Source organism: Dermochelys coriacea, chromosome 1 (genome assembly GCF_009764565.3).
Source record: "Dermochelys coriacea isolate rDerCor1 chromosome 1, rDerCor1.pri.v4, whole genome shotgun sequence".
Taxonomy (NCBI): Eukaryota; Metazoa; Chordata; order Testudines; family Dermochelyidae; genus Dermochelys; species Dermochelys coriacea.
The window spans coordinates 71,314,741-71,386,829 of NC_050068.2; positions in this window are offsets into that span (position 1 = coordinate 71,314,741).

Sequence of the window (72,089 nt, forward strand, 5' to 3'; positions counted from 1 at the left end):
AAGGTACTAATTTATATTACGGTTGCTGCACAGAGTAATTGTGAGTATCCATCAACTGCTACATGGCTGTGGCTAGAAATCCTATGACGCTGGCACAGAAAACAGACTGGGATTTTGTGACTGTTACTAGCTACATCACTGATCTCAGGTGTTTATGGTGAATGAGCCATACATTAGATGCAAGTTTAGCAATGTTTTGAATTTAATCCATGAACTCTACTGTGGGCTTCACTATTGATTTTAACAGGAAGCTGCCTAGATACTAAGATGATGGGCAGCAATATAAAAATATTAGGTAGGTAGGTAGGCATAATTTAAAACATGATATTTTCCAACATTTCTTTCCCTTTTATTATTATGTTGGGGTTTTAATGATATTTAGGTATAACGTCTCAGGCACACCTAATTTTATAAGGCATAATTGGTAATTTTTTGGCAGACTTTTAAATTGCACAGTTTACTAAAGGGCACAAATATCTTTCATCACAAAATATTAATTTTAACAACTAAGTAAATATACTGTAACTATACAGCTATGATTTTAATTTTATAAAAGCAATGCACATACAGATAAGTACGAATGCTACATTTGATCCCATGCAATAGGGATATACAAATCTGCTATTTCTTATAAGTAATTTTTCTTCCAATTGAATTAAACAGGGGGAAAAAAATCTGTGTGAGAGGTACATTTTGGATGTGGCATATGGAGACTGAAACACACAAATAAGCAGGTTGGGTGCAACTATCAGTAGAATATTTAAACCTCATAGGTTCTGGGGCTTCAGATGGGGAGTATGCATTCTGTATGTAACTAAGGAAAAGGACTCAGGGCCTGAGTCTCAGTTATTCCATTACTGATGTTAGGATAAAGGTAGAAGGGAGAAGCAGAGCTATCATTAAGCCAACTCTGCACACACCATGTTCTAGGGTTGTGCAGGGGCATATGGCAGGTCAACTAGGGTTCAGTCTAGCTGAGAAGAACCTCAACGGTTGTTGGTTCTTTGACTTTCCATGGTCTCCTGGGCTCCACAGATGTAGAAGGATGTTTCTGACTCTTGGAATGAATGCCATCTCTTTCCAACAGCCACAGCCTGCCACACTCAGCAATCTGCACAGTCCCCTTTCCGTGTTGCCAACTCTTGGGATGAAATAGCAACTAGCATGATTTTGGCCCCTGTGGAGAGAGACAAAAGAAGCATCATTGACCTGGGGAAGGCGTTCTGGCTGAAAGATCCAGCCAGATTGCTGTAAGCATGTGGGAAGAGAAACCTTTTTGCTTTAAGTGCATTTTGCTTGCAAAATTAGATATTAGTTTGCATTTTACCTTTTATTTCTTTATTTCTTTTCAACTGTGACTTGTATGTCTCATTACTTGTAATCACTTAAAATCTATATATCTTTCTGTAGCTGATAAACTTGTTTTATCGTGTTATCTAAACCCATGTGTGTTTGGATTGAAGTGTTTGGGAAACATCATTTGAAATAACAAGGTTTGTGCATATCGTTTTCTATTAATGAAATGACAGACTTTCTATGAGCTTGTGTTGTCCGGGAGGGTACTGGGCAGTGCAAGATGCCCTCATGCTTGTTCCCTAGGCCACTCCCTACCCTGGTTCTGTTCCTCCATCTACCCAACAGGTCTGTCTTGGGATCTCCCTTGGCATCCTCTCAGGTCACTCTCTGGAGCCCCTTCCCCTATCTGCAGTCACTCATTGTCCTCAACCCCCATGGATTTCAAGGTCTGTGGCAGCTTATTTGTGAGTCCCAGGCCTGGTCCTAGCTGCTTGAACCAACAGCTTCTCTGCAGGAGGCTGCAGCACGCAACTGGTCTCTGGTTCAGTCAGCCCAAACTGAACTGAGTTGCTCTATTTTGAACTCTGACTCCACTGGGAGCAGAGGAACGTTTGTCTAGAGTAATTCCTTAACCCTCACGTGAGGTATGTGGGGTTTGATTACCCCATCACAGCAAGGCAAAACTAAGATTATGTCAGGGCACTGTGTTTCTGCATTGGAAACACTGGGGGGAAGGATTGTTTTTCCAGCCTTCCCCTCAATGTTTACTGCACTCACAATATCTGGCAGAGGCAAGAGTAGGACCTGGCTATATTTCCTCCCCCATGCACACATGGGAAGGTTGGTATGGGGGGAGACAAATGCAGGGACATGAACAGGGTGGGGCTGGAGTATACACTGTGTCACACATAATTAGGCCAGCCACTGGGGAACAGATAGGATCCCCCAACCCATCCTGGTCCCACCTTCCAGCCACTGCAGGTCCCATCAGAGATATTTGGCCTGGCGGAGGAGCAGTAGCGTGTACACCAGCCACTAAGGTGAGGTGAGGGACAGGAAAGGGTGTCAGCAGCTGAGTGAAGGGCAGGGTAAGTTAGTGCATAGGGTGCCAGATACAAGAGGGGTAGGGCACAAGGCACCAGGTGCCCAGGAGGTGCTGTAGGAATGGCAATGGAAACTGCCAGGATACCCCTTCTCAACATGGAGCCAGCTTCCCTCACCTCCTCCCTCAAAGCCATGTTAGTAGCTCCTCTCATTTCCCCTCCTGTCCCTCCAATCTCACATTCACAGGGAGCTTTCCCTCCCTACTCAACCCCCCAGATATAAAGCAGGAGCCCCATGGAAATGATAACCCCCCAACTACAACTCAGGAAGTTTAGTGTTTGGAGTGGCAATGGCCATGGTGTGTGTTGGAGGAGCAGCTGGCTCACTATACCAATCTCAATAAAGCTATTACACTATTTCACTAGCCTCAGACACTACAGTCCTACTGCTGGGGTTTGGATCATTATATTTTTTAAAAAGCAATTGAGACCTGTGGGAAGGAATGGGACCTCAGGTGAGATTTGATTTATGTTTCTGGCCATGGGTCTAAAGTACAGGACAAAGAAGTTAGCAAGGCAGAAAAGCAGTTTTCTCAGAGCAAAACCTACCCTTCTGGTTGATATTCAGAACTGAGATTTATACAAATTGAGCACAAATCAAGCCTAATCTTTTTTTTCTCCTCAACAGCGAGAGATATTTTCAGGTGTTTTTAGGTGTTTTCAGATAGACACAAATATGAAGCACAGTACAACTACATACATATAACATATGGTTTAAAATATATTGCACTCCCTGAATATAAAGCTAGCATGTGAAGTACTCCACAGCCTGAAGGTGATGTGGCTGGATGAGGTGGGGTGTATGCCAAGGGGCAGACTTCTCCACCTGCTTGCACCTGAAGGTACACACCACACTTTTTTAAAGCTACCCCTCCAGGGTATGTTCTAGCAACTTCCCAGGAGAGTTAGGTTGTTTTGTTTTGGTCTGGTTTGTTTTTTGGGAGGTGGGGAGGGGTTGCCTTTGTTCTCCATAAGCAGAATGAATCAACAAACTGTCATGCACCCACAATATAGCTGTGGCTACAAGAGTCACAATCTAGCTTAAATTGGGTGTGTGATTCATTTCTTTCCCTGGCCTTATAATGAAGACATAGTGTGTTAGACTAAAGAAATAGATGACAGCAGATTCTTTACCAGAAAAGTTTTGGTTGTTTATTCCTTCGTGAGGCCTTTATCTCTCAGCAGAAACAACTTTTTTCAGATTTTAAATAATTTTCTTGACAAACTGAACTGAATTGGACTGAACATCACACATCCAATTGCATGCACATTCTCCTGGTTGAGTCTCCGTTGTGTCTAACACTCTGGGATGATTTCCTCTGTATTCCTAATATGAAGATGAAAAGCTGTCTTGATTTATAGCCCAGATAGCCTGCCTTGTTCTGTTTGAGGCCCATATATTAAACCGGCTAATCATGAAGACCAAATGCACAGGTTTTGACAGCTAGGAAACAGAAGCCCCCTAAGAATATTTATCTTAGGGTAAGGATTCACCATCCTACATTGCAGCAAAATGGAGGCTATTAAATTCCTTTGGGTTATTACAGTAGTGTCATTAGCTCAATTATGATAAAGGATGTGTTTATTGTTACATTTATTTTCAGGTGTATATAATTCAGCCATAGAAATTCATACTGATCTGTAACCTCCTTTTAGGGCCAAATCTATCCCTATTGTAAGACAAAACCGTTTTAAAAAAATATTACATTTATAGTCTTTATCTGAGAAGGAGTCCCATGTCACAGAGGGGATGCACAGTTCCAGGAGGAGGGGATTTCTGATTTTACTGTACATTCCCTAATTAGACTCAATCCCATGGAAGCCTCAGGTAATTTTGCTAATGTAGACTATAATTACTGTATATATGTATTTTTTGTTGTTTTCCAAAATAAAAATGTTTTAATAGAACAACCTTCTTTGGGTCTGTTTTATGATTCTAAAATTTTGTTCAAAATATTTCTTTTGTTAATATTTTTCTCCTCACCCAAAGTCTGAAATAAAAATTAGAATCAGATCCTGCCCTCAAATTCAACCTTGCAACCCTACTGAAATTAATGGGGTAGTACAGGTGTATATGAAGGCAGAATTTGGCCCTGCCTTAAAAAAAAAAACAACAACAACAGTGTGATCTTAAAGGAATTCTATGAAATTCAAAGCCCAAGAGATTTCAAATTAAATGAGATAACATTGTCAGAGTTACAGGCATTTAAATATCTAGTAAAATTATGTTTCTGAAATACTTTATCAGAGAATATGACATTTGAGATAATTGTAAATTTAGGGCCAGATTTTGCGACCTTTACTCATGCCTAAGGCTATGTTTTAGTCATGGGTATTTTCAGTAAAAGTCATGGACAGGTCACAGGTAGTAACCAAAGATTCATGGCCAGCGACCTGTCCATGACTTTTACTATATACCCCTAACTAAAACTTGGGCTGGGATCTGTGGGTGGTCTGGGGGGAGGTGGTCTGGGGGTGCCACAGGTGCTGGGGGTGGTGGCCCAGGATCCTGCTGGTGCTGATGGGGAGGCAAGTGGTGTGCGGCCCGGGACCACCGCTGGTGCTGAGAGGAGTGGGGGTTAGCGGGCCTGGCAGGCTTCCTACCCGGCTCTGTGTGTCCCCGTAGCTCCTAAGCAGGAGAAGGGTCAGGGACTCTGCACATTGCTCCCACCACAAGCACCAGTTGCGCAGCTCCCATTGGCCCAGAACTGCAGCCCCTGGCCCCTCCACCACCTAGAGTTTCAGGGCCATGCCTGTGGGAGGTGAGGAGCCCCTCACCCAGAGGTAAGTGCCACCCTGCACCCCAGCCTCCCACACACCCAAAGTGCTGCTGCTGGCCCAAGGGCTGCACAGCTCGGGCAACCCCTGAGCCAGCACCAGCCTCCGAAGAAGTCATACCGTGACACCATGACAGACTCGCAGCCTTACTCATGCCTCACGAGTTCTTACCTTACTTGGACTACTTGTGGACTAAAGTACTACTCAAGGGAGTAAGTGTAGCAAAGTCTGGCCCTTAGAATCAGAAAGGAAGATATTTAATAGTAGAGAACTTAATATTTAAGTTATCGTGATCAGAAAGTGTTATTTAGTGGTGTTATTTTTAAATTTACATTTGTTAAAGGATGGATCAGTAGATTGCTTGCTAATGTTATTTTCAGAGGATAAGTAAGTTTAAGTATTGAATTCAGAATCCTTTGACCTGTTTTTTTCTTTCAGTATTTCATCATTTAAATGGCCACTGATGTTATATACACATGACAGGAACCTAGCTAGACATTCTCTTTTAGGACTGATCAGTCTCACAATCGTTAAGTATTTTTTTCTGCAACTATCTGGGCATGGGAAGCTATTGTTACTTAACTAAAAAAAAACCCAGCAAGAGGACAAAGAAAATTGGAAATTAAGGAAAGAAACAAGTACCCTAAACGGAGGGGGGATAAGTAAGGGCACAAGGATGATCTGCTTTCTTTTGTTCCTTTTCAGCAGGATAGATAGTATTAAGAGGGATGGGACACTTCCCCCTCACTCAGAGCCAAGACTGAAATTAGAAAGAGCTGGTGACCTTATATGTTATTGCTGTGTCATAAGCAGTTGCTGATATTTTCAATGTTTGTCAAAGGGACCGTTTTCCAAATAACCAAAGGGTTGAACATATTCTGGTGAATATAGGATTTTTTGAATGTCTTATCTTAATTACTGTTACCTCCAAATGGATACAGCTTTCCAGCTGTTCTTAAATAGCTCCTTCCTCACCATAGCAAAAATCTATTAATCCTGTGTGATTTATTTCATATTTCATTTTAATGTTGCATCAGTACATAATGATATTTCATCACAATAATGCAGTTTTATAAAAGTCTCAAGATAGAAACAAACCTCTAAAATAATAAATGAATAATAAAATATAATAATAATAAAAACATGAGAGAATCTTAAACTGTTCTGAATTTGAGATCCAAAATATTGGATGCTAATCTATATTGATAGATTTTATCTCAAGGATCTTATAAAACTTTCCAGATGCCTTTACCACTGTGTTGTTTTTCAGGGCTCTTGGCCTGCTACCCCCATTTATTATTTTCACCAGAAGACAGAGATCTCACCAGGTCTCTGTTTTGGGGCCATCTTTAAAGTGTGAACAACCCATTTCCCCACCTCCTTGCACTTCCATGCCATTGTGTCTTCCTCTGTCTCTTCCTTGCAACCTTCCTTAAGACAAGATTTTGTCTGGCATGTATGTGGGTTTCTAGTACAAAGTGGGGTAGGGTGGAAGGGCTTACCCACACCTTTTGCACAATATGTGTAGTGACTATGTGTGTAATTCAGATTTGCAGTCGTAAGGTTTCCTATACTGCTTTCTCCTTCATCCCCAGAGGGTCCATAGTGCCTCAAAAAGGCTGGAGGAAATAGAGAAGAGCCAGGGTGAAGACAGCACAAATAGAAGAGTAAGTTGCACTCTACAAAAGGATACAGGAATGGATGTACTTCCCATCACACTGAGAGACCATTTGTCTCCTTGAGTCAGAATATCTCCTGGTGCTCCTCTTCAAGTGGTGCAGCTGAGCACTACTTCAGACTATGGGCTGTGTTTTAAAGATAAAACATTTTATTTATATGAGCAGTTAAATTTTTCACCAATATATCTAATTCCTTCTAAACCCAGCCGATTTGCAATCAAATATAATCTACAAGCTCAAATAATGGGCATTCAAAGGAGAAAAATACCCACAATGAGTCAAAACAATTCTGCCAGCCTGAATTTAACATTCATATATTTAAGTCAATCAGCAAACTTTGAGGGTATCAGAGTGACAGAAAAGTAGAAATGAAGTCATTCAAGCTCGCCAAAGCTTGTTGCAGTTGCCAAAACAATGCTTGTTAGCACCTTCCATCCTCTTTTCTGTAGAGCAGTGAGATCAACCTGACTGATACTGATTTATCTTCTTTATTTAGATATTTTGATGCAAATAAAGTAACATGATAAAACATAATTCCTAGTAGGTATACTTGCCATCTATTAAAAATATAAAATATTGCAAAAACAAAACAACAGCATAGTCGCTTTACCACCATGTACTAGAAACCCCTGAACAAGAACATATTTCAGATATAGGCTCTCATTCTTCCATTAACTCACTGCAGGAATACCCATCCAGGTGTAGGGTGCCCCTAACTCCATCTTCAGAGGTCTGCTCCTTGTGGCATGCATTGTAAGGTCAAGAGTTAAGTCCAAATGTCCCCAACCATCACATTCCTGAAACAAACAGTCCTGCAAGTGCCTCAACCCTCCTAACAGATGGGCTTTTGCACTTGCTTGAAGGTCAACACACTTGGTTTGTGATCAAGAGCTCCAGAAGAATGCCCTACCAGTAGTTTTGGCTGTTACTTACTTTAGGAGCTACCTGCTCCTTGAGCGTTTCTGCTGATCTCTGTTGTGGCATTAAGACGCACATAAAAATCCGGAGGAAACTAACAAAACCAACATCTCAAATTTCTCCTGAAAACCAATGCAGATCCAAAGCAATGATGGCAAGTTGACATTTTCTTCCAATGCCACAATCTATTTAACAAGGAAGCTTGTCACCTTCTGAAATAGCTTAAACTTCCAACTAGATTGTATGTAGGGTGCATTGCAATAATAAAATCTAGGTGACCCGATGTGTGGAACATGGTACAGCTGATCAGAAAATGGAAAAGAAAGAGTGATTTTTTAAAAAGTTTCTCATTCTATTTTTCAGCAAAACTTCATTTCCACTTTGTTTCCATTTCTTACATTTATCAAAATATTCCATCCACTCTGCCAAGGACTATGGTTGTATCAGTAATACCTCAAGTTACCTGACATAGAAATCAGCTGATAGATATAGCAACATCACTATGGACACCTGATCACCGTCTATTGCCAGCAGAAGGTATTCAACCAAAATGACAAGTGCAGTCTCTGTGCTGTAGCCAGATCTTTTGTTAAAGGAAAAAGACAGGTCAAAAAGAATGAAGCATGAAAAGAGATCCGTAGACTTAGCTAAGAAGGGATTTCATTGGTAGTAAAAGAAATCTCAGGGGAGTGAAACTCTGAGGCAAAAAGAGGTAGAAAAGTATAGGGTAGCAAAGTTGGTTGAAGAAAAAAAAACATTGTTCAGCTTAAGAGAAAACAAGGCATGTTTCAATGTAATGTCTAAGGTGAAAGAATAGTTGAAGATAAAGGGGAAGGAAGAAAAGATAGAATAAAAGAGAAATTATTAGCATCAAGTTCCTTATACTAAGCAATCAATTTTTCATCATTCTTTCATGCCATAAATTTTTGTGTTTTGCTCTTCATTGTTTGCAATAATGACTTAGAAGCTTGAAAAATCATTTCATTCATAGGCCATCTTGTTCTTTTCCTTTTGAATAACTTTGGTTTTTCTCCCCTTCCTTTGTTTCTCTGTATGGCACAAGTTAACATGGATCTCCCTTATTCTGTGCCAGTCTCATAAATGATGCAATTATATACCATCAGCACAATTCCAAAACAAGGTTTGTTAGATAAACTTGCCAGGACAGTGAGTACAAATTATGTAGTTCTACAGAAATTGGGCACAAATGTAATAGGTTCATACATAAATTATAGTTATTGTTTGTTTGCTTTTTATTTTCTTTGCCACAGCAACAAGGATTTAACAACAAATATTGAATATCAAGAGCATATTGTATCTGGGATTCTACACTAAAGAACCTCTTTAAACTCACCTAAACATGATTTTAGTACATAGTAATTTATAAATGTTGGGTATAATCATCAAAATATGATTTTTCCTCAAAATATTCTTTCCATTTCACAGATTCAGAAATTGAAAAATATTTTGTGCTACCCTGGCCACAGAGTAGGTCAATACCCCAACTAGAATTAGATCAGAAGTTAATGGAATAAAGCTTTATGCTAACACTACTAGGTCACTCTCTCTCTCTCTGTTTACCAAGTTTGGAAATGAAAAGAAAGATTATAAAAGGATGGTTCTCATGAAGAAGGAGGAGTATTTCATTCTGGGCTCCTAGTTACTCGAATCTGAGGAAGAAACTGCACTAGACAGAGATTTCTCTTCAAAAAACTATGCAGAATTTTGAGTTAGTATCTTTACCATCTGATTTGCACCTTTCTGAGAATGGTTGATTAGTTCAGTTAATTGATGGTGCAGCTGAGATCTCATTGTGGGATTAATGACAGGACATTTGGAATTCAGTTCAATATCAGTTGAAGTGAGCAAATGGCACCTTTGACTTCATTCAGATCTTCAGTAATAAGTTACTATCTCAATAGAAGTGTATAAAATAGATGAAGGAAACAGTATAAGAGAAGCTGTACTGGCAAATCGCTTGAGTTCCTTTCCAAGGCAACATATATCTCATTGGCTATGGTTCTTAACTAAATAGAAGCAAAGATCAATGGATAAAAGAGAGAAGTATGTATCACTGCAGTATTATATAGCCAGTTTCTCGGGTCCTACATGTCAGAAGCCTAGGAGACACTCAAAAATTCATGAACTCAAGAATTAAGCATTAAGATAGTTTAAGGATCCAAAGGCCTAATAATTGGTTAAGCACTATCTCAGATTGTATCAAGACAACTGGATTATGAGAAAGAAGGAAAAAATGTGTGTGTTGTTTAGGCTTTTAATGTGATGTAAAATATACTTTAAATTGCTAAATCTGTCTTCCTGCATTTAAGATACTCAGACAGTTATCAGTTTCCCTCTGTCATGGTATCTGTTTTGCTAGTTCCTCTTCCTAATTACACATAAGATAAAGGAATTTGTTCCATTCTTTTCCATCATACTGGTTTTCCTTGTTAGCTTCCAAAACAGCTGCAATGAGTTCTTTTACATTGCTGCCTCCTTTAACTTTGACTTTCAGGTCAGTCCCTAAGGTCACATGTTAGAAGCACTGGAACATGTATTTCTGGGGAAGAGAGGAAAAATTAAATGGAGTTTGCCAGTGAGGAGACTTAGTTTCTATTGCAGTGCAAATCCCTAATGGTTAGCCACAATTCTGGCCATTCCAAATTGTAAATGGCTGTGCAGCATTCAATACGTTGTGTTTATTTCAGGAGAAAAATTGAAGAAAATGTTCCTACCTAGAGACTTGCTTCTAAATCCATTCTGAATGGCCACGTTGCTGCTGTCTACTTGACAACTGTTCATTTAAAGTTGATCATCATTTACAAACAAGCAATGATATGTGAAAGTTATGGGTAAGGGTCAGATTTTAAAGGGTGAAATATAAATATCAGAAAGTTTGCACATGAAAAGGTTTATTTTCTGTATAAAAAGGTTATAGGTAGGAAACAAAACTGTCATAGTGATCCTGATCATGGTGTATTTTCCTCCATTACCCTTTGTACAATGCCGTGCATTTCCAGTGCATCAAGAAAAAACAAAAACAAAAAAAGGCAAACCAACAAAACAATCATTTGACAAGTAATTTTACTGGTCTCAGAACTGTATATTGTTAGATCAAGCTTTAGCCAAACAACTTCAATTAGTATTAAAAGAAGTTGATTGACAAAACTTCAGTCAAACTGAGCAAATGCCTATGTTAAATACTGTGATTACAGTAAACTTTGAAAATATAATAAAGAAATATACATTACCTGTAAACTGAACAGCAAGAGGTTGAACAAAGAATCCCTCAGACCATTCTGAAGCCATTTATGAAGGCTTGTGTTATCTTCCCTTTCTACAGGGGCTTTGGTGACAGAATCAAGTAGAAACACATCCAGTGGCCCTGCCTCCAAAGCTCCCCTTCATGCTGTGACAAAGGGATCCCTGTAAAAATGTCAGATCCGCAGCATGCAGGAGTCCACGCTTCTCACAAGTGATCCCACATCATGTATTTCTACTTCATGAGTATGATGTTCAGCAATTGCCTAGGATGGGATTCACAAAAGGGATTTAGGCACAGCAAGGTGCAGTGTTGCAGTGCCTAACTTGTAGGCCCTCTGCCTCCTAATGTAATTCACAACCCATGTTAGGTGACCAGATTTCCTATACGATGCACAGGGAGAGCTAGGTGCTTAAGGAGTGGGATCCACAAAAAGGCATCACACTGACTAGGATGCCACCTAAGCTAGGCAGTAGAAAATGCCAAGAAGAGGGCTGTAGCCTGAGCCTCACCCCTCAAAAGGAGTCCGGTGGCGAAATCCAAGCCAGGAGGAGGCATCTATTTCCACTCAGGCTTCTCTCAGGCTGTGAACTTGCTCCTGGAGTTTAGTGCCTAAGCAAGGTCACTCCTTTTTTTCTCAGAAAAACTGAGAGAAGGAGGAGGTGGTGCAGGTGCCTCCTTTAGCACTTTTAGCCCAGTACTGAGGGCACTGACAAAGGATGTGGGAAATCCAGGTTCAATTCCCCCTCTGCCTCATGAGAAAAAATTATATGAACTTGGTTTCTCACAAACCAGGAATGTGCACTACCCACCAGAATATGGGGTAGTCTGGGGCAGGTTTCTCTCAGTCTCTTCTGGTGATGCAGTCAGAAATTGAGACAGCTGTAGCCTGGTGGCTCTGGCCGTCACCTAAAGGAGGGATGACCAAGGTTTTAATACCCCAGCTTCAATGACTATTTAATTATTAGTACCAAGTGGAACAGCTTCAACAAGACAGCCTGAGAGAACTCTGCTCCAGAATACCATATAGCCTGGTGGTTAGGGCACTCAACAGATCACAGAACAATGATTCAAATCTAGATCTCCTACACCCAAAGTGAGTCCTCTGACCGCTGGGCTAAAGGGTGTAAGGAAAGCACCACCATGTCATCTCTTGCTGCCATTTGTAAATACAGCCCTTTAAAAATACTTTGAAACAAAACTTTTCAGGTTGAATGAAACATTTTGTTCAACCTAAAACAGACCGAAAGAGGTGAGCATCAGTTTCACCTGAATCATTTTTTTCTTCTCAGAATTGCCACCCAACTGAAAAAAATCAGTTGTTCTCCCATCTCTCCTCATAAAAACTTTCCAGCTGCTTTTTTTTTTTACAGTATTTAATATTAGCTACCCAAGCAGCTGGTCAGAAATTCATGGATGACATTTTTCCATTGGCAAAGGCAGATTTGTCAAAAACCAAATATTTCAGAGACAAACTTGATTTTCAATGAAGTTATAGACTCATAGACTCATAGACATTAAGGTCAGAAGGGACCATTCTGATCATCTAGTCTGACCTCCTGCACAATGCAGGCCATAGAATCTTACCCACCCACTCCTGCAATAAACCTCTCACCTATGTCTCAGCTATTAAAGTCCTCAAATCATGATTTAAAGACTTCAAGGTGCAGAGAATCCTCCAGCAAGTGACCTGTGCCCCATGCTATAGAGGAAGGCAAAAAAACCCTAGGGCCTCTTCCAATCTGCCCTGGAGGGAAATTCCTTCCCAACCCCAAATATGGTGATCAGCTAAACCCTGAGTATGTGGGCAAGATTTACCAGCCAGATACCCAAGAAAGAATTCTCTGTAGTAACTCAGATCCCACCCTACCTAACATCCAATCACAGACCATTGGGCCTATTTACTATGAATAGTTAAAGATCAATTAATTGCCAAAATCATGTTATCCAATCGTACCATCTCCTCCATAAACTTATCAAGTTTAATCTTGAAGCCAGATAGGTCTTTTGCCCTCACTACTTCACTTGGAAGGCTATTCCAAAACTTCACTCCTCTGATGGTTAGAAACCTTCATCTAATTTCAAGTTATGATGAAACCTACCAGGGTTCTGATGTAACTCTGCCTAGCAGGCATGTTCTGAACCCTATTCTGTTTCCTGCCAGCTTGCCCACTCAACACTTGGTGGCCTGATGGAGAGTTGAGAGTTTGGAAGCCCTGGAGGATCCAGATCCCAAGCTCCCAACTCAGTCAGGACTATCATCTCTGACTCAGCTCACCAGGCAGGACCTTGGGAACCCTGGGTCCGAGTTCCTCAGTAGCCTGGGCTCCCAGGATCCACCAGGTGGAATTTCGCAGAGCCAAGGCTCTTTTCCATTTTGGGGAGAATTTCAGAGTTGTTGGTTTTTGTTCCAAACAGAATTAAACCAAATTTTGAAATATCTTCCACCAAATGGAATCACCTTTCTCCATACAGATCGAGGTACAATATATATGCTATTCAATTTTACTCTGTTTAGTTTCTCACACTGCTTCCATCACTGTTTTGTTTTGAGTGCCTGCACAGTCTAGAGCAGGGGTGGCCAAACTTACTGACCCACCAAGTCGCATATGACAGTCTTTAGCCTTTTGAGAGGCGAGGCACACTTGCCAGGGTTCGGGGCTTCAGCCCCACTCCTACTGAAGTCTGAAACCCCTGGAGGAGCACCCCAGAGGGCTAGAGCCCCAACACCACCCATCCTCATCAGCAGAAACTCCTATCCACCACAAGGCAAAGATCCTGGGCTTCTCCCCCCAGTGTGGTAGGTGGAGTATGTGGGGGACTCTGCAAGTCACACTTCAATGGTAAAAGAGCTGCCCGTGGCTTGCAAGCCACAGTTTGGTCACCCCTAGTCTAGAGATACATTTATAAATGCCTTTTTGCTATAGTAAAAAAAAAATAAAGGAACAGTTAGGGTAGATTCTTTCCATCTGTCAGGAAGCAGGATATAGGTAGTCACAACTAGTGTCTGGAGCAGGAGTCAACAGCCAAAAATAAGATCTCAAGGTCAGAGCTAGAATCAGAGCCAATGATCAGAGCTGAAGTCAAAAAGTGAACAAACAGACCTGAGAATGAGAGCTGGATTACATGGAGTATAGCAAGGCAGGCACTAATGTATTCATGGGCAAATGCTTTGAACAGATGCTGAACTACTACTGCCTCTGGTTAAGAGTTAAGAGCTCTGTTGCTGACTCTCCCAGCCAATAAGGCAGTGTAGCCAATCAGGCAGTCTACTACAGGCCAGCTGCATTAGTTAGGTTGCCTGGAGACTGCCTCTGCTACAGGTCCTGCTTCCAGACTGGCTCTGTTGCAGGGTCTGATTCCTGACACAACCACCACCACCACCATCAGTAGCTCCAAGTTCTGTCAGCTGTTGTGAATAAGTGGACACTGCACACCTGAGAACCCTACCACCAGGAGCTGCTTGCAGGATCAGGGCCAAGAGGCTTTATGGTCCTGATCTAAAACCTATTGAAATCAATTTAAAAAGAAAACTTCAATGAGCCCTAATATGCAGACACACACAACCTTACAATTACACAAACAAACAGGTAAGCCTCATTTTCACTTCATCTCTAAGTTTTTCATTTTCATCTGAGTAGCTAGTAGCACTAGAAACCATCTGTGTTCCCTATAATTTTTATCTCCTCATTAAAAAGAATAAAACTGGTCACCTACAGCTGCAATTGATAGAGTGGTGACAAATCAATTGGAATTCAGAGTCTAGCATAATACAAACAATAGATTTTCTGCCAAGGTGACTTGCATAGTAAAGAAATCCACCCTAAGTGCACTTGGCCAAGGGACTCCATTGTGGGCAACTGAGCTGCTGTGTGTAAGCTTCCAAAATAATATATTTTTCTTAAGTGAATTTAACTTTTAGACTTTTTCCCCCATGATTTAGTTTTAAAATAAAATGCCCTTGTCTTTTCTGGATTTTCAGTTTTAGAAGTTACATTTATTCCAAGGCCAACATAATGATGAAGAATGGACATTAAATAGTTATACTGATATACCTATTACTCTTTTCATTTTTTCAAACAAAAAGAATACTGATATTTATTAACAAAATCTAAATGCTTTTAAAATACTGAAGATTAGGGTTCTTATAAATTGTCATCCAAAAGCTATAATTTGCCCATTTGGAGTGATTATTTTTTCCAAAACATCTCTCTCCTTCTAGAAATAAAACTCTTTTTGTTATCATAATGTAAGTCCTTGACAAACTTTTGCCTTTAATTACTTTCATTTCCCTGTGTTGGATGCACCCTATTTTGTTCCTGGATGTTACAACTGGTGGAACCAAGAAGTAGGTGGAGAAGTGGGAGAATAACAGTTCTGTTGCATTGGATTTCCTTGCCCAGAACGTGAAGAGTTCCCATCTACAGTATACCACACAACTGGGGCTTTGTGGGTAGGGAAGGGCTATGTCCAGGTGCAAAGACATGGAACCAAAAATCAGTCGATCTTATTCCTGTTTGAACACTTCTGAGTGTAAACATTTTATTTTAATATTACTTATTGATATCAACTTCTGTGTATTATTGGAGATGTACACTGTGCTAATCACAGAAAAGGCCGGCATCCTTGCTCCTTATTAATGTGCATATCTACACTGCACAGTAAAACGAGAGGGGTACATACCATTGAACAGCAACCAACAAAACTTGTCAGGCAGGGTTTTTTTTCTGACACCGCAAGCATAATAATATAATTATAGAGGTTTTTTTTATTAATTCCTTTCTTCTGCCAAAATCCCTCCTCATTTCCCAGTCTCCAAAGTAATATGTAAACTAATTACAAACATAAAACACCCTCCAAACCCATCCTAACCCCCTGGGGGTATGAGAAACCTCCCTTTAAACTCATGTAAATTTGCTGTCAATTAAATAGTGTTGGAGGAAGATTCAAAGACTCGTCACTTAATCCACCATCAAGCTCTTAATCGAGTTCTTTCAGGCAGAGAGTTTAAAATGTCTCCAGACCTTATAGAAACTGTCAGTTTCATTTTTCATTCTTGCTGTTTATTCTTCCTGAGCAGGATTTCCAAAACCAGTGATTTCCAGGAAAGTAATGAATGTGGGGAGATTTTATCCAGGTTAGCAGAACTGTTTTCTATGATGCAAAAAATGACAGCCTGAGGCATCACTTGACTGAAGGACCTGTCCAGGCAGATGTACCGTAGGGTCTAGAGACTTCAGTATTGAAATTACTATACCTATACTGACATTGTTTGTTTCTTCTTAGTATGAGACCATCCTGGAACACAACCACCAGCAGTAGACCCAATCTGTTACTTGTGTAACACATTTAAAAAATGTGAAGTCAGCCCTAGGAATAAATTTGTTTCTCATCAGTTAGTCAATGTTCAATGTATATAGGATTTTCTACTTTGTTTCTCCTGCATCAGCTGTGATGAAATCTTTGGGAATTACCTGTATTACCTCATTCCACCATTATTTATCAACATACTGTTCCAGGATATATTCTCACTTAGGTTTAACAAATATTCCTTTTTCATTTAATAATGTGTAGATGGAAGATAGACGTTTACAAGGTTTCAGGTGTAGTGATTAGATTCCAGGAGTGAATGAAAAAGGGCAATATATACATCACACTTCTATAATTGTATGAAAAGTCTCAACTGAAGGTATATATAAAAAGTAGACTCTGGGAAGCTTTGAATTTCTTCTATCTTGTTGGTAGTTCTGAAAAAGAACGTGAACCTTTGGGATCAAAATATATGATCTAGACTAGTGGTTCCCAAACTTGTTCCGCTGCTTGTACAGGGAAAGCCCCTGGCAGGCCAGGACAGTTTGTTTACCTGCCGCATCCACAGGTTCAGCCAATTGTGGCAAGTGCGGGCTGAGGGACGTAATGACTGCCCTTCCCGCAGCTCCCATTGGCCTGGAGCAGCAAACTGCAGCCACTGGGAGCCGCGATCAGCCGAACCTGTGGACACAGCAGGTAAATAAACTGGCCCAGCCTGCCAGGGGCTTTCCCTGAACAAGTGGCAGAACAAGTTTGGCAACAACTGAGCTAGACATTTAATATCAACATTCTCTGACTATTAAGCTGGCTAGGCTGGGACGAAAAAGGGAATAAATCAGGAATGGCTTTAATGGGTGTAGGGATGGAAATTTGTCAGAACGTTTACATACTCCCCTAGGAAGCCGTATTTGGAAATAGAACATGATATTATGTTTTAGTGATTTAGTGAGTGAAGAGCCTGATAAGAAGGTAGTAATCAATTTGAAAGAATAAAGCATAAACCCTATTTGATCTTCTCAGGTGTATAATTCTCAAAAATCTCCATCTAAGAGTTCGGTCTGCAACAAGCTTCCATTACTTCCTCTTCCCTGACTTCTGACTCCCTGGAAGGGGCTGGAGGAGAGAGAGCAGATGGATGGTAAAGAAACAGAAGGTCAACGACAGGTCTTTTCTTTGAGGAGAGGTTCAGGGAGAAGTGTCAGGCTCTCTTTGGTAATTGCCAGGGCTCAATCAGCCCCTGCCCTTGAAATAAACGAATAGTCTCCCACGAAGTTCAATGGGAGCAGACAGAGTTCTAGTGAACACCACTGACTTTCTTGCAGTATCTCCAGGATTTATGAGCTTGGCGCCTAGAAGTCTGTCATGTGCCCAGGCCACACCCGCACCCTCAGTGAAAGGCTGGAAAAGTTTCATCTTAAAGAGCAAAATAAAAAGGAAACTCTATGAGGAGAGGTTTCAGAGTAGCAGCCGTGTTAGTCTGTATTTGCAAAAAGAAAAGGAATACTTGTGGCACCTTAGAGACTAACAAATGTATTTGAGCATAAGCTTTTGTGAGCTACAGCTCACTTCATCAGATGGATTCAGTGGAAAATGTGTTAGTCTCTAAGGTGCTACAAGTACTTCTTTTCTTTCTATGAGGAGAGAGAACCTTACAGAATTCCCACTAGACTTCTCCTCCCACCAATGATTCTTCTGTGGGAGGGGACAATCAGACCTCACATCTTTAAAGATTTGCCTTAAGTCACACAATAAACCTATATTGACTCAAGAGTAGAATCACAGTAAAAAGCATGTTGTTAGTCATGTTCTTCTCATTGAGAGCTGATGAGGTTTATTTTCACTTTTCATCAAAGTTGTGTGATGAGAATGATATTACGCTATGTTTAACCACAAATACCCGGTATGTAATATTCCTTATTTAGAAAATAATTCAGCATTTTTTGTTGTACAAATAATGAAAATGTTGTATGGACCCCCCAGCTTTTTGTATGTCAGTGCTCCTGGTAATGTAATGTACTTTACAACAACATTTTTAATAAAGTGTGGGTGCAGCTGAGACCCATCTTTTTCTTTAATGCATGGAAACATGCATAATTAATTCGTCATGCTGAACTGAAATTTTTTTGACTTAATATCTAGGATGAAGTTTAACAATTTCTTCGATAAGCTCTCTACTCTCCAGGTTAATGCAGGAGCACTGAAATGTGCTCTCTAATTGGTAAATGGATGGATTGCGTGGAGATGTACTTTGGGCTGCAGCAATAAGAGAAGAGGGTTCATTCTTTATACATTATTTATGAGCATTTGGTTTGTCTCATTGCCAGCTGCATTATGATCTGCCATTACCAGCTCTGTTGATTTAGATACAGTGAAATGCCTAGACCTTTACATCAGTCCCTTTTAGATGAAATTCCCCCCTGTAGGAAAGAAGGGAAGAGAAAGTGAGTGAGTTGCCCAATATGTTAAAAGGAAGAAGATCCTTGTTTACTGTAATGGGATAATAGAGTGAAGGTATTAAAATTAGCATGAATTGAGGTCATAATTGAAAGCTTCCTAGAATTGTTTCCCCCTTATACAAAAAGTACTCTAAATAGATCTGACAGCTTCCAACCACAAAGTCAATCTGGGAAATGTATCAGCATGGCATTAGAAGTATGTATACTTATAACTTCTAGTCTTCTATTTTCCATATTATGCTTCATAGGTTTCCTGATCTTTTCTTATGCAAAGTATGATCTATTATATGATACATGAACAGTATTTCTTTCTGCACAGTGTCTCAGGAGCTCACTTGAAAATAATAAATAAGATTTTGAGCCTAATTCTGAAACATACTGAGTAGCAACTTATTCAACAAATAGTCCCATTAACTGCTGTGGAATAAGGTACCATGTCGTGTGAATATGGGTACAACAGTCTGGTCCACAAGATGTGCTACTTCTGTGAGGTTCATAGTTCCCTCAATTAACATTAACTTCAAGGGAGTGGCAAACTCTTCGTACCTGACAGAAGACATCCAGCTGTTTGCAGCACTGGGCCTAAATCTTCTCTTTTTATTATTTAACAATAGTTAACTATACTTAAAAGATTTAAAATTCTGGCCATGCTGAATCTTCTCACCGAACTGTTGAAAAAATCTTATCAATGTTACACAAGGCAGTGGCAGACCCACAGACTCATGGCCACGAAATCTCCACTGATTTGGGGGGACCTAGAAACATCGGAGTTAACTTCAGCTTTATTTTAGAAAAAAGTTTCTAGGTCCTTTCCTTGTGAAGATATCCTTGAAAAAGTAAAATTACACAAACCAATCCAAATGTTGAAAGTTTGTCACTTATTTTCCTATGAATCACAGGCTCCTTATTTCAGAGTAGCAGCCGTGTTAGTCTGTATTCGCAAAAAGAAAAGGAGTACCCGTGGCACCTTAGAGACTAACAAATTTATTAGAGCATAAGCTTTCGTGAGCTACAGCTCACTTCATCGGATGCATTTGGTGGAAAAAGCAGAGGAGAGATTTATACACACACACACACACACACACACACACACACACACACACACACACACACACACACAGAACATGAAACAATGGGTTTATCATACACACTGTAAGGAGAGTGATCACTTAAGATAAGCCATCACCAGGAGCAGGGGGGGGAAAGGAGGAAAACCTTTCATGGTGACAAGCAAGGTAGGCTAATTCCAGCAGTTAACAAGAATATCAGAGGAACAGTGGGGTGGGGGGGGTGGGAGGGAGAAATACCATGGGGAAATAGTTTTACTTTGTGTAATGACTCATCCATTCCCAGTCTCTATTCAAGCCTAAGTTAATTGTATCCAGTTTGCAAATTAATTCCAATTCAGCAGTCTCTCGTTGGAGTCTGTTTTTGAAGCATTTTTGTTGAAGGATAGCCACTCTCAGGTCTGTAGTCGAGTGACCAGAGAGATTGAAGTGTTCTCCAACTGGTTTTTGAATGTTATAATTCTTGACGTCTGATTTGTGTCCATTCATTCTTTTACGAAGAGACTGTCCAGTTTGGCCAATGTACATGGCAGAGGGGCATTGCTGGCACATGATGGCATATATCACATTGGTAGATGCGCAGGTGAATGAGCCTCTGATAGTGTGGCTGATGTGATTAGGCCCTATGATGGTATCCCCTGAATAGATATGTGGACAGAGTTGGCAACGGGCTTTGTTGCAAGGATAGGTTCCTGGGTTAAAAAAAAGAAAAGGAGTACTTGTGGCACCTTAGAGACTAACAAATTTATTAGAGCATAAGCTTTCGTGAGCTACAGCTCACTTCATCCATCCGATGAAGTGAGCTGTAGCTCACGAAAGCTTATGCTCTAATAAATTTGTTAGTCTCTAAGGTGCCACAAGTACTCCTTTTCTTTTTGCGAATACAGACTAACACGGCTGCTACTCTGGTTCCTGGGTTAGTGGTTCTGTTGTGTGGTGTGTGGTTGCTGGTGAGTATTTGCTTCAGATTGGGGGGCTGTCTGTAAGCAAGGACTGGTCTGTCTCCCAAGATATGTGAGAGTGATGGGTCGTCCTTCAGGATAGGTTGTAGATCCTTGATGATGCGTTGGAGAGGTTTTAGTTCGGGGCTGAAGGTGATGGCTAGTGGCGTTCTGTTGTTTTCCTTGTTGGGCCTGTCCTGTAGTACGTGACTTCTGGGTACTCTTCTGGCTCTGTCAGTCTGTTTCTTCACTTCAGCAGGTGGGTATTGTAGTTGTAGGAATGCATGATAGAGATCTTGTAGGTGTTTGTCTCTGTCTGAGGGGTTGGAGCAAATGCGGTTATATCGTAGCGCTTGGCTGTAGACAATGGATCGAGTGGTATGATCTGGATGAAAGCTAGAGGCATGTAGGTAGGAATAGCGGTCAGAGGGTTTCCGATATAGGGTGGTGTTTATGTGACCATCGCTTATTAGCACCGTAGTGTCCAGGAAGTGGATCTCTTGTGTGGACTGGTCCAGGCTGAGGTTGATGGTGGGATGGAAATTGTTGAAATCATGATGGAATTCCTCAAGAGCTTCTTTTCCATGGGTCCAGATGATGAAGATGTCATCAATGTAGCGCAAATAGAGTAGGGGCATTAGGGGACGAGAGCTGAGGAAGCGTTCTTCTAAGTCGGCCATAAAAATGTTGGCATACTGTGGGGCCATGCGGGTACCCATCGCAGTGCCGCTGATTTGAAGGTATACATTGTCCCCAAATGTGAAATAGTTATGGGTCAGGACAAAGTCACAAAGTTCAGCCACCAGGTTAGCCGTGACAGTATCGGGGATACTGTTCCTGACGGCTTGTAGTCCATCTTTGTGTGGAATGCTGGTGTAGAGGGCTTCTACATCCATAGTGGCTAGGATGGTGTTTTTAGGAAGATCACCAATGGACTGTAGTTTCCTCAGGAAGTCAGTGGTGTCTCGAAGATAGCTGGGAGTGCTGGTAACGAAGGGCCTGAGGAGGGAGTCTACATAGCCAGACAATCCTGCTGTCAGGGTGCCAATGCCTGAGATGATGGGGCGTCCAGGATTTCCAGGTTTATGGATCTTGGGTAGCAGATAGAAAACCCCAGGTCGGGGCTCCAGGGGTGTGTCTGTGCGGATTTGTTCTTGTGGTTTTTCAGGGAGTTTCTTGAGCAAATGCTGTAGTTTCTTTTGGTAACTCTCAGTGGGATCAGAGGGTAATGGCTTGTAGAAAGTGGTGTTGGAGAGCTGCCTAGTAGCCTCTTGTTCATACTCCGACCTATTCATGATGACGACAGCACCTCCTTTGTCAGCCTTTTTGATTATGATGTCAGAGTTGTTTCTGAGGCTGTGGATGGCACTGTGTTCTGCATGGCTGAGGTTATGGGGTAAGCGATGCTGCTTTTCCACAATTTCAGCTCGTGCACGTCGGCGGAAGCAGTCTATGTAGAAATCCAGGCTGCTGTTTCGACCTTCAGGAGGAGTCCACCCAGAATCTTTCTTTTTGTAGTGTTGGCAGGAAGGTCTCTGTGGGTTAATATGTTGGTCAGAGGTGTGTTGGAAATATTCCTTGAGTCTGAGATGTCGAAAATAGGATTCTAGGTCACCACAGAACTGTATCATGTTCGTGGGGGTGGAGGGGCAAAAGGAGAGGTCCCGAGATAGGACAGATTCTTCTGCTGGTCTAAGAGTATAGTTGGATAGATTAACAGTATTGCTGAGTGGGTTACGGGAACCATTGTTGTGGCCCCTTGTGGCATATAGTAGTTTAGATAGCTTAGTGTCCTTTTTCTTTTGTAGAGAAGCAAAGTGTGTTTTGTAAATGGCTTGTCTAGTTTTTGTAAAGTCCAGCCACGAGGAAGTTTGTGTGGAAGGTTGGTTCTTTATGAGAGTATCCAGTTTTGAGAGCTCATTCTTAATCTTTCCCTGTTTGCTGTAGAGGATGTTGATCAGATGGTTCCGCAGTTTCTTTGAGAGTGTGCCCTTCCCCATGGCCAACCAAGGCTTTCAGGTCTATGCCATGGTCTCTTGATTTTCAGGTGTCTGTTTGCAGCTGTACAAAACAATGCCATACATGCAGCCACATATAGCCCTAGGGCCCTTGTAAACTTTCTTCAAGCCAATTTCCTGTAGCTGAGCCACTTCTTCCACTGCCTAGAAGAAGAAGAAGCTTAATGTTGTGAGAGACAGTGTGGGTTAATGGACTAAGCTTGTTAGTGAGAGCAATGGGCCCCTGAATTCAAATCCTGATCTGGGCTCTAACTACTCCCTTTTGATCTTAGAGCACGTCTACACTGCAAAATTAAGTCCATTTCAGTTATGTCAACATAAAGTTACCGCAGTAATTAAATTGGTTTTCTATATCTGCTCTAGCTACTTCTGTTGGCGGTGAGTGTCCTCACCAGGAATGCTTGCACTGACTGTCAGTGTGGGACATTGTGTGGCACTGACAGCCCCAGTCCTGTCCAGCAGGCTTCCATCTGGGCTGTCAGTTGGCCTACATTGGCAGTGAGTTGACCTAACTACACTGACCTAAGCGCTACACCCCTCATGGAGGTGGAGTTAAGTAAGTGTAATGGGTGACTTACATCAGCAGGAGCAACATTGTAGTGTAGAGTTAGGTCAATATAAGGTGCCTTACGTTGATCTAACTCTGTAGTGTAGACCAGGCCTCAGTCAAATTACAATCCATTTGTCTGAATTTTCCCAACTCTAAACCAGAGAGAACTATATGGGGAAGGAGAATTGTGACAATTAAATTGTGGTTTTGTCTTATCATTTTCCTGTGTGAGTCCATTTCAGAGTGTAGCGATTGGTCTGGTTTGATCCACATAATTAGTGTTATTTCTAAGCATTGGCAGCTACGTATACATCCTGGCACAAGCAGCTGGGCTCCACTTCCAGAAGGAGTTAGGATATGATCGTTAACTGGTAACCTATAGGTGCAAACGCAACCAGTGTGGAGTGTTTCACATGTAAATGCAACCTAAAATCTGGTGAGCAGTATTGGCAGTGCAGTGAAATCTGGTCTTGCATTAATGAGAGTGCTGCCATGTGACTACAAAGTTATTGCTGCTTAGCAGCAGAAGAAAGCCTATATGGAAATATATAGCTAAGCACTCATTAGAGTGTTGATAATCACTCAAACCCCTGTTCTTTCAACATACCTCTTCTCCATTCATATACTATCCCATTTTACCGTGTGTACTTATAAATTGAAAATAGTTCTCAGGAGTTTCCAGCTTGCTACTGATTGATGAGGAGCACTATGTTTACATTTATTTTGCACACACAGGTAGCCTCCATTTTCACTATACTGCAAGAGACTTGCACACTTTGGTGTACATCACACAAGGCTGGAACAAAGCTTCAGTGGGATTTTTTGTGTGAGTAAGATTATCTATTGGGCCCTGTATATAAATGCATTGATAGAAGCTCAGTTGAGTTTGTCAAAATAATAGTCAAACATACAAGGACTGATCATAGAGTCAATACTGAAGCAAAACTTTCAGTTAAGTCCCATCATATCTTTCTCTGCGAATTTCTCTCCATATTCTGCATGGGGCGGGGGAGGGGAAGAGGAGAAAGGGGGAAATCATCCATGGGCCTGAAGCTCAGTTGGTGTACATGGGTATAAAGGAGTATTGACTTCTATGGACTTATACCAGTGAAAAGTAATTTAGAATCTGTTAAAACTGAATTGAATTATTGTCTTTGAAATTTGTACATACTTTTATTTTTTAACTTTGAGATTTCTGCTTCCTTGTTGCCTTTAGAATTGATGGGTTCTGGCTTTGCTTTAGTTTATGCCACTGCTCTGTAATAGTTGGGCTAGATCCTTTGCGGATATAATTTCTTGTAGCTCCATTGAAGTTAATGGAGCTATGTTGATTTTCATCAGCTGAAGATCTGGCCTGTTTTGCTTTCAAGAGGCCATAAAGAATGGAAGTTCACATTTTACATAGCATTACTTCATGCTGCAGAGCTGCAAATCCCAAAATCACATTTTCTTTGTTCTTGTGCTGTTTTGTTTTGCTCCAAGGTTTTGTTTTCTTTAAAGAAGTACTTTTTCCTATCCTCACAATACAGAAATCATACACCTGTTCCCTCATTTTCCAATATCCTCTTTTCAAACAGTATTTAACTGTGATACAAAGCACTCTGTTTTTTATTTTTCACTTTTTTTTCAATTTTATTTTTCTTGCATCCCAGCTGGTAATTAGAACACAATTTGTCATCTGATTTGCAGAAATTATACTTGACAGTATGCTAAGTAATTGAAACTGAAAGCAAAAAATACTATTGGGAAAAAGGAGAAAGTAGATTCCCTTATTTATTAAAAAAAAAGGGTGAAAACGTTTCTTTTAGGCACTTAATATAATACATGGCTGATTTTAGAATTCCCTCAGACCTCTGGTAAATCCTACTCACACAGGTAAATAATACTGATAAATAGATAAAATGATTAAAATAATAACTACTTGGACAGTTATTCTGATAAATTGACAGTGAGATGCTAACAGTATCAGAGAGAATTATGACTTAGCCTATAAATAAAAGCATCTTGCTAGTATCAGCTGATTTCTTTCTGGAAACAGCCCTTTATAATAGTGGTGTACTTCATACATCTTGTATATTTTAGCACAACTGTCTCCTAGAAATTGAATTTTTCTCTCGGGAAATGGTGGTCTGTCTAGGTCATCATAAAAGTGGATTAGCTAAACAGTTCTGAAAATCCCACATTTCTTTACACTTTTAGAGTTTACCTGTAGATTAACAGACTGTTATTACTTAATCCCTTGTCATTTAAAATTACTAATTTTACAACCAACAATGTAAAAAGTAAATTTTAGAGAAAAAACTATTCAAAAATCCATTTCCTGAAATAATAATTTAAATTTTACATTTACTACAAGTTACACTCTATTTCTCTAAAGAGATGCAGTATGGCTGGGATTTACCCTTTTCATGAACATGAAGTTCATACTGTTGTGATAATCTCATTGTCAGATTGAAACTGATGCAACGAGAAAAAGAAAATTAAAATTTTAAAATGTCATGTCCAAGTTGTCAGCTAACAATGCAGACATATACTGTATTGTATGTTAATTCTGAAATATACTTTAAGGGGACATTTGCTAACTGGAAGATGACATAATGGGCAAAATAATATTAATCTCCCTTCATTAATCCTTCTTGGATGACAATAAGCAAAGAGATTTCAGTCTTCAACAGAAATTCCATTGTTCTGGATAACTCCTTTATGCTAATCTCCAGTGATGTTTACTCAGTCATGTTGGTTTTCCCTATGAGACGCTATAATAGTACAAAGTGACTTTCTCATGAATGACACTATCTAGCATCCAAGATACTAAACCACCTATCAGAAAAAGCAAGAGCTATTTCTTGTGTTAAATGCTCAGAAAACCTCCAGAACTCTTTCCCGTGAACTAAAGATTCAATCTTCATTAGTCTTCTGCCCAAGCCTTGAAGGTTTAAATCCTCTTTTCTTACCTGACTACTAAAGCTGCAGTCAGCAGGGGAGCATGGTGTTTTATTTCTCTTATTGAAATCTGGAATGTCTCAATTTAAACCTTGTAATGAGTTCAGATATCAAGATGAATGCCAAATGAAATATTAGAGCGAGACAAGGTGGGCAAGGTACTATCTTTTATTGGACCAACTACTGTTGGTTTGAGAGACAAACTTGTCTATTAAAAAGAAAAGGAGTACTTGTGGCACCTTAGAGACTAACACATTTATTAGAGCATAAGCTTTCGTGAGCTACAGCTCACTTCATCGGATGCATTTGGTGGAAAAAACAGAGGGGAGATTGATATACACACACAGAGAACATGAAACAATGGGGTTTATCATACACACTGTAAGGAGAGTGATCACTTAAGATAAGCCATCAACAGCAGCAGGGGGGGCGGTAAAGGAGGAAAACTTTCATGGTGACAAGTAAGGTAGGCTATTTCCAGCAGTTAACAAGAATATCTGAGGAACAGTGGGGGGTGGGGTGGGGTGGGAGAAACAACATGGGAAAATAGGCTTGAATAGAGACTGGGAATGGATGAGTCATTACACAAAGTAAAACTAAGTTAAATTGTATCCAGTTTGCAAATTAATTCCAATTCAGCAGTCTCTCGTTGGAGTCTGTTTTTGAAGCTTTTTTGTTGAAGGATAGCCACGCTTAGGTCTGTGATCGAGTGACCAGAGAGATTGAAGTGTTCTCCAACTGGTTTTTGAATGTTATAATTCTTGATGTCTGATTTGTGTCCATTCATTCTTTTACGTAGAGACTGTCCAGTTTGGCCAATGTACATGGCAGAGGGGCATTGCTGGCACATGATGGCATATATCACATTGGTAGATGCGCAGGTGAACGAGCCTCTGATAGTGTGGCTGATGTGATTAGGCCCTATGATGGTATCCCCTGAATAGATATGTGGACAGAGTTGGCAACGGGCTTTGTTGCAAGGATAGGTTCCTGGGTTAGTGGTTCTGTTGTGTGGTGTGTGGTTGCTGGTGAGTATTTGCTTCAGATGGGGGGCTGTCTGTAAGCAAGGACTGGTCTGTCTCCCAAGATCTGTGAGAGTGATGGGTCGTCCTTCAGGATAGGTTGTAGATCCTTGATGATGCGTTGGAGAGGTTTTAGTTGGGGGCTGAAGGTGATGGCAAGTGGCGTTCTGTTGTTTTCTTTGTTGGGCCTGTCCTGTAGTAGGTGACTTCTGGGTACTCTTCTGGCTCTGTCAATCTGTTTCTTCACTTCAGCAGGTGGGTATTGTAGTTGTAGGAATACATGATAGAGATCTTGTAGGTGTTTGTCTCTGTCTAAGAGGTTGGAGCAAATGCGGTTGTATCGTAGAGCTTGGCTGTAGACAATGGATCATGTGGTATGATCTGGATGAAAGCTAGAGGCATGTAGGTAGGAATAGGAGTCAGTAGGTTTCCGATATAGGGTGGTGTTTATGTGACCATCGCTTATTAGCACTGTAGTGCCCAGGAAGTGGATCTCTTGTGTGGACTGGTCCAGGCTGAGGTTGATGGTGGGATGGTAATTGTTGAAATCATGGAGGAATTCTTAAGGGCTTCTTTTCCATGGGTCCAGATGATGAAGATGTCATCAATGTAGCACAAGTAGAGTAGGGGCATTAAGAGACGAGAGCTGAGGAAGCGTTGTTCTAAGTCAGCCATAAAAATGTTGGCATACTGTGGGGCCATGCGGGTACCATCGCAGTGCCGCTGATTTGAAGATATACATTGTCCCCAAATGTGAAATAGTTATGGGTGAGGACAAAGTCAAAGTTCAGCCACCAGGTTAGCAGTGACATTGTCGGGGATACAGTTCCTGACGGATTGTAGCCCATCTTTGTGTGGAATGTTGGTGTAGAGGGCTTCTACATTCATAGTGGCTAGGATGGTGTTTTTAAGAAGATCACCAATGGACTGTAGTTTCCTCAGGAAGTCAGTGGTGTCTCGAAGATAGCTGGAAGTGCTGGTAACGTAGGGCCTGAGGAAGGAGTCTACATAGCCAGACAATCCTGCTGTCAGGGTGCCAATGCCTGAGATGATGGGGCATCCAGGATTTCCAGTTTTATGGATCTTGGGTAGCAGATAGAATACAACAGGTCGCGGTTCTAGGGGTGTGTCTGTGCGGATTTGTTCTTGTGCTTTTTCAGGGAGTTTCTTGAGCAAATGCTGTAGTTTCTTTTGGTAACTCTCAGTGGGATCAGAGGGTAATGGCTTGTAGAAAGTGGTGTTGGAGAGCTGCCTAGTAGCCTCTTGTTCATACTCCGACGTATTCACGATGACGACAGCACTAACAAATTTATTAGAGCACTAACACATTTATTAGAGCATAAGCTTAATAGAGACTGGGAATGGATGAGTCATTACACAAAGTAAAACTATTTCCCCATGTTATTTCACCCCCCCCAACCCCCACTGTTCCTCAGATATTCTTGTTAACTGCTGGAATTAGCCTACCTTGCTTGTCACCATGAAAGGTTTTCCTCCTTTCCCCCCCCCGCTGCTGGTGATGCCTTATCTTAAGTGATCACTGTCCTTACAGTGTGTATGATAAACCCATTGTTTCATGTTCTCTGTGTGTGTGTATATCAATCTCCCCTCTGTTTTTTCCACCAAATGCATCTGATGAAGTGAGCTGTAGCTCATGAAAGCTTATGCCCAAATAAATGTGTTAGTCTCTAAGGTGCCACAAGTACTCCTTTTCTTTTTGTGAATACAGACTAACACGGCTGCTACTCTGAAACCTGTCATTATGCAAGGCACTGAATTTAGCCACATAGAGTGGAAATCTGTCAACTTCATGAAAAAACTCGTACAGATACAGACAGACATTATCTTCCTCTCCAAATGCAAACAGATGGACATCATACCCAAAGGACTGAAGGTAAAAAATCCATTACAATCTACATACCACACAACCTATGCTGACAGCTTGTGCCACACACTCTCAAAGAAACTGCGGAACCACCTGATCAACATCCTCTACAGCAAACAGGGAAAGATTAAGAATGAGCTCTCAAAACTGGATACTCTCATAAAGAACCAACCTTCCACACAAACTTCCTCCTGGCTGGACTTTACAAAAACTAGACAAGCCATTTACAACACACACTTTGCTTCTCTACAAAAGAAAAAGGACACTAAGCTATCTAAACTACTACATGCCACAAGGGGCCACAACAGTGGTTCCCATAAGCCACCCAGCAATATTGTTAATCTATCCAACTATACTCTTAGCCCAGCAGAAGAATCTGTCCTATCTCGGGGCCTCTCCTTTTGCCCCTCCACCCGCATGAACATGATACAGTTCTGTGGTGACCTAGAATCCTATTTTCGATGTCTCTGACTCAAGGAATATTTCCAACACACCTCTGACCAACATATTAACCCACAGAGACCTTCCTGCCAACACTACAAAAAGAAAGATTCTGGGTGGACTCCTCCTGAAGGTCGAAACAGCAGCCTGGACTTCTACATAGAGTGCTTCCGTTGACGTGCATGAGCTGAAATTGTGGAAAAGCAGCATCGCTTGCCCCATAACTTCAGCCATGCAGAACACAGTGCCATCCACAGCCTCAGAAACAACTCTGACATCATAATCAAAAAAGGCTGACAAAGGAGGTGCTGTCGTCATCATGAATAGGTCGGAGTATGAACAAGAGGCTACTAGGCAGCTCTCCAACACCACTTTCTACAAGCCATTACCCTCTGATCCCACTGAGAGTTACCAAAAGAAACTACAGCATTTGCTCAAGAAACTCCCTGAAAAACCACAAGAACAAATCCGCACAGACACACCCCTAGAACCCCGACCTGGTGTATTCTATCTGCTACCCAAGATCCATAAACTTGGAAATCCTGGATGCCCCATCATCTCAGGCATTGGCACCCTGACAGCAGGATTGTCTGGCTATGTAGACTCCCTCCTCAGGCCCTACGTTATCAGCACTCCCAGCTATCTTCGAGACACCACTGACTTCCTGAGGAAACTACAGTCCACTGGTGATCTTCCTAAAAACACCATCCTAGCCACTATGAATGTAGAAGCCCTCTACACCAACATTCCACACAAAGATGGACTACAAGCCGTCAGGAACAGTATCCCTGATAATGTCATGGCTAACCTGGTGGCTGAACTTTGTGACTTTGTCCTCACCCATAACTATTTCACATTTGGGGACAATATATACCTTCAAATCAGCGGCACTGCGATGGGTACCCGCATGGCCCCACAGTATGCCAACATTTTTATGGCTGACTTAGAACAACACTTCCTCAGCTCTCGTCCCCTAATGCCCCTACTCTACTTGCGCTACGTTGATGACATCTTCATCATCTGGATCCATGGAAAAGAAGCCCTTGAGGAATTCCACCATCATTTCAACAATTTTCATCCCACCATCAACCTCAGCCTGGACCAGTCCACACAAGAGATCCACTTCCTGGACACTACAGTGCTAATAAGCGATGGTCACATAAACACCACCCTATATCGGAAACCTACTAACTCCTTTTCCTACCTACATGCCTCTAGCTTTCATCCAGATCATACCACACGATCCATTGTCTACAGCCAAGCTCTATGATATAACCGCATTTGCTCCAACCCCTCAGACAGAGACAAACACCTACAAGATCTCTATCATGCATTCCTACAACTACAATACCCACCTGCTGAAGTGAAGAAACAGATTGACAGAGCCAGAAGAGTACCTAGTAGTCACCTACTACAGGACAGGCCCAACAAAGAAAAGAACAGAACGCCACTAGCCATCACCTTCAGCCCCCAACTAAAACCTCTCCAACGCATCAAGGATCTACAAGCTATCCTGAAGGACCACCCATCACTCTCACAGATCTTGGGAGACAGGCCAGTCCTTGCGTACAGACAGCCCCCCCAATCTGAAGCAAATACTCACCAGCAACCACACACCACACAACAGAACCACTAACCCAGGAACCTATCCTTGCAACAAAGCCAGTTGCCAACTCTGTCCACATATCTATTCAGGGGACACCATCATAGGGCCTAATCACATCAGCCACACTATCAGAGGCTCGTTCACCTGTGCATCTACCAATGTGATATATGCCATCATGTGCCAACAATGCCCCTTTGCCTTGTACATTGGCCAAACTGGACAGTCTCTACGTGAAAGAATGAGTAGACATAAATCAGACGTCAAGAATTATAACATGCAAAAACCAGTCGGAGAACACTTCAATCTCTCTGGTCACTCGATTACAGACCTAAGAGTGGCTATCCTTCAACAAAAAAGCTTCAAAAACAGACTCCAATGAGAGACTGCTGAATTGGAATTAATTTGCAAACTGGATACAATTAACTTAGGCTTGAATAGAGACTGGGAATGGATGAGTCATTACACAAAGTAAAACTATTTCTCCATGTTATTTCTCCCCCCCCCCCCCCACACACCCCCACTTTTCCTCAGAGATTCTTGTTAACTGCTGGAAATAGCCTACCTTGCTTGTCACCATGAAAGGTTTTCTCCTTTCTCCCCTCTGCTGCTGGTGATGGCTTATCTTAAGTGATCACTCTCCTTACAGTGTGTATGATAAACCCATTGTTTCATGTTCTCTGTGTGTGTATATCAGTCTCCCCTCTGTTTTTTCCACCAAATGCATCCGATGAAGTGAGCTGTAGCTCATGAAAGCTTATGCTCAAATAAATGTGTTAGTCTCTAAGGTGCCACAAGTACTCCTTTTCTTTTTTTGCAAATACAGACTAACACGGCTGCTACTCTGAAACTTGTCTATTGTCTCTCTAATATCTTGGGACAAACACAGCTACAGCTCTGCATACAAATTAAATATTGTCACAATAATATTTACTGTAAATCATTATTAAGATCAATTCAACCTATGGCTAAAAATTTGTAAATAAATCACGTACATATTGTCAAAAGAAAGCATCAAGGAACCTATTGCAACATACAGAATATACAGATCATGTTGCTTTCTCCTTTTTATCCTTACAAGTGTTGCTCATACTTCTTAAGTGAACTTCACTTGGTGTCAAATAGGCATTTTCTGTCCCTCCCCGACATTCTGTACCATCTTACTAGCAAACCTTCTGCATATCATGTAAATCTGGACCCTTTCTCCCATATCTTCTGTCTGAAGACAGATGCTCTCCCTTTAACATTCATGACCGCATATAATGATTCCACCCAGCCAAGGTAGAAATCAACCCCCCCCGTTCCCCTCCACAAAAGGTCCCATAATTCTCAAAGTGGCATTAGCAGGTGAAAGATCCACATATTTATTCATAATTGGACATAGAAAGGGGTCCAGAGAAGTAGAAGGGGTTGGAAACAGAGTATATCTGAGGTAACACCTGCAGAGTAACAGATGCTGGTTTTGTGGGAAGAAATAATTTGCTCTTTACGGCACAAAACAGTTGTTTCATACTTTGTCGCACATTACTATATCCTGGTGCCTCTGTTTGTCTTATAATTTCACAAAGTTGTCCATGAAGTTTTCCTCCACCAGCCTGCATATGCTTTATTTTTGCGATGATGGGAATAAGGTGAGGAAGATGGAAAAATGAAAGCCATCCAGAAAAAAAATAAGGAATAAATGGATGGAAAAATGGCAGAATTCAACTGAATACATCTCCAGAAAGAAAGATGGGTTGAGGGGAGGAAGGAAAATAATGACCACAAGAAAACTGAGTGAAAGGAGACCTGAATTATATCAAATTCAAATTAAGCAGAGGAGGAAATAAGTTGGGAATGGGATGATGAAAGAGAACCAAGGATAGACTTAAATCAAACCCCCAAGGTTTAAGATTTAGTTTGTGGTGGTGCAAAATCAAAATTCTAATGAATCAAATTAGAAATATTTGCAGTATCAGCCAGTTCAAATCAGTTTTCTATATTGGCCAAAAAATGACTATAATTAAGGGTGGCACAATCAGGGCCTGTTCCAAAGCACAGTGAAATCAATGGAAGTACTTCTATTGGTTTCAATGGGTTTTTGTACAAGCCACCAGTCAGCAGCAGGACCATGAATATTGTGACAGACACTATGATTGAATTAACTAAGGGCCACATTTTTAATTCCTTACTCACAATAAGCAATTGTTGACATGAGTGATCTCACTAACCCCAGTGAGACTCCTTATATGAGCAACAGCTCAGGGTGTAATCTGGCCTTTATAGCTAATGGAATAGATTGGTCAGAATAGGGTACCACATACTTCATCTAATTTTCAGTTTATAGGAGTTTTTAAATCTGGTTAAAGAAATCTTAATAACTGAAAAGCTTCAGCTTCCTACACCCTTTCCAAAGGGAAAAAAAATCCAGAGAATCAAGGTGAGGGGGAATTGTTAGAAAATACATATTATGGAAAATGTTAATGTGTTATTCTACTTGACTCCAATGCTTTGGAAAAGGAAAAAAAAATAGGTACAGTATTTAAATAAAGGTGCTTCAAATATGATATGATGAGATTTTGCATCTATTTTGTATAATAGAAGTTCTGTTTGTTTAGGTCACGTCACTGATTTATAGAAAGGCTTTAAAAGAAGACCTTGCATTCTAATTTTGATCAGAAAATAAACATTTTATTAAGTGTTACTGTATTGCATATATTGGATCAATCACACAAATATTCAAAGGCTAACATTAGGTGAACATCTGCATATGTCAGTCATGCAGGAGGTACTCTATTACTATATCTATTAAACATTTTTTCCAGAATACAAAAGAGCAATGCTAAAACAAAGATATTGGTAATAATTACTTTGTCTTTCTTAAATCAAGGCAATATTTTCATTATTCTATAACATTTACAAATTTTGAATACTTCTCTATGTATAATAGTTTGCATCATAATGCAATCATTTAACCTATGTTTGTATTAGAAAAACAGGCTTTAATTTCTAGAATAAAAATAATCTGATTCAATCATCCTGGATTTTTTAGAGTCTATTTGTTCTATTGATTAGTAGTGTATTTAATCTGCATACAATCTTGACTGATTCATTGTTTGCTGCCCTCCTCACCTCCTTTATGAAGGACACCCTCCATCTTGAATAATAATAAAAAATGCAGATATAGTAGATCATTGCTATGTATAGTAGGATAATTTTCTATTACACTGAGCTAATTAAGTGTTTAATGGAATAAGGGAAGTATGTAAATACTTTCAAACAATTACTCTCTTAATAATGCATTGTTACATTAATTTACAGTAGTATAATTGCCATGATATATTGATATGCACTATAATTAACATCCCACAGAGACAGAGATTAGAAATGGGAAGGATCTATTAGATGACCTAGTCTGCCCCTTGCCAATGCAGCCCTAAATTATAGCCTTGAGTACTTTGTTCAGTCTAGCTTTAACTGACTCACAAGTGTTGGGCTTTCCTCCATTTCCCTAAGGATTTTGTTCCATCATTCAATAACTTTACTAGTTTTACAGATTCTTAATATTCTTCACTTTTAATCTGCTCATTTTTGTCCCATTTTTCCATGATACATCCTTTGAACAACCCTAACAATTCATCTACCTCTTAAAGGTGTTTACACTATTTCAGTGTTACAGGCAGTTCTTATAGTGACATTCCTCACTGTTACATCACCACCCCTCCTGCTTTATTTGTAATTTATTTCTTTAGGTCCACATTTTCAGCAGTTTCCAGCACCCAGCAACTCTCATTGAGAATAATGTGAGCTGAACACTTCAAAATCTGGCTTTATTTTCTTTGGATTTGTAAAAATATATATCTGCTCAAACAATGCAAAAGAAATAGCTGAATAATGTTTTTTGTTGGTGCTGCTATAAACAACTTCAGCGGCTCTTCTTACACAAGTAGTGGCTTGCATGGCTCTGATTATGGTCAAGATTTTCAAATATTGAAGTCCATGACATTTTGAGTTCTTGAAAATTTAGTCAGTTTATTTAAGGGTTTAAACAGAGATTGAGTAGCCAAACTTTATGCATTTTTTTAAAAACACATTTACTAACTTCTCACCATACCAGATTCTGCTCCTACCTTTATTTTTCATGAATAATGCCTTGCTCACTCAATCCTTCCATAGAATTCAATATGTCAACTCATAGAGTAAGGGACTACTCATTGTGAATAAGGGTATGGCAATCCAGAGGGAGATTTTCCAAGGCACAATTAAGAGTTTTGCATTCACTTCCCATTGACTTTCAACTCTCTTTATTCCTTTGAAATCCACTCTCTCCACCCCTTGAGAAAACACTGAGCATGTCAATATGGAACCATATGTCAGACAGAGGCTTATGGGATAGGTCCCACTCCCTGTGACATTAAGAGGAAAAACAAAAACAAACAAACAAAACCAACAGTTAAATTCAATGGGAATGGAATTAAGCCTTACTGGCCTGATCCAAAGCCTATTGAAGTCAATGGGAATCTCTCCATTGACTTCAGTGTGCCCTGGATTGGTCCCTGTGTGTAGATAATATCAGCACTAGAAAGATTACTCATTATCTGTGAATATCTTTGCAATTTTATTTCAGGCATCCAATGTATTTTTAATGAATTTCCATTTTTAAATTTTAATTTATTATTAGGTATGTCAAATATTAGAGAGACAGGGTGGGTGAGGTAATATCTTGTTTTGGACCAACTTCTGTTGTTAAAGAGACAAGCTTTCGAGCTACACAGAACTCTTCTTCCGGTCTGGCAAACCGTGGCATGAGCTAGATGCCTGCAGTATGAACCCACGGGGTCTGTGCATTTTTGTACTTGGGATGGCTAGTCCATGCTACCATAACTATGCTATTGTTTTTAGAATGCTAGATGGATGATAGCTAGTGGGACAATGTTGGCACAAGCTGAGAATCACACTCCCCAGCTCCAAGGGTAGACATAGCCATAGATATTCCTATTATAATGGATGAGATTATATATGAGATTGTATACACACACACACACACACACACACACACACACACACACTAGTGATTAAAACGCTGGAAGCTGGCAACTGAAAGATTTGTTTTGTTTTTACATTCCAGATACGGATAGTTCTTTCTTTGCAAAGAATTTCAGTTTAGTGATCAAGGTGAAGTTCCCAGCTGATTTGGCCCAAGTTAGTATTATTGTTATTACACCCAAAATATGTAAGACTGCTCCATTGGATGGGTCTCTCAGAACGATGTCTTTATTAAATTCAGGCATTTGAGGAATACAGATGGTCAGAATGAAGGTGACTGCATATAGTCAAAGTTTAAGGCCAGAAGGGACCACCAGATCTTCTAGTATGACCTCCTGTATATATCACAGGCCACACCACCACCTGCCACCTCCACAACCAGCCCAACAACCAGAATTAGACTAAAGTATTATAATATCCCCAAGGAGACTATTGTGGATCACAGGAGGGACCAAGGCACATCAACACCAGATGCCCCTTCAACAGCAGGGAAATTAAGTGAGATATGACTGGATGATCCTAGAATGTATTGTATGAGGGAATGCATCAAAGGGGTGTGTGTGGGGGGAAACCTGCAATTGTTTCTATTTTTAAAATAGATTTCCTTCAACCGTGTCTACCTCCCATTTGTATTCACTTGCTATAAATAAACTGATTTTGTTTATTGGCAGAAATATTTGTTGGAAATAAAATTAATTTTCAGCACAATTTTCTGTGAAAGGCAAATGTCAAATTTGTATTATTGATTATTCATACTAGAATACTTAATCTCAGAATTACACTCCAATCATGTTAGAGAAAGATACTGTGACCTATGTATTCAATTAACAGTTCAAATTTTGAATGTTGATATGAGTATTGAACTAATGTTACAGAAACACAATCATTTGCAAAAAAATTGAATACTTAATCAATACAAGAAAATCATAATATTTGTGGATAATGTGTGTGCAGAGCAGGGAGTAAATTCATTGAATGCTTTAATTGTCAATACATTTTATACCCAGCTTTTATTTTACAATAAGCAGAAGAGAGACATCTGGAGCATGGATTGAAATGCTATATTAATGTTGATCCAGTGTATAGTATTGTCTTGTATGTCTCAAAAAACACCAATAAAAGATTAAGTATAAAAATACCCTCAGAACACAACATGAGTATTGGAAGACAAAATATTGACAGAAGCAACCACAATAAAACTCTGTCTATTACCCCCTTGAGCAGCTGATAAAAAGTATTATTTCTCAGTCTGCTGTTTTTAGAAGTAAAACTAGAGTTATGAAGCAGTGCCAGGATTTGGGTTTTAGGCTGGCCTCTCTCCTAACAAATGCACACCTGTGATGTGATTTATATAGTGCTTCAAGAAGCTGCCCCCAGCAAAACCTCCCATTCCATCTTCCCGTCCTCTGCAGCATGACACATTACATTTTCTATATCATGGCCTCCCAGCGATAATGCCAGCCTAAAGTCCCACTGTTACTAAATCCATGTTTTAGTTAATTACTAAATTAACATGTTTACCTTATCATTCTAATGTGGCTTCAGTATTTTTGGAGCTATCAAATTGTTTGGGTTTTGTCAGGATGAGTTAGAGCCAACATACATTTGAGGACACATCTTCAAGCAGTCTCATCACATTGTTTATTGATTTTACTACAATAGCATAATTATGTTTAATTGAGATGTACCTCTAACACTTCAGAACATGCACAGTCATTTAATTAAAAGTTGCCAACGTGAAGCTATTACTCAAGTTATATACAGATGATACCTAGATTTATGTTTTGCTATCAAAGCCAGTGTCAAAGCCAAAACTATGGAGACAACAAAATTTCTTCCAGATAAATACAACTAAATCAGACATTAAATATAATTGGGTCCTCCACAGTTTAATAAAGGATCTTTTACAGTACATGAACAGTATTAAGTTTGGTACTGACATCCATGAAATCTGAGTATAGAAAACTGGACAGTGGAGGGAATATAAGTCATTTGACTTTCATTCAAAAACTCAGACATTATTGTGTTAGGGTTTCCCTTTCCAATTTGCATAATAATGATAAAATTATTCTAATGTCTGCCTTAACACTTAGCATCCATAACTGCTGACTTATCCTTTTCTTGCCTTGAGAATCATCTATTGAAATATTGTTGGCTGGTTGCCTGACAAAATTTTTGGCTCAACTTCAGCATGGTTGAAAACAGCTGCTGCATTACTAGCAATTACTAAAATCAAGTAACCCCCAAATCACTATACTATATCTCAGTGGTGGGCAACTTGAGGCCTGTCAGGGTAATCCACTGGTAGGCTGCGAGACAGTTTGTTTACATTTGCACAACTACCTGCACCTCCCAGTGGCCGTGGTTTGCCATTCCCAGGCAATTCTTTACTGAAGTACTGAAAAATGTCTTTGTTGCCTTCAGTGGGTACAGATATAGGTCATTTCAGATCAAACACATTAACAAAGGCATCTGGGCCTATATGACAGCTCCAGCCTTATAATTTTGCTTTTTGTCTCACAGGGCGGGAGGGTGATGTACTTTGACAGCTCTTTATTTTGGTAGAATTTTGCCACACACAACCACATGCTTTACCCCAAATCTCCTGGGAAGGTTTTGTATATTCTACACATGCATCCAAATTTTCAGTAGTGCACATACAAAGCTTTGCAAGCATAATTTCCATGCACAATGAGTGTTATGTTTGTGCAGACATGCTCAGTCTTGCATGTGCAATTGTACTCTCACACTTATGAAAAATCTGGGCCTTGATATTGTTCAAGGTAAATGGTCATGAAGGGATCTTTTCACTTCTTGTTCAGGCAAATCTACCACTGAAACCATATTGTTTGGCCTGAGCAAGGAGTGAACTACATGTGTAGCATCTGAGTGAAGTAAAGGTGGAAGCATAGTTAGCAAGTACATCATTAATAACTTATTTATACTGTGAATGCTACACTGGTGAGACAGAATTCTCCATAGTAATGCCATATGTTTATCTTCCTAAAAGTTAAAGAATAAGACATGTTTACTTAAACCATTTATTATGCCGATAGGAAGCTCTCCATATTGATTTTTTTTAAACTAAGAAATTCAAATATAGTGTTTTCATGTTGTAGGTTATATTCAGGCTTCTGATGCATTGGCTTTTGCTCATGTGCATAAAGATTATTATGAAACATTCATGAAATGTGCAAAATGACTCTCCTGGTTGTGAGCTGCTTCATCTGATCAACACACACACACTACTTTCTAAGCATGCAATGAGCGCAAAGTAAATTTAAATTCTGCACCCAGCCAGTAATCTTAAAGTAGCCTATTATTTTTACCACAATTGCTGGTCTGGGCAAGGGCTCAACTGCCCAGAAAGTAAAAAATTGAACATTTTCTACAATTCCTAGTCTTGCTTATTTCTTACTTCTCCATAAATTTGATTCCCCTCTCTGGGAGATTCAAAGCTCCCATGGCTTCTTCAAATTATCAGGCTGATTATAAGATTTACATTTAGCTTTGCTATCAGCAGCAACAATAATGTTTATATAACCAGTCACTCCTAGCTGACATCACTCAAAGTGTGATCACCGAGTTTCAAATACTTGACCCAAACTCTTTTTGATCAATCTATGGTGTGTGTGTGTGTGTGTGTGTGTGTGTGTGTGTGTGTGTGTGTGTGTGTGTGTGTGTGTGTGTGTGTGTGTGTGTGTGTGTGTGTGTGTGTATATTTACTTTATAACATATGTATGTGTGTGAGAGTTAAGTAAATTTAAACAACAAATGAACTTGACAAAAAAAACCCCAAACCCTGATCTATTCTCAAACATTCTGTGAACTGAAAGGATAAAGCCTGAATGCACAAAAGGAGTTAATCATTATGCTGCTGAGTGCCAAGAGAACTCCACATGGACTCCTCCTGAGGGTCGAAATGACAGTCTGGACCTATACATAGGATGGTTCCGCTGACATCCACAGGCAAAAATTGTGGAAAAACAACATCACTTGCCTCCTAACCAAGTTGTGCAGAACGCAATGCCATCCACAGCCTCAGAAACAACCCTGACATTATAATAAAAAAGGCTGATAAAGGAGGTGCTGTTGTCAACATGAACAGGTCTGATTACCAAAAGGAGGCTGCCAGACAACTCTCCAATACCAAATTCTACAGGCCACTTTCCTCAGATCCCACTGAGGAATACACTAAGAAACTGCACCATCTACTCATCTGCTCCCTACACTAACATAGGAACAAATCAACATACCCTTAGAGCCCCGACCAGGGTTATTCTATCTACTACCAAGATCTACAAACCTGGAAATCCTGGACACCCCATCATCTCGGGCATTGGCATTCTCACTGAAGGACTGTCCATATACGTGTACTCTCTACTCAGACCTTACACTCCCAGCACTCCCAGCTATGTCCGTGACACCACTGGATTTCCTGAGAAAACTACAATGCATTAGTGATCTTCCAGAAAACAACATCCTAGCCACCATGGATGTAGAGGATGTCTACACAAACATCCCACATACAGATGGAATACAAGCTGTCAGGAACAGTGTCTCTGATGATGCTGTTGGTTGCTGAACCCTGTGACTTTATCCTCATGCACAGTTCTTTCAAATTTGGTGACAATATAGACCTCCAGACTAGTGGCACCACTATAGGCACCCGCATGGCCCCACAAGATGCCAACATTTTTATGGCTGACCTGGAACAATGCTTCTTCAGCTCTCATCCACTCACATCCCTTCTCTACCCAAGTTGCATTGGTGACATCTTCATCATCTGGACTCATGGGAAGGAAACCCTGGAAGAATTTCACCACAATTTCAATAGCTTCCACCCCACCATCAACCTCAGCCTGGACCAATCTACATGGGAGGTCAACTTCCTAGATACCATCATACAAATAAGTGACGGTCACGATACCACCACCCTATACTGAAAGCCCACCAACCACTATGCCTACCTTCATGCCTCCAGCTTCCATCCTGGACACACCACATGATCCATTGTCTACACCCAAGTGCTGACATACAACTGCATTTGCTCTAACCCCTCAGACAGAGACCAACTCCTAAAAGATCTTCACCAAGCATTCTCAAAACTACGATACCCACATGAGGAAATAAGGAAACAGATCAACAGAGACAGCCGTGTACCCAGAAGACTCCTGCTGCAAGACAAGCCCAAGAAAGAAACCAACAGAACTCCACTGGCCATCACATACCGTCATAGAATATCAGGGTTGGAAGGGACCTCAGGAGGTCATCTAGTCCAACCCCCTGCTCAAAACAGGAATAATCCCCAATTTTTGCCCCAGATCCCTAAATGGACCCCTCAAGGATTGAACTTACAACCTTGGGTTTAGCAGGCCAATGCTCAAACCCCTGAGCTATCCCTCCCCCATCCTCAGCTAAAACCTCTCCAATGCATCATCAGTGATCTACAACTCATCCTGGACAATGATCCCCACTTTTACAAGCCTTGGGAGGCAGGCCACTCCTCGTCCACAGACAACCTGCCAACCTGAAGCATATTCTCACCAGCAACTACACACCACACCATAGTAACTCTAACTCAGGAACCAATCCATGCAACAAACCTTGATGCCAACTTTGCCCACATATCTACACCAGCGACACCATCACAGGACCTAATCAGATAAGCCACACCATCACCGGGTTCATTCACCTGCATGTCCACCAATGTAATATATGCCATCATGTGCCAGCAATGCCCCTCTGCTATGTACATTGGCCAAACTGGACGGTTCCTATGTAAAAGGATAAAAGGACACAAATCAGATATTAGGAATGGAAATTGTCAAGGTTCCTTCCCCACTCTGAACTCTAGGGTACAGATGTGGGGACCTGCATGAAAACCTCCTAAGCTTACTTTTACCAGCTTAGGTTAAAACTTCCCCAAGGTACAAACTTTTTTACCTTTTGCCCTTGGTCTTCCACTGCCACCACCAAACGTCTAACTGGTATTACTAGGAAAGAGTCCGTTTGGAAACATCTTTCCCCAAAAAATCCTCCCAAACATTACACCCCCCCCCCTTTCCTGGGAAAGGTTTTATAAAAATCCTCACCAATTTGCATAGGTGAACACAGACCCAAACCTTTGGATCTTAAGAACAATGAAAATGCATTCAGTATCTTAAAAGAAGAATTTTAATAGAAGTAAAAAGAATCACCACTGTAAAATCAGGATGATAAACACCTTACAGGGTAATTGGATTCAAAACATAGAGAATCCCTCTATGCAAAACCTTAAGTAACAAAAAGACAGAAAAACAGGAATATCCATTCAGCACAGCTTATTTTCTCAGCCATTTAAAGAAATCAGAATCTAATGCATATCTAGCTAGATTACTTACTAAGTTCTAAGACTTCATTCCTGTTCTGTCCCCAGCAAAAGCATCACACAGACAGAGAGGCTTTGTTTCTCCCTCTCCCCAGCTTTTGAAAGTATCTTGTCTCCTCATTGGTCATTGTGGTCAGGTGCCAGCGAGGTTATTCTAGCTTCTTAACCCTTTACAGGTGAAAGGGTTTTTTTCCTCTGGCCAGGAGGGATTTTAAAGGTGTTTACCCTTCCCTTTATATTTATGACAACAATATACAAAAACCTGTAGGAGAACCCTTCAACCTCCCTGGACACACAATAGCAGATTTAAATGTAGCTATCCTGCAGCAAAAAAAACATCAGGACTAGACTTCAGATAGAAACTGCTGAGCTTCAGTTCATTTGGAAAGTTGACATCATCAGCTCAGGATTAAACAAAGACAGTGAATGGCTAGCCAACTACAGAAGCAGTTTCTCCTCCCTTGGTGTTCACACCTCAGCTGCTAGAAGAGGGCCTCATCCTCCATGATTGAACTAATCCTGGTTATCCTTAGCCTGATTCTTGCTTGCATGTTTATACCTGCCTCTGGGAATTTCAACTACATGCATCTGACAAAGTGAGTATTCACCCACAAAAGCTTATTCTCCAATATGTCTGTTAGTCTATAAGGTGCCAGAGGGCTCTTTGCCACTTTTACAGATCCAGACTAACACGGCTACCCCTCTGATACTAGAAAATGACTCAAAAAGAAAAGGAGTACTTGTGGCACCTTAGAGAGTAACAAATTTATTAGAGCATAAGCTTTCGTGAGCTACAGCTCACTTCATCGGATGCATTTGGTGGAAAAAAAAATGACTGAAGTTCTTAAAGCCTGAGTTAGGTGCCTGAGCTCCTACAAAACAAATGGGAAGAGATAGGTATCTTAGGCTATAATTCACAGATAATGTCCAATGTGAGAGATGCCAACAATGGGGATGAGGTGCAATAAGCACGGACCTTCTCATTGCTGCAGGGAGGCACCTATTGTCAGGGATATTCAGCTCCAAACTCCTTCTTGATAGTAGGTGCCTGTGGTGTTATCATGCAGCAGAGGAGCAGGAAGAGTTCTACTGTAACTTTTAGTCCAATGATTAAGATGTTCACCTGGTGTGTAGTAGAGGGAGAGGCAGGATCCTGGGTCTCCCACATCCTAAGTGAGTGCAGTAGCCACTAGGCTACAACACATTCTCTCCCTTACTTTCCCTCCCAAATGACTCTAAGCAAGTGAATTTACATAGTTACAGGATTCAATGGGAATTTTGTGTATTGTGGTGGTCCCCAAACTGGGAATTAATTACCTGAAAGGTGGACTTAGGCACCTCACTTCTTTTATGCATTTCAGACCTAATTTTTTTTAATTGACTTATTTCAGAAAAATTAAGTGTCTGGTAGGCTCTTAAGTAGTATGCCCTGATTCCTTTAAAAGTTATAAAGGTTATTCTGCTCCCCTATTGATTTGTATAACAAGGGTTTTTTAACAAGGAATAAACTGATTAAGACACCAATCCTGCAAATATTTATACATGCAAGTAACTGTATATATATTAGACTCTCCTTTGAACATTATTGAAATAGCTAGGACTATTTATGGAGTCAAGTATTAGTCAGCATGAGAAAGATTACTCACATGCATATGTTCACTCATATTAGGGTTGCCACTTTCTATTCACACAAAACCGAACACCCCTGCCCTGCCCCTTTTCTTAGGCCCTGCTCACTCCATCCCCCGCTCCTTCTGTTGCTTGCATTCCCCACCTTCACGCATTCGCTCATTTTCACCGGGATGACTCGGCGGGGGGGAGGGTTGTGGGGAGGAGATGAGAGCTCCAGCTGGGGTGCAGTCTCCAGGGTGGGGCCAGAAATCAGGAGTTCAGGGTCAGAAGGTGGCTCCAGGCTGAGGCAGGCTGCAGAAGGGAGTGAGGTCTCCGGCTGGGGGTGCAGGCTCTGGGGTAGGGCTGGAGATGAGGAGTTTGGATGCAGGAGGGGGCTCTGAGCTGGGGGGTTAGAGCTGAGAGGTTCAGAATATGGGAGGAGGCTCTGGGCTGAGGAAGGGGGTTGGGGTATGGGAGGAGATATGGGCTGTTGACTGGAGGTGTGGGTTCTAACATGGGGCCATAAATGAGGGGTTTGGAGTGGGGGAGGTGGCTCCAGGCTGGAGCAGGGGGTTGGATTGTGAGGGAGGTGAAGGCTCTGGTGCGGGGTGCAGGCTCTGGTATGGGGCTTGGGATGAAGGATTTGGGGTGCAGAAGGGGGCTCTGTTCTGGGACCGAGTGGTTTGGAGGGCGGAGGGGCCTCCAGGCTCGGACAGGGGTTTGGGGTGCAGGGATTTGTGAAGGATCCAGCTGGGGATGCAGAGTGTGGGGTGGGGCTGGGGATGAGAGGTTTGGGGTGTAGGAGGGAGCTCCAGACTGGGTCCGAGGAGTTTGGAGGGCAGGAGGGATATCAGGGCTGTGGCTTGGGAGGGGGGCAGGCTCTGGGCGATGTGTAACTCAAGCAGCTCCTGGAAGCAGCGTCATGTCCCTCCTCTGGCTCCTATGTGGAGGCATGGCCAGATGGCTCTACACGCTACCCCGTCTGCAGGCACTACCCCCGCAGCTTCCATTGGCTGTGATTCCTGGCCAATGGGAACTGCCACTTGCAGTGGGGGCAGCACACAGAGCTCCCTGGCTACCCCTATGCCTAGGAGCTGGAGGAGGGACAAGCCGCTGCTTCTGGGAGCTGTACGGAGCTATGGCAGGTAGAAAGCCTCCCTTAGGCCCAGCCCCCCTCCCCCCCCACTGCGCAGCTGACCAGACTTTTAATGGCCTGGTCAGTGGTACTGACCAGAGCCACCAGCGTCCCTTTTCCACTGGGCATTCCGGTAGCAAACCAGACATCTGGCAACCCTAACTCATGTGCTTGCAGGGTTAGAACTTAACTGACTACACAAAAGAAACAGTGAAAGTGAGTGTGCACAAAACACTTTCAAATTTACTGTGTGCCTGATCTGAAGCCCACTAGAGTCAATGGAAATATTTCTAGTTACTTTACTTTAGATTGATACAAAATCTACTAAACAAACTGAAAAGCTACCCTCTCCCATCTCAAGGTAGGGTGCTTTAATCAGGCCAGTCAGGATGAAAGATGCCCCTGGGCCCTAGTGCAGCTGTGGATGTACAGCCTGGTCTCTTTCCCTCTACCCTCAGAGTGTGCCCTGTATCCATGTGATAGATACTGCAAGGTGGGTAGGCCACCTCTTCAGAGTCATGGAGTACGGGTTGTTCTGAAATGCACTGAAGGGCTGATTAGCTCCTGAATGCCTGGCCAAATTGGTAAATCCCCTTCCCTTTGTCCATTTGGCACCCAATTAAGGATGCTCTCACATATTGATTTTCTCTAATTAGCAGTACATCGGGGTGTCAGGATCGGTTGTGTACACCATCTACCCCATTTGTATTAGGGGCTTGATTTCTTGGTGTTAAGCCAGTGCCTTTCTAGGTCAGGGATATGTTTGCTCCTTCATTGCTGCACTGGTCATAAAACTGTTCCCCTCCCCTCCCCACTAACTTCAGGGTAACCTAGAGGCCCACTGGTAGGTTAGGGTTGTATTCATGATTTATTTGATTGTTGCAGTTTGGCATACGTTCAGAGCAAGTGTCTAAGCAAAGCAGTATTCAATTCCTAGGTAAACCCAAATATGGGCATACGTGTATAGGGGGCTGTGTCAACATTCATGTAGAGGAAGGGTGGCAGGGAAGCCTAACAATGGTGCTGGAATCTCACTTATTTGGAAGTGGGGAACCTAAGGGTTGTATCTGACATAGAAGAAACCAGCACTGGACTAGTTCTTGCTGAAGAGTTACCCAAGTTGTGGATATTCAATATACTGTGCTTGGCCTTTCCAGGGATATTTTTGTTTATTGTAAATAGGGCTGCCAAGTGATTAAAAAAATTAATCACAATTGTGTGATTAATCACACTTTTAAACAATAGAATAACATTTAAATATTTTGGATGTTTTCTAAATTTTCAAATGTATGCATTTCAATTATAACACAAAATACAGTGCTCACTATTTTTTTTATTACAAGTATTTGCACTGTAAAAAAAAACAAAAGAAATAGTATTTTTCAGTTAACCTAATATACGTACTATGGTGCAATCTCTTTATCATGAAAGTTGATCTTATAAATGTAGAATTATGTACAAAAAACTACATTCAGAATTAAAATTTTACATTGTTTTGGCTCTGCAAGTCCACTCAGTCCTACCTTCTTGTACAGGCAATTGCTCAGACAAACAAGTTTGTTTACATTTGTAGTAGATAATGCTGCCTGCTTCTTGTTTACAATGTCATCTGAAAATGAGACAGGCATTCTGATGGCACTGTTGTAGCTGACATCGCAAGATATCTATGTGCTAGGTGTGCTAAAAATTCATATTTCCCTTCATGCTTCAACCACCATTCCAGGAGACATGCGTCCATGCTGAAGACAGGTTCTGCTTGTTAATCTACAGTACTTGTCTGAAGTGAATTGAAAAATACTATTTCTTTTATCATTTTTACAGTGCAAATATTTGTAATAGTAATATACACTTTGATTTCAATTACAATACAGGAGATTATATATCTATATATATATATATATGAAAATGGAGAAAAAACATCCAGAATATGTAATAAATTTTGATTGGTATTCTATTGTTTAACAGTGCAATTAAAACTGCAATTAATCGTGATTAATTTTTTGAGTTAATCGCATGAGTTAACTGCAATTAATCAACAGCCCTAATTGTAAGGCAATGAAGAACAATTATTACAAACATCAGTGCTGCTATTTTCTAGCCAAGCTCTGCTATCAGGCTCATCCCACACTCTCCATTTCCCCTTTTCTTCCCTTTCCCCCCCATCTCCCCTGGTCTCTCTAATATTGATAGAAAAAGACTTAAAACCATATCACACCATTGGTTTGAACCCAAGATGCCCAAGGGGTTTTTTGGATGCTCTGTGAATGCATGCAAGTTTATGGCCCTACCCAAGAATAATACATACTCGCCGCTTTACTAGACATTTTTAAAAATAACCTAATTATGTATAGAGGCCAAGAGGGAGAAATCATGGCCCCATTGAAGTTTTGCCATTGACTACAATGGAGTCAGGAATTTACCCACTTTTTTAGTATTCAGTGCGTCTCTCTTTCATCTCAATAACCCACCAGCACTCAGTCCCTCATCCCACTTCTCCTTCATAGTCATTCTCTTCTATTTTAGAAGATTCCAGAATGGAGCAATTTATTTTAAAACCCTTGTGTTTCAGTCCAAAATACAGATTAAATTTCTTTTCTAATATTAAATGTTAGTTTAAGATGAGCTAACGCTTGAAAAGGACACCACTGTTCAGAATATGTTCTATTTTTCTTTAGAAGTTTCTAAGGGATTCTTGACCTTGTGTATGGGCCCAGTCCTGCTATTCCATAAGCGGTCTGTGGGGCTGTTTATCCTGTAGATTCAGCTATTGCCCTTGTAGGTTCAGCTATTGCCCACCTGCTTGTCCACACATAGACCGAGACAAATATGCTCACATTGGAGAATATAAACAAGACACCACCTCACATGCCTTGTATTCTAAAGGCCCTTCAGGATCATAAAGTCAGTGTATTGGTTCCATATAGGGTGTGATGCAAAACCCATTAAAATCAATGGAAGAAATCCAATTGACTTAAGTTGACTTTGGATGAAGCTCTAACTATTCTCCAACTGCAGTAGGTTTGACAAGTCACTCAGATATTATTGTAATAGTCACCTGTCAATGTTCCTTCCCCACTCTGAACTCTAGGGCACAGATGTAGGGACCTGCATGAAAGACCCCCAAGCTTATTCTTACCAGCTTAGGTTAAACACTGCACAAAGAACAGGGGAAGTGCCCACTTGGAAACATCTCCCCCCCAAAAATATCTGCCCAAGCACTACACCCCCTTTCCTGGGGAAGGCTTGATAAAAATCCTCACCAATTTGCATAGGTGAACACAGACCCAAACCCTTGGATCTTAAGAACAATGAAAAGCAATCAGGTTCTTAATAGAAGAATTTTAATTAAAGAAAAAGTAAAAGAATCACCTCTGTAAAATCAGGCTGTTAAATACCTTACAGGGTAATCAGATTCAAAACAGAGAATTCCTCTAGGCAAAACCTTAAATTACAAAAAGATACAAAAACAGGAATATACATTCCATTCAGCACAACTTATTTTATCAGCCATTTAAACAAAACAGAATCTAACGCATATCTAACTAGATTGCTTATTAGCCCTTTACAGGAGTTCTGACCTGCATTCCTGCTCTGGTCCTGGCAAAAGCATCACACAGACAGAGAGAACCCTTTGTCCCCCCCTCCAGCTTTGAAAGTATCTTCTCTCCTCATTAGTCATTTTTGTCAGGTGCCAGTGAGGTTATCTTAGCTTCTTAACCCTTTACAGGTGAAAGGGTTTTTCTTCTGGCCAAGAGGGATTTAAAAGTGGTTAGTCTTCCCTTTATATTTATGACAGCACCAATATAAGAACCTAGATAATCAGACAATACAGACAACAATAAATCCTATATTTTACTAACTCTCTGCTTTTGTGTGTTTCTAAATAACAAACATCAAAAAAATCCTAGAAAATATTAAATGAAGCATAAAGTTTTTACTCACTTTAAATACTTACATTCAGCAGTTAGTGACTATATGAGGCTACTAGTCTTAATTTCAGATCATTCAACAAAAGACTGCTACTTAATCAAAAGGGTACAGTGCCCATTACAGTATGCCTCTGAACATACAAACCCGGAAGTTACTGAAGGATCAAGAAGATATATTTAATAAAGTAAGATTATAGTTAATTGCACATTTTCTATGTATACTCAGTAACAAAGTAAGGAGAAACATGCTGGAAGATTATATTTGTGTGCTTTCATGAAGACATTTCGGGACTTGCTTGACAGTTATTCCTTATCCTCCAAAAGGTCGGCAGCTTTGCAAATTTGATAGAAATACAAAAGGCAATTAACAGCTAATCAATGAAAGGTCGTACTTCATCAAAACTAATATTTTTTCAAGGCATCACTGAAGATAGTGACAATGAGCATACAGATTACTTGTTTATATCAAATTTATATTTATATAAAGTCAGGGATAAATGTGAGCTGAGAAACCTAATTGAAGATTCAAGTCTGTATATGATCAATTTGAATTTTAAAAAAAATCAAGGGGCCAAATTCAGAATTGATATATTAATTGGTGCATTTTTAGCTCCTTTCCTCTTCCCTCTATGGTATCTTAAACCTCTTACATTCCAACTCCCTTAGACCTAATTACGTCCACTCAATCCATGTTTAATGGATTGTAAATCGGTACAATTTACTATTCAAGGAGATAGAATTACTGTAGAGGGCTGCTTAAATTCATACCTTCTGTCTTTTCATTGTGTAAGTTACATGAATTTGGAACTGCTTAAGCACTGATAGATCTAAAAGGGTTTTAGGGCAAGACAATCTAAGTTGGGGTAAGGGGACAAATAATTTCTGACTACAGGCCACTCCTGTCAGTTAAATAATGGACACAACACTGGGCTTCAGTTTGCAACATTTGTATATGTACAATTATTTTTAATTGCCTTATAAAATTATATTATAGTACCAAATTACATCTAAACTTTTATCACTTTCCCAACCTTGCTCCATCTAATACAGAGAACCATCTATGGCTACATGGTAATAAAAACAGTCAGTTATAACAAGAAAAATAAGTATATTTCTCGATAGTAACATGCACACTTTTTGATTCAGGATACATGAGCAAATTGTTCTCTAATAAGTATAAAATCTAAATTCAGAGATTTTAAGAACACAAGGGATCCGTGATCATTTAGTCTGACCTGCATAGCAAAGGCCATAGAATCTCACCCAGAAATTCCAACAGTGGAGGGAACTGTTCAAGAAATATTTCTACCAATGCCTCATGCAGAACAAATATCACTTCCTCATCCTACTAGACATTCCACTCTTTATACATCAAAAGTTTGTGATAGCCATTTTCCACGATAGAATCACTTAGGGAGCTCATATTCCATTAAACTGTTTTCCTCTGCCCCTCCTCCCCGGATAAGTTTTAAACAGATAAATGGCCATAGAGAAGAGGAAGTAATCAATACAAGTTGATCTAAAGAGACGGTGTCACAGATCTGGTTGAGTACCCCTTGCTAGAAACTTGACAGGCAGCTGTGAGGAGATCCAAACACTGAATCCCACATGTCCTTCACTTGCTGGGCCTGGGAAGAGTTTTGACATTGTCCCAGACTTTGGATCCTGCCCTAGGAATGTACTCCAGGTGCAGATATCATATCTGGCACCCATATTGGCAGTGATGACCCTACAGTCCAATTGTGTTGGCCTTGAAATGAGTATTGTTTCCCCAAAGCCTCCACAGTAGCTCTTGCACATTCCCCAGAATCCCACTGAAGGGCTGAACTTTCTGCTTTATAGTTTATCTTTTCAGGGACATGTGGTAGCAGGCACAAATAGATACAGGCTCTGCAAAAGGTTTCTAACTGAGAAACTCTTTACTTAGGAAATAAATCACAAAAAGAAGACAGATCATTTAGAAGGCCATGGGCACCCTGAATGCAATACCCCTCACTCTATCCCAGCCATCCCTTGACAGTCCTTAGTGTGTGTCTGTGCTCAGGTATGCAAGATTCCCTTCATCTCAGGCTTCTGCAGCAGCTCCACTCAGCTTCAGCTGATGAAAATAGCAAAAGAAACAACTTGCTTTTTTATAACCTTCCAGTCTCCTCTGCCATGTGACCACATCATCCTCAACAGGTGAGCAGACCCCTGCCAGGTGACTAGTGCCCTGGTAAGCCAGTTCTTGTGTGTAGGAGTCAGCTTCATGTGAGGATGTTTCTACTTGCATAGAGGACTATCAAGGTTTAATGACCCTCTGTTAGCCCTAGGTCATGATCTTTGATATTCCATTCCAACACTGAGATAAAAACAGCAGAGTAAACAAACTAACCTCACATCCACAGTGGAATTTGCAGACTGATAAAACTTCACACAATGAGTTCAGATTTCACATAAAATTCATAAATTGTATATAGATTCCCCCACATTGTCACAGATGGTGCTTTCCAAACTGAAAGATTTATATCTCATAATTTGAGACATTTGTGACACACATCTGAAGCCTCAGTTTGCTCAGAAGGCTTTGTAAAATCTGGAAAAAAAGGTAAACAGTGAGGTGGCAAAATTTGCAGATGATACAAAACTACTCAAGATAGTTAAGCTCCAGGCAGATTGTAAAGAGCTACAAAAGGTCCCACAAAACTGGGTGACTGGGCAACAAAATGGCAGATGAAATTTAATGTTGATAAATGCAAAGTAATGCACATTGGAAAACATCATCCTAACTATACATATGCAATTACCTGTTACCACTCAAGAAAGAGACCTTGGAGTCATTGTGGATAGTTCTCTGAAATCATCCACTCAATGTGCAGCGGCAGTCAACAAAGAGAGCAGAATGTTGGGAATCAAGAAAGGGTAGATAATAAGACAGAAAATATCATATTGCCTCTATATAAATCCATGGTATGCCCACACCTTGAATACTGTGTGCAGATATGGTTGCCCCATCTCAAAAAACTTATATTGGAATTGGAAAAGGTTCAGAAAAGGGCAACAAAAATGATTATGGGTATGGAACGGCTTCCATATGAGGAGAGATTAATAAGACTGGACTTTTCAGCTTGGAAAAGAGGCAATTAATGGGGGATATGATAGAGGTCTATAAAATCATGAGTGGTATAGAGGAAGTAAATAAGGAAGTGTTATTTACTCCTTCTCATAATACAGGAACAAAGGAGCCACCAAATGAAATTAATACGTAGCAGGTTTAAAACAAACAGAAGAAATATATTTTCACGCAATGCACTGTCAGTCTCTGGAACTCCTTGCCAGAGTATGATGTGAAGGCCAATACTATAATGGGCTTCAAAAGGGAGCTAGATAGATTCACGGAAGATATGTCCATCAATAGCTATTAGCCAAGATGGGCAGTAATGTTGTCCCTAGCCTCTGTTTGCCAGAAGCTGGGATTGGGTGACAGGGCATGGATCACTTGATGATAACTTGACTGTTCATTCCCTTTGTGGCACCTACCATTGGCCACTGTCAGAGGACAGAATGATGGGCTTGATGGACCTTTGGTCTGACCCAGTATGGCCGTTCTTATGTTCTTAATCTATTAGACTGTGGAAGTAAAACATAGCTGAGCATTAGCACCCTCCAGGCCAGAGTGCCAGAGTTTGAACTGCTGCAGAAGCAGGGATTAAAGAATTAAACAAGAAACTAATGCTCAGAAAAATATCATCATCATTTTGATTGTAAATATGTTATTATTGCTTATAGGTACTATGATTACAGTTATGCAGCCAAAGTCGTTCAACACATTTTACAAACACACACACACACACACACACACACACACACACACACACACACACACACACACACACACACCAGTTCACCTACCACTGAAATGAAGCTACCTCTAGACTAGATTCTGACTTGAATTTTGCATTCACCCAAGGACATGAGAGGGAGAAAGAACTTTCCCTTGGGTCCCTACATGAGCTAGCTGATCTTTGGGTCCAGGCATAAAGGAGTAAACTATGAGGCTAGTTAGCCACTTCCTCCCTGAAGCAGGTGGATGGGAAATAGTCAGGCAGGGTGGGGAATGGGAGGAACCTTGACTATGTTCTTCCTACAGCATGACTCTACCAATGTTGAGGGGGAGGGAGAATAGTAATCTGCAGCTGGCATAGGTAAATAGGAGTAAGGGAGAGGCAGGAGAGAATCTGAAACTTAGCCCTGATCTACACTACACACTTAGTTTGAATTTAGCAGCGTTAGAGTGATTTAATCCTGCACCCATCCACATGACGAAGCCATTTTTGTCAACTTAAAGGGCTCTTAAAATTGATTTCTGTTCTCCTCCCCTATGAGGGGATTAATGCTGAAATCGACATTGCCGGGTCGAATTTGGGGTAGTGTGGATGCAATTTGAAGGTATTGGCCTCCGGGAGCTATCCCAGAGTGCTCCATTGTGACCGCTCTGGACAGCACTTTCAACTCAGAGGCACTAGCCAGGTACACAGGAAAAGCCCAGGGAACTTTTGAATTTTATTTCCTGTTTGGCCAGTGTGGCGAGCTCATCAGCACAGGTGACCATGTGGTCCCAGAATCGCAAAAGAGCTCCAGCACGGACTGAATGGAAGGTACTGAGTCTGATCACTGTATGGGGAGATGAATCCGTGCTATCAGAACTCCATTCTAAAAGACAAAATGCCAATATATTTGCCAAAAATCTCCAAGGGCATGATGGACAGAGGCTACAACAGGGACCCGCAGCAGTGCCACATGAAAATTAAGGAGCTCAGGCAAGCCTACCAAAAAGGCAAATGGCCACTCCGGGTCAGAGCCCCAGACATGCTGCTTCTATGATGAGCTGCATGCAATTTTAGGGAGAGCCCCTACTACTACCCCACCCTTTCCGTGGACACCTGCTAGGAGGGAATCTCACACAACAGGCACAAGGATTATGGGGATGAGGAAGATGATGATTAGGAGGAGGAGGAGGAGGAGGAGGAGGAGAAGGATAGCACACAGCAGGCAAGTGGAGAAACCATTCTCCCCAACAGCCAGCAACTGTTTATCACCCTAGAGCCAATACCCTCCCAACCCTCCCAAGGTGGACTCCCAGACCATGAAGCCGGAGAAGGCACCCCTGGTGAGTGTACCTTTGTAAATATAATACATGGTTTAAAAGCAAGCGTGTTTAATGATTAATTTGCCCTGAAGCCTTGGGATGCATTCGCGGCCAGTATAGCCCCTCCTTTTAAATGGCCAGCCCAACGGGTTCTTGGTATGGGAACGGAGGGTGCTGCTGTTTGAAACCATTCCCACGATATGAAGGTTGAAGAAGCCGAAATACTGTGGCTTACCATGGCTCCCCGCAAGCCGAATTCTGTTGCCCGGCCCTGTGTGTGTGATCTCTCACACCAAACTGGCAGGCAAAATGCACATGTACTATGTAATGTTAACAGCTTGCCTCTATATAAATTGATTGGTTCACTGTGAAAGAGTCTACCCATTGTTCTCTAAAATGTGTCTTTTTAAATACTACTCTCCTTTTTTTTCCCTCCCATGGCTGCAAATGTTTCAATGCTCCCCCTATCATCTCCGTCCCAGAGGCTGGCGCAGATAAGAAGGCAAAAAAAACTGTACTCATGATGAAATGTTCTCTGAGCTAATGCAGTCCTCCTGCACTGAAAGAGCTCAGCAGAATGTGTGGAGGCAAACAATGTCAGAGTCCAGGAAAGCAGAAAATGAACGCGAGGACAGGTGGGACGAGAAAGATGAGAGATGGTGGGAGCACGATGAGAAGTGGCGGCAGCGTGATGAGAGGAGGCAGGATTCAATGCAGAGGCTACTAGGGGATCAAACTGATATGCTCCGGCATCTGGTGGAGCTGAAGGAAAGGCAGTAGGAGCACAGACCACCACTGCAGCCCGTGTAACTGCGTGCCCTCCTCCCCATGTTCCATACCCTCCTCACACAGATGCCCAAGAATGCGAAGGGGTGGCACTCGGGCACCCAACAACTCCACCCCAGAGGACTGCCCAAGCAACAGAAGGCTAGCATTCAATAAGTTTTGAAGTGCAGTGTGGCCTTGTCCTTCCTTCTTCCCCTCATCCACCACCCAACCCAGTGCTTCCCTCCTCCCCAGCCCCTCCTGGGCTATCTTGGTAGTTATCCCCCTATTTGTGTGATGAATTAATAAAGAATACATGATTTTGAAACAACAATGACTTCATTGCCTCTGCAAGTGGTAATCAAAGGAGGGAGGGAGATTGGCTTACAGGAAAGTTGAGTGAACCAAGGGGGTGTGTTTTCATCAAAGAGAAACAAACAGAATTGTAACACCGTAGCCTGGCCAGTCATTAAACTGCTTTTCAAAGCTTTTCTGATGTGCAGCACACCCTGCTGTGCTCTTCTAATCATGTTGGTGCCTGGCTGCATGTAATCAGTGGCCAGGCATTTTGCCTCAACCTCCCAACCCATCATAAACATCTCCCACTTACTCTCAGAGATATTGTGGAGCACACAGCAAGCAGCAACAACAATGGGATTATTGGTTTCACTGAGGTCTAACCAAGTCAGTAAACTGTGCCAGTGCACTTTTAAACATCCGAATGCACATTCTACCAACATTCTGCACTTGCTCAGCTTATAGTTGAACAGCTCCTGACTACTGTCCAGGGTGCCTGTGTATGGCTTCATGAGCCATGGCATTATGGGGTAGGCTGGGTCCCCAAGGATAACTATAGGCATTTCTACATCCCCAACTGTTATTTTCTGGTCTGGGAAGTAAGTGCCTTCCTGCAGCTGTTCAAACAGACCAAAGTTTCTGAAGATGCGAGCGTCATGTACCTTTCCTGGCCATCCCACACTGATGTTGGCGAAATGTCCCTTGTGATCCACCAGTGCTTGCAGCACCACTGAAAAATACCCGTTGTGGTTTATGTACTGGCTGCCAAGGTGCTCCGGTGCCAAGATAGGGTTATGGGTTCCGTCCATCGCCACAGTTAGGGAATCCCATTGTAGCAAAGCCATTCACTATGACCTGCACATTTCCCTGAGCCACAACCCTTGGTAGCAGCAGCTCAGTGATTGTGTTGGCTACTTGGATCACAGCAGCCCTCACAGTAGATCTGCCGACTCCAAATTGATTCCCAACTGACTGGTAGCTGTCTGGCATTGCAAGCTTCCAGAGGGCTATCGCCACTTGCTTCTGAACTGCGAGGGCTGCTCTCATCTTGGTATTCTTGCACTTCAAGGCAGGGGAAAGCAAGTCACAAAGTTCCATGAAAGTGCCCTTACGCATGCGAAAGTTTTGCAGCCATTGGGAATCATCCCATACGTGCAAGACTATGTGGTCCCACCACTCTGTGCTCGTTTTCCAGGCCCAGAATTGGCGTTCCACAGCATGAGCCTGCCCCATTGTCACCAGGATGGCCAAATTTCCGGGGCCCGTGTTTTGAGAGAAGTCTGTATCCACGTCCTCATCACTCCCGTCACTGCACTGCCGTCACCTCCTCGCCTGCTTTTGCGGGTTCTGGTTTTGCACATACTGCAGGATAATGCGCGAGGTGTTTACAATGCTCATAACTGCCGCGGTGATCTGAGCAGGCTCAATGCTTACCATGGTATGGCATCTGCAGGAGAGCAGAGTTGGAGCAGAAGCTGTGGCTAAAGATGGATACCACGAGAATAGATATTTATAGAGAATGACGAAAGGACCTGCAAGGTGGATTCATGAGAGCAGGAGAGCAGAGTTGCAGTGGAAGCGGTGGAGGACAATGGTTAGCACCGCACACATTTCCCCGAGGAAGAACACACCTACCTGGAAACCCAGGACAGACAAAATTGAGAAAGTCGCTATTGAGACAATAGCAGCAGAGCAGAGTTGCAGCGGAAGTGGTGTATGATGACGGTTAGCAGACCTACTGCACCATCTACTACCAGCAGCACCCAGGAGGACCAGAACAGATCCCTTGAGCTGCAGGAGAGCACAGTTTCAATGGAAGCGATAGATGACGATGGTTAGCAGACCTACGGCACCATCTACTATCAGCAGCACCCAGGACACAACAGCAGTGGTGTCAGTGAGCTGAGCTGAGAAGGCTGAACACTTACCATGCTATGGCATCTGCGCAGAAAAAAGGCAGCTTACATTGACCTAACTAGGGAGGCATACACACTGCAATGCTCTTCCCACTGCTTTAACTCTCCTCCTATGCAGGCATAATAAAGCCATCTTGACGAGAGGCGTAGATCTTAAGGCAACATAGTTAGAGTGATGCAGTGTCAGTGTAGACCAGGGGTTTTCAAACTGGGGTTGTGACCCCTCAGGGGGTCACAAGGTTATTACATGGGGGGTCACGAGCTGTCAGCCTCCACCCCAAACCCTGCTTTGCCTCCAGCATTTATAATGGTCTTAAATATATTAAAATGTGTTTTTAATTTATAAGGGGTGGGGGTCGCACTCCAAAGGCTTGCTGTGTGAAAGGGGTCACCAGCACAAAAGTTTGAGAACCACTGGTATAGACCCAGCGTTACTTACGTCACCCTTTGGTCTCCTGGAGTATCCCATAATGCCCACTGTGACCGCTCTGGTCACCAGTTTGAACTCCGCTGCCATGTTGCCAGTACACAGGCATGTGCCCCTCCCCTTGTAACCCTGGAAGTTTTGAAATTGCTCTTCCCGTTTGCTCAGTGTGGAGACCTCACATAATATCTGCCCAGCTAAGCATGCCAGCTCCATGCAGCAAACGTGCTCCTGGCTAGAGTATATGGGAGGTGGTGGATCTCCCGGGTCTGTGGTGAGAAGAGGCTGTGGGGAGAAATCACTGTAGAATCACAAGGACCTCCCTATACTTTCCACATATCTTCTAGAGCCTCAGCAGTACCCAAGGCACTCCACGCCACAGGAGATTAAACACGACAGCCGCACAAAAAACCAGCTGTCAGAGCCTTGTTAGTGTGTTTGTGAATTCTCTACTCCTATCCCCTTTAAGATACCTATATAATGTGAAGTAAACTTCATACATGCAGGGGAAAGTATGTCTGCATGGATGGGGAATAAAAATCTACTTATGGAAACTGAATTTATCTTTATTATTTTCCATCAGATAGTGGCTGCTGCTAACAATAAGACAATAATAATAGGTGCATGTGCATTGTTATAGTCAGGCACACACAGCAGTTGCTGGAAGGTTCATAGCACAGTACAAACAAACAATGCCTGGATCAGCACACTACAGCAAAATACATTACTGTGAATCAGTGTTAAAATGCTCCTTTAAGGCTTCCTGCAGCAGAATAACCCCACCCCCTACTAAGCTCTTCTTATAGCCGTATGTTCATAATGCACAGCACAATACTAAAGAGCAGTGCAGGATCCATGCTTTCTAACAAAGATGGTTGGCCCGCAGGTTACCAGGGCAGTTGAAAAGCAGCTGGAAACCTAGTAGGATGCTCATGGAAGATGGAATTGAGAAACCTGCATTATGTGATGCTGAACATGCCCTCATGAGGCATTGCAAACCATTCCCAAAACACGCTGCAGGCAGCTGCACAGTGGGATAGCTACCCACAGTGCACTGCTCTCTGTCAATGCAAGAGCTGCTGCTGTGGATGGGCTCTGCCAACACAAGGAGTGTTGTGTGGACATGCAACAGCAGTTTAATTATAGTGGTGGCTGTAGACTGACATAACTTAAATCCACTTTGTAGTGTAGATATAGCCTTAGCTACTGCCTCTCAGGGAGGTGGATTAACTATGTCAATGGGAGAAACTTTCCATCAGCATAATAGCATCTTCACTAAAGTGCTACAGCTGCACCCTAGTGCATCTGTGCCACTGTATGTGAAGATAAGCCTTAAGTTCAATAGCTTATCTTTCACCAACAGAAGGTGGTCCAATGAAAGGTATTATTTATCTATGATAGAATTAAACAATCTACTTTTATATTCTTTTTATGTATCATGCAACTGAGTTATTATAAAGAAACTTTACGCTGCTATCTGCTATATTTTTACAGTGTAGTGTTTCATTATCAAGCATGTGACAGCATACTTATCAGAACAAAAAAAAAAAAGAATAGCAAGCCTAAAATGTATAATATAGGAATGAACAACATTCATTCAATCACTTCACTTCGCATCCTCCAAAGTGAAATATAGATTTAAAAGTTTTCTAGTACATTCAGTGTCGTAAGTACACAATTTAATCTTAGTAAAAGTTTTTCAATGATAATAAAATATCTGTTGCAGCTATTGAGCTTCAGTAAATATGGGACATAAATTTAGTTGCTACCTCATTATAAACGTATCTACTAAATTTTTAGATAATTTCATCCTTTGAAATTGAAAGGCATAGTTTAAGTATTTTCATTAGCAATTGATTAGATAACTACCACTATGGTAAAATAAATGCCAACTAACATGCAAATTTTTGGCAATAAATTGATATCCAATCAACCGACTACAGTTATTTTGTTAAACACCAGTGATATCTTCAAAGTCCTTGAAAGTTTATGTAGCAATTATGGTGCAATAGCACATTTATGGCTTGCATAGTTGGGTTAATTATACAGCATCAGGATTACCTACCATTACTTATTTAACTTTATTAAATCTTATTACAATGTTTTGTATTTTGTGTTCAGTAAAGATTGTAATCTAAATTAGATGGTTGAATTAAGTGTTAAATTTGTATCTTGGAATGTTACAGAATAACTGAACAATATCCTTGGACAGAAAGATATCTAAACTTTTTCTGCTACTTTTACTTAATTTTGTATTGTATTTAGATTTAAAACAAATAGTAGTATATAAATAATTTATCCGCGCAGCTCTGACAAAAATACTAGATAGAAAAGTAATACTGAGAATACTTAAAGATGTATGACATCAAGACTAGAGAAACACTATCTTACAAACCACACACACTCCTTATGAAACAGAAGCATATTAGATGTGCGCCATATTTTAACAGCCAAGATATGAAAAACTCACGTTCCATGTAGGTTGGTAGATATCCTCCTGTTTACCAGGACAGATTTTATATAACACTTGCTTGTGATCATCTCTGCATGATAGTTAATTCCAGGGCTTCTCTGACTAGGGGTCCTATAAAGATAGCCAGGCAGCAGCACACACAGCTGTAGTGGCACAGGAGCTAGCAAACAGAGCTGTAAACAGGGGAGTTTGAATGGGAGTTCTGTTGGAGAAGGTAGCTGTATTTGGTTTTGTATTTGTTTGTGCAGAGGCTTGTAGGGGCTTTGTGCTGGGAGAGAAGCTGAGCCCTGATTAGGGGGCGGGGTTTCTCTGACTAGAGGTCCTATAAAGGTAGCCAGCCAGTGGCACAGACAGCTGTACTGGCAGAGGAGCCAGTGAACAGAGCTGTAAACAGGGCAGTTTCAGAGGGAGTTTGTATTGTGGTACTTGTTTTTGCTTTGGTTGGTGTTTCCCAGATTAACAGGATTTAGGTGGGAAGGCTCTGACAGATACAGAGGCAGCAGTGGGAGTGACTCATGTAGCGGAAGACACAATGAAGATGACTGGATGTGGAAGCTGTGGTATGTATGTGATCCTGGAGGGGGTACCTGGTAAGAGTTTTGTCTGCATGAAATGTTGTCTGATAGAGCTGATGGAGGAAAAGTTCTGAGGTTTGGAGATGGAGGTGGAAAGTCTGGTTGAGTTTAGAAAGGGGTTCGAGTAGATTATGGAGCAAAGTCCTAAGCTTTTCCCTTCAGATACCTCCTACTTGCAGATGGAAGCAGGACTGAGGAATTCTGAGGGGAGACTGGGTGAGGAAAGTGGTCAGTGGAAGCATGTGACTAAAAGAACCTGGCAGAGGAAAACATGGGCTAGTGAAGGAGAAATGGAGCTCAAGAACAGGTTTAGAGAGTTGGAAAATGAAGAAGGGGTCAGCAGGTAGTCACGGAAGTTGGAAGGGCAAGGGACAAGAGAAGAGTGGCTAGTCCTCTAGGAAAAGGGGACAAGTCAATGTGAGCCCCAGGAGAATACAGGATGGGTTGAAGAGGATTACAAGGGAGAATAGGAATAGAAATAACTTGCAGCTAGAGGGAACAGGGGATAGACTGTGGAATAGCATCGTCACCAAGAAAAGGCAGTTCTATGTGATTGCGAACTCTTTACTGAGAAGAATAGACAGGCCTGAAACCAGAGCTGATCCAGAGAATAGAAGGGTGTGCTGTCTTCTGGGTGCTAATTTACAGGATGCAGACCTGAGGTTGAAAAGGATCCTAAAAGGAGCAGGAAAGAATCCCCTAATTATCCTTTATGTGGGAACAAATGATATGGCTAGATTCTCGCTGGGAAGTATTAAGGGAGACTGTGCTAGGCTGGGGAAGATGCTTAAGGAAATCGAGGCTCAGGTGATCTTTAGTGGGATTCTGCCTGTTCCTAGAGAAGGGCAACAAAGGTGTGACAAGATTATGACTGTCAACAGATGGCTTAGGCAGTGGTGCTATAAGGAGGGCTTTGGGATGTATGGCCACTGGGAGGCATTCATGGACAGAGGACAGATCTCTCGGGATGGACTTCATCTGAGTAGGGAAGGAAAGACTTCTAGGATGGAGGCTGGCACAACTGATTAAGAGAGCTTTAAACTAGGAATTTGGGGGAGATGGTTGGGAGATGTCCAGGAAATCTCCACGCCAGATTTTAGCATTGAGAGGGAAGAAAATGAAGTAAGAGAGGATACAGCCATGGGTAGAATATATATAAGGAGGAAGGGCAGTGTGGATACCAGTCTAATAGGTTATACTGGCTGTAGAATGACCATGCCTAATAGGGTACAGAATGTGAGCGAGGCCAAACAGCAAAAATTAAGATGTTTGTACACCAATGCGAGGAGCCTAGGTAACAAAATGGAGGCACTAGAGCTACTGGTGCAGGAAGTGAAACCAGATATTATAGGGATACAGAAAGATGGTGGAATAGTAGCCATGATTGGACTACAGGTATTGAAGGGTATGTTCTGTTTAGGAAAGACAGAAATAAAGGTAAAGGTGGTGGACCAGCATTGTATATCAATGGTGAGGTAGAATGTAAAGAAATAAGAAGTGATGGAATGGATAAGACAGAGTCTAGGCAAAAATTATATTGGGGAAGAAAACTATTAGAGCCTCCCCTGGGATAGTGCTTGGGGTGTGCTATAGACTGCCGGGATCTAACTTGGATATTGATAGAACCCTCATTAATATTTTGAATGAAGTAAATGTTGATGGAAACTGCATGATCATGGGAGATTTAAGTTCCCAGTTATAGACTGGAGGAAGAGTGCTAGTAATAAAAATAGGGCTCAGATTTTCGTAGATGCAATAGCTGTTGGATTCCTTCATCAAGTAGTTGCTGAACTGACTAGAGGGGATGCCATTTGAGATTTCGTTTTGGTGAGTAGTGAGGACCTCATAGAAGAAATGGTTGTAAGGGATAATCTTGGCTCAAGTGATCATGAGCTAATTCAATTCAAACTGAAAGGAAGGATTAACAAAAATAAATCTGCAACTAGGGCTTTTGGTTTCAAAAGGGCTGACTTTCAAAAATTAAGGAAATTTAGTTAAGGAAGTGGATTGGACTGAAGAATTTATGGATCTAAAGGCAGAGGAGGCCTGGGATTACTTTAAGACAAAGCTGCAGAAGCTATCTGAAGCCTGCATCCCAAGAAAGGGGAAACAATTTATAGGCAGGAGTTGTAGACCATGCTGGATGAGCATCTCAGAGCGGTGATTAAGAAAAAGCGGAAAGCATACAGGGAGTGGAAGATGGGAGGGATCAGCAAGGAAAGCTACCTTATTGAGGTCAGAACATGTAGGGATAAAGTGAGACAGGCTAAAAGTCAAGTAGAGGTGGACCTTGCAAAGGGAATTAAAACCAATAGTCAAAGGTTCTACAGCCATATAAATAAGAAGAAAACAAAGAAAGAAGTGGGAGCACTAAACACTGAGGATGGAGTGGAGGTCAAGGATAATCTAGGCATGGCCCAATATCTAAACAAATACTTTGCTTCAGTCTTTAAGGCTAAAGAGGATCTTAGGGATAATGGTAGCATGACAAATGGGAATGAGGATATGGAGGTACATATTACCATATCTGAGGCAGAAGCCAAACTTGAACAGCTTAATGGGACTAAACTGGGGGGAGTGGGGGGACACATTATCTTCATCCAAGAATATTAAAGGAATTGGCACCTGAAATTGCAAGCCCATTGGTAAGAATTTTTAATGAATCTGTAAACTTGGGGGTTGTACTGTATGATTGGAGAATTGCTAACATAGTTCCTATTTTTAAGAAAGGAAAAAAGTGATCCAGGTAACTACAGGCCAGTTAGTTTGACATCTGTAGTATGCAAGGTCTTGGAAAAAAATTTGAAGGAGAAAGTAGTTAAGGGCATTGAGGTCAATGGTAAATGGGTCAAAATACAACATGGTTTTACAAAAGGTAGATCGTGCCAAACCAACCTGATCTCCTTCTTTGAGAAAGTAAGACTTTTTTTTTTTTTTAGACAAAGAAACAGTGGATCTAATTTACCTACATTTAGGTAAGGTGTTTGATACTGTGCCACATGGAAAATTATTAGTTAAACTGGAAAAAACGGGGATCAATATGAAAATTGAAAGGTGGATAAGGAATTGGTTAACAGGGAGACTACAGCACGTCCTACTGAAAGGTGAACTGTCAGGCTGGAGGTAGGTTACCAGTGGAGTTCCTCGGGGATCAGTTTTGGAACCAGTCTTATTTCATCTTTTTATTACTGACCTCGGCACAAAGTGGGAGTGTGCTAATAATGTTTGCAGATGATACAAAGCTGGGAGGTATTACCAATTTAGAGAAGGACCGGGAAATCATACAGGAAGATTTGGATGACCTTGTAAACTGGAGTAATCGTAATAGGATGAAATTTAATAGTGAAAAGGGCAAGGTTATGCATTTAGGGATTAATAAGAATTTTAGTTATAAGCTGGGGATGCATCAATTAGAAGTAAAGGAAGAGGAGAAGGACCTTGGAGTATTGGTTGATCATAGGATGACTATGAGCTGCCAATGTGATATGACTGTGAAAAAAGCCAATGCAGTCTTGGGATGCATCAGACGAGGTATTTCCAGTAGAGATAAGGAGGTTTTAGTACCGTTATACAAGGCACTGGTGAGACCTCACCTGGAATACCATGTGCAGTTCTGGTCTCCAATGTTTAAGAAGGAAGAATTCAAACTGGAACAGGTACAGAGAAGGGCTACTAGGATGATCCAAGGAATGGAAAACCTGTTTTCTGGAAGGAGACTCAAGGAGCTTGGCTTATTTAGCCTCACCAAAAGAAGGTTGAGGGGAGATATGATTGCTCTTTATAAATATATCAGAGGGATAAATACCAGAGAGGGAGTGGAATTGTTTAAGCTCAGTACCAATGTGGACACATGAACAAATGGATATAAACTGGTCATTGGGAAGTTTAGACTGAAATTAGATGAAGGTTTCTAACCATCAGAGGAGTGAAGTTTTGGAATAGCCTTCCAAGGGAAGCAGTGGGGGCAAAAGACCTATCTGGCTTCAAGATTAAACTCAGTAAGTTTATGGAGGAGATGGTATGATGGGATAACATGATTTTGGCAATTAATTGATCTTTAAATATTCATAGTAATTAGGCCCAATGGCCTGTGATGGATGTTAGATGGGGTGGGATCTGAGTTTCTACAGAAAATTCTTTCCTGGGTATCTGGCTGGTGAATCTTGCCCATATGCTCAGGGTTTAGCTGATTGCCATATTTGGGGTCGGGAAGCAATTTTTCTCCATGGCAGATTGGAAGAGGCCCTGGAGGTTTTTCGCCTTCCTCTGTAGCATGGGGCACGGGTTACTTGCTGGAGGATTCTCTGCTCCTTGAAGTCTTTAAACCACGATTTGAGGACTTCAATGGCTCAGACATAGCTGAGAGGTTTTTCGCAGGAGTGTGTGGCTAAGGTTCTGTGGCCTGCATTGTGCAGGAAGTTGGACTAGATGGTCATAATGGTCCCTTCTGATCTTAGTATCTATGAATATGTATCTTGTCTTAATTGGACACTCAAGGGACTGACAAAAATGGCTTATTAAAGCAGGTAATTTTTCTAAATTGGACAGAATTGTACTCCATACTTTCTCCAGTACTTTGGAGTTGTCACTTGGAGCAGAAGAGTGCTGTTGTGTAGATTCCATTGTATGTCACAAAAGGGTCTAAGAAAATGACAATTGCTTCAAGTACTCAAAGTTTTAGAGATGATATATACTAAAACCCTCACTGATCAGAAGATCTAACTAGCCCTTCTGCAGACTAATGGGTTTTGCTCTTTAGAAAATGTTCAAACATTGTTTAATAAAAATACTTTTTTTATAAAATTAATATCATTGATGCTGAAAATGAGTTGTAGAGTTAATGTTCTACTTCCAATAGTTAAGGATGTGATCTTATACCATGATGCTAACAAAACATGTCAACAATGAGAATGCAGGGTTTACTCTTTGGAAAGAGATGCTTCCCTCTCAACTCCAGAGAAAGAAATCATTTCCCTGGCATTAATCATTTCAGTTCTCTGAAAACACATCCTCAGTGTGCAGTGGTAGTCAAAAAAGCTAACAATATTAGCAACCATTAAGAAAGTGATAGAAAAATATCATCATGCCACTATATAAATCCATGGTCCATTCATAAGTTAAATACTGTATGCATATCTGGTCCCCCATCTCAAAAAAGATGTATTAGAATTGGAAAATGTACAGAGAAGGGCAACAAAAATGACTAGGTGTATGGGAGAGCATCCATATGGGGAGAGGTTAAAAAAACCTGGGACTGTTTAGCTTAGAAAAAAAGAAATGACTGACTGGGGAGGGATACAATAGAGGTCTATAAAATGAGAGGGGTGGAGACAGTGAATAGGGAAGTGTTTACCCCTTCACATAACACAAGAACTAGGTGTCACCCAATGAAAATAATAGGCAGCAGGTTTAAAACAAATAAAGTACTTCACACACTGCACAGTCAACCTGTGGAAATCTTTGCCAGAGGATGTTGTAAAGGCCAAAAGTATAACTTGGGTTCAAAAAATTAGATAAGTTGATGGAGGATACGTCCATCAATGTCTATTAGCCAAGATAGGACACAACCCCATTTTTGTTTAAATGTCAGTTGTTTGTAGTTCATTGGCGAGGAGTACTAGAATAAGTCCCAAGGGAGATGTATGTATAACAGATATTAATCCAATAGTGAATCCATCTGCAGTAGAACCTGTTTTTTTAAACACAGACTTACACATGACTAGGTATACTAATCATTTTTCCATAATAAAGGGGAAAAATCAGATAAAAAAATCAAAGAACAAGTCAACATTCTGATTCATCCAATATATTGGAAATCACTTTGCAGTGGTTTGAATAAGCGGGAAGTGAGGCAGTGCACCACACTGCAACTAATGCATTATACCTATTGTCTTTTTGAGATGTTCAATTTTATGAACTCTTATTTATCTTTTATTGGACCAACTTCAGTCTGTCTCTGGCTCTTGTCTCTCTCAGTGTGATGGGATGCTCAACTCACTGCTATGATGATGCCTCCTCCTGGCCATTTTGGGGATTAGTTTTTCCCCACAGTTCTATGCCATCTCCATCTCAGTCTACAGCCCCTCTCTTGCTCCACAAGATGCTGCTGCCTCTGTGTGATGCAGCCATCCAGCCAGGTCACTATTTGCATTTTTCCCCTCCAGGGTACCAAATTCTTTCTTCAGCAGTTCTGGGCAGTCTTCCAATTCCCTGCCTTATAGTGCTACTTCCTTAGTGACTGGCAGGGGAACCCAAGTCTACCTTCTACTCCAGGCTCTGGATCAAGGACCCTTTAGGACAGACCTTGGCTGTAGACTAGACTTTACTGCCTTTTCCTGAGCTCTCTCCTTACCATCTGACACTCCCCCATCTTTCAGCTCACTTCTCCCAGGAAATAACTGTAGGCTACCGACCTCTACAGCTTTCAGACACACCTCCCCTCTCCTAGGGAGAGACTGCAGACTTTATCAGTAGCACTCTCTGCTTCCAATTTCCTCTTTATATATCCAGCAGCAGCTTGTTCCTCCACAGCTGGGCTGACTCTGAGTCAGGGGATTACATGGCCACCTGATTCCTCTCAGCTGTGGCCTGTTGGGTTAATTAGTCCCCAAACTACATTAACCCTTTCAGGGAAAGTTAACACTTCATCACTCTCACCAACAGAAGTTGGTTCAATAAAAGATACTACTGCACTTCCCCCCCACCCTTGACTCTGTCCATCTAGCTTTTAAGTTGGTATTAGTGAAAGAATTCAGGAGAATTTTTTTGAAGGTGTATTTTTTTATGTACATAGATTTTAGAACATCCACATATTTTTGGGGGGGCAAAAGCCTCTTGCTCATTCCACAACGAGGAGCAATTCTTAGCTCTGACTGAAAAATGCAGAGAAACCCAACAAGTTGAAAATCAAGTAATTCTAACCCCCAAATGGGGTTTTGCTATTGTAATATGCATGGGTACTGTGGAACAACTGTACTTAGCATTTTGGTTTATAAAGGTACCATTTTTAGCAAGTCTAATGCTGGATTGACCTGGTTAAACTTTCAAAATATAAATACAAATCTGCTTTTGTGATGCTTGGACTAGATTTTGATACCTGTATTCACAATGAGTAATATTTTTCACTTTGAGTAAACTGTGACTTTGTGCCACTGTTTGTTACATAAAATCAAACTCTATGTGAATAAGTAGATAGGAATCTGGCCCTTTGGTCCTAAGAGTGTAATTTTTTCAAAAGAACTCAGTGTTGTTGACCTATCTCTGCTTACATTGAAGTGAATGATTAAACTCCATTGAACTCAATGGGAGCAGAGCTCGCCAGCACTGAGTGCTTTTGAAAATCCTGTCTAAGTTCTCCGCTTGCTGTTTAGAGAAAAGAAGCAAAGGAGCTTCCTAATTCCAGTCAACATGTCATTCAAATCATGAGCCAAACAGTCTATACATAAGAGCCCAAATTTTGCTCTGTTGTAAATCTGGAGTAGCATTTCTGACATCTATGAAATTACTTTAAATCTATATCAAGTCTAATACAGAATAGAATTTACCCCCACTTTGTACATCTAAATGGGAAACTGAACGGAAAGTAGTTGCTTTTAAACTAAGCCCCTCAAGCCACCAAGTGCATTTACTTTTGGAAGCATAATACTGAAAAATGGAACAAAAGACTGAAAGTTTAATATGTTAAGCTGTGCTACTAGGCTCAGTCAGTAATGAGGTGCAGTGAGAGCCTTAATATTGGGATAAGGAAAAGAAGTTGAAATATAAGAAAATAATTGAAAAGTTTCAGCAATATTGCAGCTGCAACTGAGTGAATAGAGGAAAAAGTAATATGTTGTGGTTATAACACACACAATATTTCATCACGTTCTAATTTCACTTTGACTGTCAAAAGCCTTCCATTTTTATTCCTTCTTTATGCACATTTGTATGAGTGAAATTTAGTGGTGTGAATGGCAGCAGAAAATGAATTTCAAGCCCATTCCTGAGGTTTATTTTATCATGCAACAAAAGTAATTTTATGACCAAATTTAATTAAGAGCAGAAACAACTGATATCTTATTGGGAAACCGAAAAAATATCATGTGACTTACGCAAGCAAAAATATCACAAAATATCAACTACTCACAGCGGACAATTAGCTCTGTGTCATTCCAAAGGTAGAGCATGCTAGTGGAGTAATCTGCGATAGGAGAAAACCTATCAAATTTAAAAGTATAGTCTACCAGATGGTAGTTAGGCCTGCACCTTTGTCTGGCTCTGAAAGCTGGGCACTGAGGGAGAATCAGGAGTAGACCTTGAATATAGTAGATATGAAAAGGTTAAAATGGATCCCTGGAATTACAAGAATGGACTATGTTAAGAATGAATGAATTAGGGGAAGGGTGAATTCCCTGAGCTTTTGTAGAAAAGCTCTAGGAATACAGGCTTAGATTGTTTGGGCATGTGAAAACAAGATTGAAAGAATATATAGGAAACATCTACTTTATAAGTGTAGGGTAAAAAGGTTTGGAGGACCCCAAAATAGATGGATGGATATCCTACAAAAGAATTTGCCTGGGTACAGAGTTTCAAAGGAACTGCTTCAAGACAGACTAGAATGGAGAAGGACTCAAAAAGCCACCCCCATATTGACAGGACTAAGGTTAGAACAAGGAGGAGGAATCCAAAAGTTAGATCATCATATAAGGAACAAGAGCAGGTGACACAGATGATGGATCACAAAATATTGAAACTCACAGGAATACTCACAGCAGATTACAAACCATATACTGAATCATACATTATCATTCTCAGTATTTACAGATATCAGTTCACAATGTGAAATCCAAAGTCTAAAATTAGTTTGTACAAAAGTTTAAACATATTTGAAGTGTAAAAGAACTTGTAAAAATCACAGTCTGTATATGGACAATCTGAGAACAAGAAAAAGGGCTAAACATGCCAAATTATTCATTGTGAATTGTTCTCCAGCTTTAACTGCTATCCTAGAGAAAATTTGATATTCGAAAGGTGCATGTTCTTTAGGGGAAATCAGAAGATGTGAGAAACGATTCTTAATTCAGCCACATAATGATCAATTAAAAGCAGATTCCTGCAAATTTGTACAACCCACAGACAATTCAATTAAAGACAAAATTTGGGTATATAATAAATACAAATGTAAAAGTAAGATCACTAAGAGAATTTGATTTAGGAAATTGACATCAGCAAGTAAAGAAGCAAGCAATGGACAGCTTAAAGCATGTGATCAGGCTGATAGTGTTGCAATTGGCAAAAGCCAAGGCCAGGTGAGACACCAATCAAAATCAAATCAGAAAAAGCACAAGTATCAGCATACAGCAGTAATCTGTCAGATAGCAATAGCCATACCAAAAAAGGATTTGGAACATGAAAAGACGTATACAGCACTCAGCAAGCCAAATCAGTTAGCAATTAAGTCCTGCTGTAAGCATAAAAACTCATACTGTACATAGAGTACAAGTACATTCATTAGAATGTAGCCTTATTGATGAATTGGTAGGTGATTGATTGATTAATTAATATTGATTGATCTCTTAGACCACAGTGGTCAATAAAGGTTCAGTCACCTGAGCTCTATAGCATCAGGGATATTATTTGTATCATTAGAATAAGGGACCCTAGCAGAAGTCCCTTTAGTAACAAATCTATTAAGCAATAAACAACCCCACAAACAATGAAATACAATAGCACATAGAGATAGTGTTAAGCCCTATGACTGGCATTACTCACATCTCTCATCTCTTGCTGGGGGACCCAGATGAGAACTGTTAATCATCACCACTTGTTGTGGTCATCCTGATGTCTCCCCCTGCATTCTCCTCCTCTTGCTCCCCCAGCACACAGGCTGTCAATACCATTTTTTTATCTTGAGTTATGCTTACAATTCTTAAAGCTCATACATATGCATACAAATTCAAACTCTTTTCTTTATCCTTATCTCCACATTCCACTAATTTAGGGGTTCCAATTTCTCATTGGCTAGCCCATTAGTTCCCCTTATTTTCATTCACATTTATGGCAAATAATTACCATACCATTTTGTGGACAAGCTAAAATTCCCCAAGACATTACTATCAGTCATCTTGAGATATTAACTGATAAACTTGGGCATATATTCTAGTCTATTGCTGCATAGTTTCCAGAAGATCAGCACTCAACACATTTTACTGTAATGTTACACTTTATGGTACAGGATTATCTTTCAATCAACTAATCATGCTAACCTGGTTCACGACTAAGGCCTTGTGTGGCTAAGGAGATCATGTTTTAAGATGAATATATTACAGGTCTGAGGCCTGTAGGCCTTGGTTTACAGCTTAAGTTTACTTATACTTAACACTCTCTCACCAATAATATATACTTATCAATCCTATCCCTATATAATATTATCCTTCATATTCCTACATTTATATCTACAACTTAAATCTATTAATCACACATTGATTACATGGGAAGTAACCACAACAATATATATAGCAAAATTGAATGATCATATAAGGTAATTAGCTACCAGAAGAAGAAGCAGAACAAGGCAGTAAAACACAACCATATTAATCAAAGATGCAAAATACTTTATTGGTTCGTGAACAAAGGAACACAGGTGACAGTCAGCAACTATGGCATACAAATCTTTCCCTTCAAAATTCAGGATACCACTGAAGATAAACATAAGTGGGGGGAAAAAAGTATAACTGTAAAGACTGTATTAAAATCTATGATTGTGCTTAAACTGAAACCAAAATTGTACCTTATTGGGCCAGAATTTTTTTCTCAAAGCAAAAAGGACCATTATGGTCACGTGGTTTGACGTCCTAGCCTGACATGAAGCAAGTCCTCAAGGAATCCATTTTGAAGTACTTTGGGGGGAGAGGAAAGTGAACAGGAGCAGTCAACATGGACTCACCAAGGGCAAGTCATGAATGACCAACCTGATTGCCTTCTACGATGAGATAACTGGTTCTGTGGATATGGGGAAAGTGGTGGATGTGAAATACCTTGACTTTAGCAAAGCTTTTGATATGGTCTCCCACAGTATGCTTGCCAGCAAAATAAAGAAGCATGGATTGGATGAATGGACTATAAGGTGGACAGAGAGCTGGCTAGATCGTAGGGCTCAACAGATAGTGATCAGCAGCTCAATGTCTAGTT